This window comes from Mustela nigripes, chromosome 7 (assembly GCF_022355385.1).
Source record: "Mustela nigripes isolate SB6536 chromosome 7, MUSNIG.SB6536, whole genome shotgun sequence".
In the NCBI taxonomy this organism is placed as follows: Eukaryota; Metazoa; Chordata; class Mammalia; order Carnivora; family Mustelidae; genus Mustela; species Mustela nigripes.
Genome location: NC_081563.1, coordinates 42,693,710 through 42,765,798, shown reverse-complemented (window position 1 = coordinate 42,765,798; position 72,089 = coordinate 42,693,710).

Sequence of the window (72,089 nt, the reverse complement as noted above, 5' to 3'; positions counted from 1 at the left end):
GGCTTAAAATCTAATTGATCTGATATAAGGATTGCCACTCCTGCTTTCTTCTGATGTCCATTAGCATGGTAAATTCTTTTCCACCCCCTCACTTTAAATCTGGAGGTGTCTTCGGGCTTAAAATGTGTTTCTTGGAGGCAACATATAGATGGGTTTTGTTTTTTTATCCATTCTGATACCCTGTGTCTTTTGACAGGGGCATTTAGCCCATTCACATTCAGGGTAACTATTGAGAGATATGAATTTAGTGCCATTGTATTGCCTGTAAGGTGACTGTTACTGTATATGGTCTTTGTTCCTTTCTGATCTACCACTTGTAGGCTCTCTCTTTGCTTAGAGGACCCCTTTCAATATTTCCTGTAGAGCTGGTTTGGTATTTGCAAATTCTTTCAGTTGTTGTTTGTCCTGGAAGCTTTTAATCTCTCCTTCTATTTTCAATGATAGCCTAGCTGGATATAGTATTCTTGGCTGCATGTTTTTCTCGTTTAGTGCTCTGAAGATATCATGCCAGCTCTTTCTGGCCTGCCAGGTCTCTGTGGATAAGTCAGCTGCCAATCTAATATTTTTACCATTGTATGTTACAGACTTTTTTTCCCGGGCTGCTTTCAGGATATTCTGTTTGTCACTGAGACTTGTAAATTTTACTATTATGTGACGGGGTGTGGGCCTATTCTTATTGATTTTGAGGGGCATTCTCTGAACCTCCTGAATTTTGATGCTCGTTCCCTTTGCCATATTGGGGAAATTCTCCCCAATAATTCTCTCCAGTATACCTTCTGCTCCCCTCTCTCTTTCTTCTTCTTCTGGAATCCCAATTATTCTAATGTTGTTTCGTCTTATGGTGTCACTTATCTCTCGAATTCTCCCCTCGTGGTCCAGTAGCTGTTTGTCCCTCTTTTGCTCAGCTTCTTTATTCTCTGTCATTTGGTCTTCTATATCACTAATTCTTTCTTCTGCCTCATTTATCCTAGCAGTTAGAGCCTCCATTTTTGATTGCACCTCATTAATAGCTTTTTTGATTTCAACTTGGTTAGATTTTAGTTCTTTTATTTCTCCAGAAAGGGCTTTTATATCTCTCGAGAGGGTTTCTCTAATATCTTCCATGCCTTTTTCGAGCCCGGCTAGAACCTTGAGAATTGTCATTCTGAACTCTGGATCTGACATATTACCGATGTCTGTATTGATTAGGTCCCTAGCTTTCGGTACTGCCTCTTGTTCTTTTTTTTGTGTTGAATTTTTACGTCTTGTCATTTTGTCCAGATAAGAGTAAATGAAGGGGCAAGTAAATACTAAAAGGGTGGCAACAACCCCAGGAAAATATGCTTTAACCAAATTAGAAGAGATCCAAAATCGTGAGTGGGGAGAAAGGGGATAAAAAGAGGTTCTAAAAAGAAGAAAGAAAAAAAAAAAAAACAAAAAGAAAAGAAAAAAAAAGAAAAGAAAAGAAAAGAATTTTTAAAAAAAGAAAACACCTAAGAAAAATGTAAAAAAGAAAAAATATATATATTAGATAAACTAGTAAAAAATCGTTAAAAAAGAAAAAGGTAACAGTTAAAAAAAATTTTACCCGAAGGCGAGAAAAAAAAAAATGAAAAAGAAAAAATTAAATTAACTGCAAGACTAAAAAAAATCACAGGGAAAAAGCCATGAGTTCTGTGCTTGGCTTTTTCCTCCTCTGGAATTCTGCTGCTCTCCTTGGTATTGAAACCGCACTCCTTGGTAGGTGAACTTGGTCTCGCCTGGATTTCTTGTTGATCTTCTGGGGGAGGGGCCTGTTGTAGTGATTCTCAAGTGTCTTTGCCCCAGGCGGAATTAAACCACCCTTACCCGGGGCCGGGGTGAGTAATCCGCTCGGGTTTGCTTTCAGGAGCTTTTGTTCCCTGAGCGCTTTCCGTAGAGTTCCAGAGGACGGGAATACAAATGGCGGCCTCCTGGTCTCCGGCCCGGAGGAGCCGAGAGCCCAGGGCCCCACTCCTCAGTGTGCCCTCAGAGAACAGCGCCCAGTTACTCCCGTCTGCCTGACCTCCGGCCGCGCTCCGAGCTCACCGAGCCTGCGACCGGTTCAAGGTCACCCCGAGCTGCGAGCTTACTGTCGGCTCTGTCTCTGTAGCCGGCTTTCCCGTTCCAATACCCGCAAGCTCTGCGACACTCAGACACCCCCGATCCTTCTGTGACCCTGCGGGACCTGAGGCCACACTGACCCCGCGTGGGCTTTGCCCCGGTTTAGCCTCTGGAGCGATGTCCCTCAGCGGAACAGACTTTTAAAAGTCCTGATTTTGTGCACGGTTGCTCCGCTGCTTGCCGGGAGCCGGTCCCTCCCCCTGGGGTCTATCTTCCCGTCGCTTTGGATTCACTTCTCCGCCGGTCCTACCTTTCAGAAAGTGGTTGTTTTTCTGTTTCCAGAATTGCTGTTCTTCTTCTCTTCGATCTGCCGATGGATTTTCAGGTGTTTGCAATGTTTAGATAAGCTATCTAGCTGATCTCCGGCTAGCTGAAGCAGTCTCAGCTTGCTACTTCTCCGCCATCTTGACTCCTCCCAACTTTGTATTTATTCTTAATCAATCTAAAATATAGCTATGGAAAATAACACTATAATAAGTGATTATAGCATTTGGGTTAAGGAAGTAACCATACTTTCATAGGGACAGAAAGATGGATTTGGGAAATTTTTGTTATAAGGTACCTACACCACACATGAAGCAAAATATTGTTATTTTAAAGTTTAATTAGATTAGTTGAAAATGTGTATTGTAAGCTCTAGAGAAAGTGCTATTTGTTGAAATATTTTAATTGATATATACAAAGTGAATGATGTACAAAAGACAATAGGATTTGAAGCTGGGGGCCAAGAAAAAGTTCTTGAGAAGTCCTTGTTGCCAAAAGGTGGTTTTATGGGGTGCCTGGATGGCTCAGTGGGCTAACGCCTCTGTCTTCAGCTCAGGTCATGATCCCAGGATCCTGGAATCAAGCCCCGCATGGGGCTCTCAGGTCAGCAGAGAGCCTGCTTCCTCCTCTCTCTCTCTCTGCCTGCCTCTCTGCCTACTTGTGATCTCTGTCTGTCAAATAAAGAAAGTCTTTTTTTTAAAAAGGTGTTATATTAAGCATGGGGACAGATCTGCAGGCTGAAAGAGCTGCACTGGGGTCATGAAGAGTGGCCAGTTATATACTTTCAAATCGGGGTAGCATAAGTCTCTAAGGAATTTTGGAAGCAAGGTTTCCAGGACCTTGAGGGGCCTAGATTTTGTTGGGAAAATCATTTATTACTGTCTAATAAAACCTTAGTCCTGAGACCCTTCAGATGTATATTAGCGGGCCATTTGCTTGGGGGATTATTGCCAACATGTGTCTTGGGGGAGAGGTATAGATAAAGGAAGTTTCCAAAGGGACTTTTATATGTTAAAGTAGACTTACTGAGTCCTGGGGGTGGGCTAAAATTGTCTTTTGCTCTTAGCAAAATATCAACATCCAGGCAGTTGAAATTCCTAAAGGAATGCCACTCTGCCTCTTTCAAGGACTTGTCAATGAGCTTTAGGTTGTAAAGAAATTAATAATTTTCCTGCATCAGAGAAGACATAAAATAGAAATATAGTAAATATTTAGTGAAAATCAAAGAAGATATGGGGGGGGGGAAGCCGCCTACAAAGAATAAAAATGTTATAAAAATCTTTGGTAACAATCCAAATATATCAATAATCCAAATATATCAACAATCCAAATATATCAATAATCACTCTAAAGGTGAATGTTCTAAGCATGCCAATTAAAAACAGAGATAGTCAAAGTGGTACACAAAAACACACAAGAATATGTTGCCTACAAAAAACCCACACTAAATATAAAGACAAGATAGGTTAAAAGCAAAGAATGGAGAAAGATATACCATGCTAACATTAATCAAAAGAAAGCTGAAGTAGATATATTAATTTCAGAGAAAGCAGACTTATGAAAAAGGGAAATTGTCAAAAAGAAAGACACTGCATAATCATAAGGTAGTCAATTCCTTAAGAATATATAATAATCTTAAATATGTATGAACTGAACAATAGAGAATCAAAGTATATCAGGCAAAAAAATGATGGAACTGAAAGGAACAATAGAAAAATCCACTGTTATTTTAGTTGGAGACTTCAACATACCTCTGTCATCAATTCATAAGTCAAGTGGGCAGAAAATCAGTATGGATAAAGTTGACCCAAACAACACTATCAACTTCATCTAACTATTTATAGAATAATTCATTCAGCAACAGCAAAACCCACATTCTCACCAAGCTTTGATGCAATAGTCACCAAAATAGATAATATTTTGAGTAATAAAATATACCTCAAAAATTTTGAAAGATTAAAAGTCATACAAAGGACATTCTCAAACCCCAGTGGAATTAAAGTAGAAATAATAACAAAAATGTAGCTGGAAAATCCCCAAATATTTGGAAACTAAGTCCACTACTTCTAAACAGGACATAGATCAAAGCAATTCTATAATATAATATAATATAATATAATATAATATAATATAATACAATTTTCTGCAACATGGCATGAAAGTGTATAAAGAGAATTAGAAGGTATAACAGTTATGTTTAGCTTCTTTACTCAGTTTATTTGATTACTCCTAAGTATGCATAATTAAGTTGCATTTATAACTCACAGGATTTGTATGAAAACTTAAGAAAAGTAATGTAGGTAAAAATACTTGATTAAAAAAATTAATTAATTTTAAAATGCTTGATAAAATTAAAGTTTATATAAATTTCCCATGATTCAATGTAAGATCACATATGAAGTAGGATATTTTTCAAATATTACAGTAATGAGAGCTAACACATATTAAGTACTTGCTAAATGAAGTTCTATATCAGGAGTTTTACAAAAGATTTGCTGAAGAAACCATTTTAATAATTTCTTACTTTGTAAAGTTCATTGGGTATTACATGAAGATAACATTTGAAGATGACTTTCAGTTAAGTAAAGAAACATAATTTCATATTGGCTTCTGATTCTTGTGCTTTGTCCAATGAAAATTTCTTTAGCTTTTTCTACTCTCATAATTTCTGTGCACTGTGGAACACTTGAGTGTTCTAATTTTCTACATGAAAATAATTTGTCTAACCTAGATAGAAGGAGGTTACTAGAAAGATCCATCATCAGATTGTTCAGTGATTTTGGACAGGGTCAGCTATGCCCTGAGCAAGAACCAGAGTTCCCTTTAGAGACTACAAACATTAGTGCATTAGTGTCCTGAGAAAAAGAAAAAAAAAGAATCAGAATAATATTATAAATTTAACTGATGTGGCAGCAAACTAACATCCCATTCATTCAAATATACTCAGTATGTGGACAGGCTAAGGTTTTTACTCTTTATACAAAGAAAAGTATTACCTGCCAAAGGTCATGATTGTAAAATCCTCCATATGAATTAGCTTCCGAAATGAAAAAGGACTTGACCAATTATAACACATGCTTCAAGTCTCAGAGGATATGTCTAGATCCTGATTTTGTAAGGCTCTTCAATTTTCTATGGATTAGTAAATTACCCTTAAATAAACAAATAATCTTCAGAGTTTGGGCAATGAAGCAGGCAGAAAACATGGAGATTAGATAGGAGGAGGGTTTTACCCTGGAGTAAGTGTGTACCCAGTCAATTTGCATAGATGATTATGATAGTAGTTTCTTTATTATTCACTCTTTTTCCCTCTCTCTGTCTCTCTCTCTCTCTCTCTCTCTCACACACACACACACACACACACTTTAACCCATTCTCATAATATGCAGTGAAAATTGAGGAAGGTAAATAGGTTTACTGACTATAATTTTGCCAGCTGATGAGGATTTCAGAGTCATAATGAGAAATGTTTAGAAAACACCATTCTAAATAGAAGATAGACTTACATCAACAATGAAGTGGTTAACAAAGATATAAAATCAAAATTTACAAGTTATATCTAATCAGATACAAAAATTCAAGAAATCACTTGGAAATATGGTAGTGAGTAGATCTGTCATAAAATGTAGAATCAAAATGGGTTTAATGTAACCACTTTTCCCATGTGACTCATGAAATATTTCCAAAAGCCTTGGACAAATATGCTGCCAAATAATTTTTTGAATCCCTTTTATAAAACAAGTTGGGGTAGGTAATAAGACAACTCTGTTGTTGAAAACTAATAAAAATGCTTGGTAAGGGATGCCTGGGTGGCTCAGTTGGTTAAGTGGCTGCCTTCGGCTCAGGTCATGATCCCAGTGCCCTGGGATTGACTCCCGCATAGGGCTCCTTGCTCCGCAGGGAGCCTGCTTCTCCCTCTGCCACTCTGTCTGCCTGTGCGCTCACTCGCTCGCTCTCTCTCTCTCTCTCTCTGACAAATAAATAAATAAAATTTTTAAAAAATTCTTGGTAATTTTTTTTTAAATTTTCAACCATCAAAGAGTGGATAACCTAACAAGGAATTTAGAGGCCACAGTAAAAGGGAAATTGAGAAACAAAAGGTAAGACCTGAAGCAACTTTTGTTCTGAGGGCATTTGTTGATATTGGCGGAAGAACCTAGCTTGTGATTCTTTCCAGGACAGCGTAGAAAAGTCAAATCCTCCAGGCCATAGAAAACGGGAGCTCTATTAGAGGACCTCCGTAGATCAAGCTGAACTCATAAAGAACTGTACCTTTGGGTTAAAGCTGAATACAATATAAGAAATCCATGTTCTTCAAGAAAAGTTACCTTAGCTCTAAGCACGGTATGAAGGAAAACTGAAGAAAAAATAACCACAAGTCAGGCCTCTTAAAGATTTGTCACCCAAATAGGCTTCAGGAGGATAGAATTTTAAAAACTTCAAGCATTAATGTAATATATTCCCTGAAAGTTACTGTCTTGAGATGCATGGCATAAACAAAAGACAATCCATTGAGAAGTTATGCCTCAAAATTATTTGCTTCCCCCAAATTTTGATAGTATAATAAGAAATAACTTACAAAGTTCAGGGTACAAGGCAGTCCAAATGATACCCATCAAAACAACTATTAGGGTGCCTGGGTGGCTCAGTGGATTAAGCCGCTGCCTTCAGCTCAGGTCATTATCTCAGGGTCCTTGGGATCGAGTCCCGCATCAGGCTCTCTGCTCAGCAGGGAGCCTGCTTCCCTCTCTCTCTCTCTCTCTCTCTCTCTGCCTGCCTCTCTGCCTACTTGTGATCTCTCTCTCTGTCAAATAAATAAAATCTTAAAAAAAAAAACTATTAAAAATGCAAGAAAGCAGAAATATACATGGTTTTTAATAGAATTATCAGACATTAATTCTAAAACAACTAGGATTTCTTTGTCTAATTAAATAAATAGGTGAATAGATAAATAATAATTTCAGCAATGAAAAATATAAGAATTGACCTAGCAAAAATGAAGCTTTTAGACAAGTGATATATACATATATATCACTTATACACACACACACACACACACATACTGGGAATGGATTATCAGAAACTAAGTTAATTAATTGGAAAAATGTTCAGAAAATAATCCAGAATGAAGGAAAAATACATAAATAAGAGAGAAAATTTTACAGATATGGAAAAGAGCACACATTTACTTATAATTGCAAGAAGAGTGCAGTGAGAAAAAAAAAGTCAATATTTGAGGGGAAAATGGTTGAGCATTTTTGAGATAAATCTCTAAAACCAAGATTAAAATCTTGGACGTGAAGAAGACCAATCAATCAATCTCAAGATATATGAATAAAACCAAATTCTTATTTCAACATTTCATAGGAACAACACAAAACCAAAACCAAAGAAAGTAGTAAAAAGTAGATTCAGCAGCAATTTAGTTAAAACAGTGTTTTTCAGAAAGTTTGACTCATGTAATAATCATCTGGAGGGCCGGTTGACAGATTACTATGCCCCACCCTCAGATTTTCTGATTCAGTGTCATTTGCATTTCTGAGTTTCTCTCATAATTGTGATATTGTTGGTTCAGGAATCTTATTTCAAGAATCTTAGGTCTACCTTTAGACTTAAGCTGACTTCCCAAGAATGAAATAAAATTTAGAAGGTAATGGAATAATATGATGAGTAGGCTGTGAGAGTTTTAGGTGTAAATATATTTGACATTCAACATAAATAAATTGTTCTCTCTTTCTTTCTTCCTTTATTTTTTTTTATTGCTTCTTATTTAAAAAACATTTTTTGACCCAACATTCTTTTACTAGCCAACCTCACTAATATAAATCCAAAGATGGACTTTAAACAGAAACAACATGACCCTGGGTAAAAAGTCTCAAATGGAAGGAGAAAAAAAAAGAAAGAAAGAAAGAGAGAGAGAGAAAGGGAGGGAGGGAGAGAGAAAGAGGAAGGGAAGAAGGAAGGGAGGGAGAGAGGAAGGAAGGAGAGAGAGAGAAAGAAGAAGGAAGGAAGGAAAGAAGGAAGGAAGGAAGGAAGGAAGGAAGGGAGAAGGGAGGGAGAGAGGAAGGAAGGAAGGTAGAAGGAAACAAAAAGAAAGAATGGAAGGAAAAAATGTTTTGCTAAATCTAAAGTAAAATTATATGTACAAAATAATACTAATAGTGTAGGTTTAAAAAAATATTTGAATCTCATGAAAAATTACTTATAATTAAAATGTAGCATTTTTCCCTCAAAATGTTCTAAAAATCCTTAGAACTTTTCCTCAGGGATACCTCAGTTCTGCTCTTAATTAAGAGCTTCCAACTGATCAACTGATTGGATCTGGCCCATGCAGATTATGAGCATAATCTTTTTTTTTTTTTTCTTAACCTAAGTCAGCTAATTGTAGGTATGAGTCACATCTACAAAATACCCTTACAGAAACCCATTCCTTTTTTTTTTTTTTTAAGACCTTTTGTTAAAAGATTTTGTTTATGTGAGAAAGAGAGACAGAGATAGTGAGAGCATGAGCAGGGTGAGGAGCAGAGAGACAGACTCCCCTCTGAGCAGGGAGCCCAATGGGGGTCTGGGTCCTGGGATTCCAAGATCATGACCTGAGCTAAAAGCAGACTCAGACTTTACTAAAGAAAGTAAAGCACTCTCTTTAGTGTTTGGATAATTATTGCTAGAGTCTAGAGGAGTTGACAGACATTACTGACCATCACAGTCACCCTTTGTCAACTCAGAGCCCATGGTTAGCTCCGTGACTCATAGTTAATCTCCAAATAAATACAAAAGAAAGTCATCATTCTACCTATCATGGTATAACTATCCTGCACACAACTAAAAATGCACTAAACATTTACTAAAAGCAATGCATTGGGCACCTGGGTGGCACAGTCAGTTAAGCATCGACTCATGGTTTAGCTCAGGTTGTGATCTCAGGGTCTTGGGATCAAGGCCTGCTTCAGGTTCTGTACTCAACATGGAATCTACTTGAGATTGTCTCTCCTTCTCTTTCTGCGCCTCCCTCTCTCTCTCTCCTTTCTCTCATTCTAAAATAAACAAATCTTAAAAATAATAAATAAATAAATAATAAATAAATAAAGCAATGCAATTCCTTGGCTGATATTTACTCTTCTCTTTGACATCCTATAAATTAAATATAGTAATATAAATTTAGCTATACTTAATAAATATACTTTATGTTGATAAGGTAAAATGAAAAGTAAGATATATACATAAATATTTAGCTGAAATACATATATTTCTGCAATAGGTCACATGATCATAACTAGTATTTATGACTGTGTTCTTACTTTCCCACTCCATGTCTTCTTTGTCCTCAGCAAGTACTTTAGCTGGTCATGGTTCTATGTCTCATGGGGCAACCTAAACCTTTTCTGACAGTTCTTAGTCATCATCATTCTTGTCTGAATTAGATTGTTGTTGTTTTCCATTGGCTTTAATTACAGGACATGACACCACTAAGAGATAACCTAATGTATCTTCCATATTACAGACATTGTTTCTTATCTCAGCTGCATTGTAATAGCCCAGTTTTCACTTAGTTATGAGGATGAGTTACAACATTCAAAGTAGCAACCTCTTCTTTGATTGTTGATAACAGAGACCTGAGAAGCCAAAGTGGCCAGGTGGAATTATTAACCTCCAGTTTAATGGAATCATTATGATGTTTTCTGGAGGCAGCCTTTCTGCCTTTGGAATTAAAACTAAATCAGCAAATAATAAGGTCATGGGGAAAGGAGGGAAGAATTAGATTGCTGAGGGAAATAGTGTTGTCACTCCCACTTGCACTCCTTATTTACTAAATCCATGAATCCTGACTGTGGAAGAAATAGCACCATATATGGGATGATTATTTAAAGCATCCACAGCTTCCTGGAGAACACTGACCCCAATCTAGAAGATACTGTTCCCTATCTGGCACTATAAACAAGTCTTCAAAAGAGCATTCCACAGTTCTTTCAAGCCAGCTGCTTCAGGATGATGGATAACATGGTGAGACCAGGGAATTCAATGATCATGTGCCCATTGCTGCATTCCATTTGCTGTGGAGATCCTTGATCAGAAACATTGCTGTGTGGGATGTCATAATGATGGATAAAGTGTTCTCTAAGTCTGCAGATAGTAGTATTGACAGAAGCATTCCAAATCCATAATTAGAGATATGTGTCTATTTCAGGAAGAATAAAGTGCATTCCCTTCCATGATATATGTTAGCCAGTGTAATCAACATGCCATCAGGTAGTTATCCTGGGACATGGTGTCATATCAAGGACTCAGCATTAGTTTCTGTTAATGGAAGACTGGGCATTCAGCAGTAACTGTAGCTAGATCAGCTTCAATGAGTGGAAATCCACCTCACTAAGCCCATGCATAATCTCTATCACTGCTACTGTAACCACTTTGTTATGAGCCCACTGGGGGGTAAAAAATGGTAGGAATGATTGAGGAAGAAGGCTGACTGAATTTCAGAGAATAGGTCATCCTATCCACTTGATTGTTAAAATCCTGCTCTATTGAAGTCACTGTGTAAGGTCAATTCACATGGGACATAAATGTCTTTACTTTTTTTTTTTTTACAAATATCTTTATATATTTACCCATTCCAAGATGCCCAGTATACCTCTTTCATGGATATCCCTGTCAGTATTTTACTAATCATATTCTTCCCAAGACCTTGACCTTCTAGCTAAACCTTTGGCAACATCCATGAATTTAGTATAAACTCATATCTTTGGCTATTTCTTCTTCTAGGCAAAACAAACAATTAGTTTTATTGCTTGAAGTCAGCCTAATAGGAGGATTTTGTTTTACCCCCTGTTCTTTAGGGATATCCCAGAGAGAGCCTGCAGTAATGCTACTGGCAGCTTTTGGGTGGAATCTGTGTATTACACAGGGCCATCTGCAAACCAGACCCAAGTTTCTTCTCTTTTATTCAGATGGTCATAGGGAACTCTCCATAAGCTCATAGGTGGGCGGGGGAGTGAGAAAATAACGTAGCAGGGATAGAGACCATAGGCACTTAGGATACTTCCTCATGTATCTTACAATGTCTTCCAGTCCTGGTTAAGTCTGATCTCTTATGTAACACTTCTATTCAAAAATGGAGTGCTGATGTGCAGGCCAAACATTATGGTTTGTGGGGGGTCAGACAACCCAGTTCATAATGGGCGGCTCGGGTTATATGGTAAATGTGGTGACATGTAGCCCAGCTTTCAGTCTCTACAAAGGTTGTGAGCAAGCCAAATGTTATTTCTCAAAGAAGAGAAAGCCAAATGTTATTTTTCAAAGAACATTTGAGAAATGTTATTTCTCAAAGAAGAAGATGGCAACACTTTGCCACAAAATCCTTAGTATCTGTGTTGTGATTCACCCTAGGGGACTCTATTTACACTGCCATTTTAAGTACCATAGAATCTTCTGCATCTATAACCTAACTGACAGAGTAGTTCAAACAGAGGTTTGAATTCTAAGCTCTAAACTAGCAACTTCTTGGATTACTCAGTAAATAGGCAGGAGTAGCACATTTGAATGAGACATGTATTATCTCCAGAATCCAAAGATGTCCACTAGGTACTGGGTCAGGTTTTGATTACAGGAGGGGCCAGTGCAGGATCTTCTCATCTACCTTAGAGGGAGTATCAGAACATACGCAACACCACCAGGTACTTAGAAATTTCACTGGAGTAGCAAGTCTCCAAATTTTTGTGAGTTTATTTCCTATTTTCTGACATGCAGATGCTTTGCCAGTATGTCTAGAATGTTATTACTTCTTGCTAACTAGGTCCAGCCAGCATAATATCATCAATTTAATGGATCAGTGTGATGTCTTTTGGAAGGGATGGGTGATGAAGTTCACTGTAGACTAAATTAGGGTATAGAGCTAAAGAGTGATATACCCCCTGAAGCAGAACACTGAAAGTAAATTCCTAACTTGCCAGCTGAAAGAAACTGCTTCTGGCGATCTTCACTAACAGGTATTAAGAGAAAAAGAAAAAAAAAGTTCAGATCAATAGCTGCAAGCCAGGTACCAGGAGATATGTTAATTTGTTCAAGCAGTGAATCCACATCTGGGAAAGCAGCTGCAATTGCAGTCACTCCTGACTAAGTGTATGATAATCCATTCTGATTCTCCAAGATCCATCTGTTTTCTACACAGGCCAAATAAACAAATCGAATGCAGCAGTTTGGGGGATCACTGCCCCTGCATCTCTCCAGTCCTAAATGCTGGCACTAACCTCTGTAATCCTTCCAGGAATGTGTCATTGCTTCTGGTTTGCTTTTTTTTTTTTTTTTTTTGTCTAGACAGAGGCCATTCTAGTTGCTTCAACTTAGCCCTTTCTAAAATAATAGTGCTTATGCTGTAGGTAAAGCGACCAATTGGGTAATTCTGCTAATTGTTGCATATGTCCATACCATTTGTGTATCCTGGACTGGGGAAATGACCACAGGATACTGGATTCATTAGGACGGGACATGAGCTAAAACCTCATGGAGCATCTGACTTCCATAAGCCCCTTCTCTCACTGTTTGACCACAGTGATGTTTTGGTCTCCTTGAATTTAGTGTCAATTTAAAGTCAGTGTCCAATAACCTTCCCAAAGTCTAAATACTTCCCTTTCCCTAGTGAAAAATCATCCTGATAAATGGTGATAAGTGTCTTTGGGGGAGACTCTGGTAAATTTCAACAATATAAATTAGACAACAGTGCTTCCTGAAGGGGACCCATTCTCCCTGTGATTTCAAGAGGCTTAGGGTCTACAAACTGCTTAAAGTCTGGGAACTAATGAAAGGACTATCTGTTTTGTTGTTTCAAGTTAGACTTCAATACATCCAGCCTATAATTCATACAGCTGCATAGGTCAAATAAGAAATTTTAGACTTATACTGTCCATCTATTTCTCTTATAGAGACATGATAACACTAGCCAATATCATAAGTCTCTGTGAATTAGGCTATTCTGACAACTACTCTGGCTCTGTTATCCATTACCTAGTGCTAGCCATGGTCACCTTGGCTTTGATGATTAAATGCCTCCAATTGGGCCTTGACATTTTGCTATCCATAGTCTTCTCCACTGCATTTGGGGATGCCAGTTTGGTGGCAAAGTTTCCACTATAGCTTCCAACCTACATAGAAGAGTGGCAACAGAACTTTTCAAGGATATGGGACTCCTTTCACAAATTTCTTTCTGACAGCCATGTTGGGAGGTTTGTCCTCTGGAAATTTCAGAAGTGAATGAGCAGGTCTTAGTCTTATATGATAAATCTCCTCTTTTATTCTAATTTCCCTAAAACTTTAATAGCCTTCATCTATAGTATACCAAGATCGTTCTGGCATTCCATCTTTATTTAGTGTAGGCCAATTTTATCCATTTTTCAGCCACTCAATCGAACAGTTAATTCCTCAATCTAAAATTTTGAATCTAGAATTCCTTAATCTAATACTCTGCACACAGAATTTCTGCCTAGTAGGCCCATGTCAATATTTTGGCCTGAATTAACTTTCTTTTCCTTTCAACATTATCCCACATTCTTAATATCTATTCCCCCACATATTACCGAGATTTATTTCTATATAAATTAGAAACAGCACATAGTTATTTTGATGTGTAAGTACCCTTTCTCATAGATGATACTTCCTACTTCACCTTTGGGGTCTCCTCGTACCTGAGTTTAAATAGAGATCTAGAAACAATATAAGGTAGTGGGAGTGAGTCCTAAAGAGAACCAACAATGTCTGGCAAGGCCAGAGGAGGCCGTTACATAACTTCAAACAAAATAGTTAACCTCCTCAGACAGAGTTGCTAAGTCTTCTTCCATAGACAAAGAAGACTCAGCAAAATTTAGGGGTTCTATATCCCCAGCTCCCTTGGGATTTTCACATCTGTCCTCATTCCACTTTCCAGGATGTCCTTCCTTCTCAATCAATACCTTCACTTTAATAGTACATACACTGCAAGATTGAGGATTCTATTTGTATTATAATTCAACCATATGCAGGATGAGAATCTGGGTTTGTCCTTCAGAAATCTCCACCTTGCACCTACAAGAGATAAAGGTTTCTTCAGGGCAATTTTTCAGGTAATTTACACCTTCTGTTAGAAACGAGAAGTCCTGAGCTCATTCTTTTTTATTTCCTAGTTTCTCACACATATAGGAGTAACCAGCCAATCTCATTATACTCCTCAGTGTACTAAAATGTTCTAGGCTATCAAATGCTTGAGCACCCAGAACCTTATCTCATACAAATATTTGATTTGGAGTATCTACGGGTGGTATTTGTATATTTCTATTACCACATACTGACATTGATAACCAGTGCCCTCTCTACCAGTGAAAATAAAATCATTAATCAAGATAATTAACCTAATTGTATTGGGAACAATGTCAAAAACCCAGAACCGAATCAAAAAATTTTTCCTTTAAGTTGTGTTCCTCTAGAACCACTCTTGGTACCAAAATCTGCATCAGTAAGGGTTTCACTGGAGAAATAATCAGCAGAATTGCATGGACCACAATACACACATGCACACCACAGAGCAAGGGATCAGCTTACTCAGCTGGTGGTAGATTGATGAGAGAGCATCAACCAATCTCCAGTGATAATGTAGGTACCATCCAAATGGAAAAAGGCTCTCTGGGAATAAACAGAGAAAACCAAAACAGAACAAAATGAATATGAAGGCAGACTTTTGGTTAAAAAAAAGAGAAACAGAAAAAATAATATAGATGGTGATGGTGTTTGTGATAATCATAATGAGAAAAAGAAAATTTTATAGGGTAATTTACTCTGGTCAGTGGTCTTTCTGGTAACAGGTAAGATAGCTACTCCTCAGTTATCAGTGAGAATGAAAAAGAAGGAGATCTCAGTGCAAACCAAATGAAAATACATGTATCTGGAAAGAAGGCACTTAGAAACACTACCTTTACCAATAGCGATGACATTTAGTGTGAAATCACTTGCAAAAGCAGCAATATTTTTGAATACAAGAGAGCAAAAAGGAATGTTTGTAATAAATATTTGTGTAGTGCCTGATTTTCTTGAAGCACATTAGGCAAAACAAGATAGTAACAATCTTTTCATTCTTGCCCATATTACCTTGACAGCAATCTCCAAGTTGCATGTGTAAAGCAACATACCTAACAATGACACATAACCTGCAGGTTTAAAACAACATACATAAATATACAGCATATAGGAGTTCCTCTGCTTTCCTTTGACACTACATCCTTCAATAAACTTTGTTCATTACACTATGTTGTTTTAAGGAAATTATTTTATTTCTCATGGCTTGCCCCTTATCAGTGACTGGACATATAATTGCGTATTGTGAGTGTCTATGCCCTAATTGTTAGTACTTTAAAGGTAGAAAAGCTGTGCTTTATCTTCTTGCTCACCTTTTACATTCTAATCTAGTATAGTTTGGGTATGTAATAGACATCCAAATAATATAATATAATCTTTTATCCAAGTCACAAGTCTTACATCTTAGAGGATTTCATGTGTTGCCAGTATCTTCTTTGAATTGATAGCTTACGTTGTTGAAGGTATTTGAATTTTATGTTGATTCAAAAGATACCTGGAATTCACAATTTGAAATGTTTCTTTTTTGTGGGTGCCATATAAGGTTTCTACTTAACCAAGCACAATGCCACCCTGAAAGCATTCCTAAATTGGTGGTGCAAATTAAGAGTAAAATAAACACATGTCCTCATTCCCAGCATTAAAACAAATCAGACTGCATAATGTAATTAGGCAGCAACATGACAAGGAATTTATTCTATTCTACATCCCTCTCCTGTTTCCTTTGTTTCAGCTTCAGTACTGGAGAATGAAATTCTGCTTGAGTTCATGGTAGAAAATACACATGTGGGACATGATAGAGATTGATCTTTTACTGTACATTGTGTAGGTTGACTCAAATAGTTGGCATGCTCAAGAATCATGCTCTGAAATTCAAAGCTCTGATTTTAATCAGTTTGTTTGAAATGAATTTTTCTTTGGGAAGTATCTATGTCCCTCTGAGGAAAATTTAACAAAATAAGACTCAAACAAAACAGAACAAAGCAAACAGCAATTAGAAAACAAACAAACAAACAAACAAAAACAGAAAAAGCAAAAACCTGCGAAGTGGAATGATTTGCTTCATCTCCACCAAACTGACATGATTATATTTAGTAAACACCTTAGGAAAAGAACTTGGCAAGCCCATCTGAATTAGAAATAAACTACATGGTGCCTCACTTGGCTTGGTTAGTATCCAGGTTCCCATGGAAACTGAATTATGTCACGGTTTAAATAAAATTAATCTAATGCTTCCAACATAAACAGGTCTTTGTACTAAATTAGGCATCAATGTGTTGTTATATGTCTTTCGTTTTAAAAGATAGCCTTATGTTGGTTTGCAAAAAAGGTATTAGCACATAGGCACTTCAAAAGAAAAAAAAAAGTGATAAACAAAGGGGATAAAAAATAAAGGTGGTTGTTGAAAGGATTTTACTTAATCACTTTAAGGTAAAATTGGGTAGTAGAGGTGCAGGACAATTTTAGTTTGTTGCTTAGCTACAAATGTGTGCATACCATGATGATTTCCAATTATTCTTTTGCACAAAATTTCTCATCAGACTCATGGAGTATGTGGCTGGAGTACATTTCATACTCAATTTCTCACAACATTTATTTGTTTTTGTGATTGGGAATGTACAAATAACAGAAAACTTGGGGCTTGGACAAACACCACAAATTTGTCATCATTATCATATTTTGTCCATTTTTTGTAATGTCTAAAATGTTTTTTGAATATACCATCTCGTAGAGTTTACCTAACAACCCAGTGAGAAACATGCAACTATATTTTCTCACATTTTATGGGAAATGGAACTGAAACTGAAATAAATTAGTTGCCTACCTCAAGTTCAAAAAATTAAAAAACGAGTTTTACATAAAATAGAAGAAAGTTATTCTGATTTCAGATCAGTGGTGATTTCAAAGTCCTAGCTGTGGGAACTTAGATCAGTCACCTGCAAACAAAGTTTAGAGGCACCATGGAGGTGAGATATAAAGCATTATATATATACATATATAAAATATATATATAATATTATTATTAAAGCATTATAATATAGCATATAGCATTACATAATGCTATAATAATGAAAGGGCACAAAGAATAAAAAGCCAATAGAATAAAAGGTGAGGAATTTTTTAAAAAGCCAAATTACTATCATCTAAATCTCTAAGAAATTTCTTAGGTCTATAAATGGTGTAGATAATTGAGATAGTTGTTGACTTAACATTACTGAAATGATTAACTAATGCAAATTAAATAGCTTAAGTTTGCCTGATATTCTGTTTCTTATTTATTGAATTTAATCTATTTAAGCTTGGTTCTCTTTGATTTTGTTTAAGATTTTATTTATTTATTTGAGAGAGAGTGCGCCAGAGCGAGAACAAGCAGGGGGAACAGCAGAGGGGGAGGGGGAAACTGAGGAGGGAGCCTTAAGTGGGGCTCCATCCTAGGATCCTGGGATCATGGCTGGAGCCAAAGGCAGAGGCTTAACCAACTGAGGCTCCTAGGTGCTCCGGGTCTCTTTGATTTCTAATTGTTTTTGAATATAAGCTTCTTTCTACATAGTGTTTGTGGTTTTATGACAACTACTTGGTAACTCACAGTACACATACTTTTTATTGCTCTTATTAATGAAGTTGCACATAATTTCATATATTTATTGGCCATTTGATGCCTTCTTTTGTACAGTGGCATTTCATATCTTTTATCCAAGTCACAAGTCTTACATCTTAGAGGATTTCATGTGTTGCCAGTATCTTCTTTGAATTGATAGCTTACTTTGCTTCATCCAGTTGGATCATTTTTTTGACAGAGGGAAGGGGAGGAGTAGAGGGAGAAAGAGAATCTTAAGCAGGTTCCATGCATAGCACTGAGCCCCACGTGGGCTTCATCTCACAACCCCAAGATCATCACCTGAGCCAAAATCAATGGTCTGATGCTTAACTGACTGAGTCAGCCAGGCACCCTTGATCTGTGATAAACAGAAGCTCTTACTTTCAACGTAGAACAATTTGTTCTTTATAGTTAGACCTTTTGTTTTGTTAGTTAATTAATTCACACTTTGTCATGAGTCCACTGACTGGGTATGAAGGGTCTTTTTTTAAAGTGTCTGTTTTGTAACACTGGTCTTCTTGTCTATTCTGCACAAATACCCAACACCATACTGTGTTCCCTAGTGAAGCTAAAAAATATGACTCATAAACTAATAGAATCAGTTGTAACATGCAGCATCCTGTTTTATGTGTGTGTGTATGTGCATTTATGTGTTGTTTCTCTAGGCTTTTTTTTTTTCATTAAAATGATCAGATTTTTTTGTCCCATATAATAGTAACAACCAAAAATTTTTATTAGAATCCCATGGAAGAGGTGGAAGATTGATATTTTTACAATACTTAGATTTTTTTAAGATTTTATTTATTTATTTGAGAGAGAGAGAGATTACACACACACACAAGCTGGGGTGGGGGGAGCGAAGAGGGACAAAGGGAGAGGGAAAAGCAGACTCCCTGTTGAACAGGGAGTCGGAGGAGGGGCTCAATCCCAGAATCCTGAGATCATGACTTGAGCTGAAGGCAGACTCTTAATTGACTGAGCCACCCAGGCACCTGTATAATACTTAGGTTTTCAATTCATGAACGTGGAGTGTTCTTTCTTTTTTCTTTTTTCACATCTTCCTCAATTTCTTTTAATAGTGGTTTAGTTTTCAGTATAGAAGCTTCCACTATGTTTATTATATTTTTTGATATTTTTTTAAGATTTGTTGCTATTTGAAATGATCTCTTGACATAACCACTTTTTTTTTTTTTTTTTTTTTTTTTTTTTTTGAGGGAGAGAGAGAGAAAGCACAAGCAGACAGAGTGGCTGGCAGAGGCAGAGAGAGAAGCAGGCTCTCCACTGAGCAAGGAGCCTGACATGGAACTTGATCCCAGGAGCCTGGGATCATGACCCAAGCAGAAGGCTTAACAGATGGAGCCACCCAGGCATCCCAATATAATCACTTCTTTAAAGCTATGCTCTATTGAAAATAATATGCATGAGCAAGACTTTTGCAAATAATGATTTTGTATTTTTTTTCCTTTGAATTTTGGGGGTTTTTTTGGTGAGCAGCAAAGTTTATTAAGAGTACAGTAAAGTTTATTGAGTGATATCACAAAGCTCACAAAGAGGAAGGGGACCTGAGGCTTTTGCCTCTTTGAAATTTCTTAATGCTATTGAATTAAGATGCTTTAGTGCTATAGTGCTTTATCACTGAGTAGGACCTCCAGTAAAATTTTTAATAAGTGAGAGACATCATGTTTTATCCTCAACCTCAGAGGAAATACCTTTAGCATCTTATCACTAAGTATGAGGATTGGTGAAGTTCTTTTTTGTTTTGTTGTTGATGTTGATATCTTGTGGAACATGTTCCCGTTCTTGCTCTCTGGTATCCAGCCCCATGTGTAATCTGAAGCCCTTGTGTGTCACTCATTTCTAAGGAATAGAATATACCAGGGTGATATGTGGGATGTCACTTCCGACAGGTCTTCTGCTCTTAAAGCCTTTGCTCAGCAGGAAACAAGCTGCTATGTTTTGAGTAGTCCTATGGGAAGGGTCATGTTGAGAAACTGATGTCTCTGGTCAATAGCCCATAAGGGCCTAGGGCTTTCCAACAGTGATGTTAGTGAACATGGAAGTGGACTGTCCCCAGTCAAACCTGGAGTTGACTGAGATACAGTGGCTACCTTGACTGCAGCTTGTCCGGGCCACTGAGTCAGAGGCCTTCAGCTAAGCTGTACTAAGAGTCATGGGCCACAGAATCTGTGGGATAATGTGTTTTTGTTTCAAAGTCACCAGGTTTTAGGGTAATTTGCCAAGCAGTAAAAGATAATCTAATACACATACTCTATCAAATTAATGAAGCCCCTTTCTTTCCTAATTTACTGAATGCTTGGAAAGTGAAAATTGATCTTGAAATTTATTGATGCATATTTTTCCTGAATCATTTAAGAAGTTAATATGTTTTTCTGTTTTATCCCATTAATATAATGTGTTAAAATGCTTAATTTTCAGTGTTCAACTACATTTGGTCCCTTACAATAAACTTGCATTAGTTAAAATATATTGCTCTAGTATAATAATATGTATTTATAGAAGCTGTTTATTAATATTTTGTTTAGGGATTTGCAGCTGTGTTTACATGAGATTGGACTAATATTTTCTTTTTGAGTACAATGATATGCTGGTGTCATAAAATTAATTAGTATTTTTATTTTTACATTTTCTTAGGAAAAATTCAGTTTATATTTGGTATTATTTCTTCTTCAAATATTTGGCTTCAGCAATGAAGCCATTAGAGCCTAAATATTCCTTTGTAGTTATGTTTTTAACTATGGAATCAATTTAGTTATCTACCTCTTTTTTTTCTTTTTAAAAGTGTTTTAATAAGTTACATTTTTCTGTGAATTTGTATGCTTCCTCTAAATGTTTATATATTTTGGCATAGATGTGGTCTATGTTTTCTTTTCTTTTCTTTTTTTTTTTTTTTGGTCTCTGATCTATGTGATAATGAATCCTTTTCGTTACTAATGTTTGAGACTTTTTTCCTTCTTCATTTCTAACAGTCTTTTATCAGCTACATTAGTATTTTTTGACATATGTTGACTCTATTTTATGTTTTTATTCTGTTTTGTTGTTGTTATTGTTATTATTACACTTCATTCACTTCTACTTTGTGTTATTCCTCTTGCTACCAGACTCCCCCTCCAAAAAATGTGCTTAGTTTATTGATTTTCCCACCCTTATTTTCTTATAATGAATCCATTCATATCTATTTCCCTACAAGCATAAATTTAGTATGTAGATATTTTTTTCAATTTACTATTTCTTCTGATTGGCTTAACAAGTTAATATTTTACCCATGGGCTCTTTAGAAATGCATTTTCTAAATTTCCAAGAATGTTGGTTGTGTGCACTTTTGTTACTGTTTTGATTTCTGTTTCAACTGTGTTTGTATTATCTCAGTGCTTCAAAATTTCTGAGTCTTACTATGTGGAAATGACTTTTAAATATTTGATGTGGAAATGAAAGAAATATAGTTGTTAGTTTGTAGTTTAGTGCAAGAGTGCTTGGGATAGGTAAGTCAAGATTGTTAATCGCTTTGTTTTAATTTTTCATAGTCTTGTGAAATTGGTCTTTTTCTTTTTTTTATTGGTTACAAAGACAGCTATAAATCTACCACTGTGATTAGTCATTCGTTCTTTAAATTTTATTAATTACACATCTTGCCTCAATATGTATTGAGGGTTTTTTTAATTTAACTTTTCATTTTTTAAGTTTTTATTTAAATTTCAGTTAACACACAATGTAATATTAGTTTCAGCAGTACAATATATAGTGATTTGCCACTTCATACAACACTTGTGCGTATCACAAGTGCCTTCCTTAATCTCCTTCGGCTACTTCACCCATCCCCCCCACTTACCTCCCCTCTTGTAACCATCAGTTTATTCTCTACAGAGGTTTTATTATCAAGTACAATCTTTTTTGCAATTATATCTTAGTTATAAATTAAAATCTTTATCACCATGAAATGACCTTCCTCACCTCCAGTATTACTTGTTAGTCTTAGAGACTACTCTGTGTTATAGTAATGTGGATATATCATTTTGATTTTTATTAGTATTTGAATAGAATAACTGTCCATTCCTTCATATTCAATATTGCCATTTCCTGATAATATATGTACAGCATATACAGAGCATAGGAGAGCATATGTTAGCATAGTATATGCAATTTGCTATTTGTTTTTCTTTTTCATTGAAACTCTTATCCCATTTACATTTAAAAAATTGATTAGACACACTGCAAGTAGTGAGATCATTCAAAACTAAGTAGCAGTGCATGTGAGCTTCTCACCAGAGGTTCTGTGTGTTTCTCTAATGGTTGCTCTTCATTCTACCCACCTAATCAGGTAAACTTTGCTTCAACTCCTCTAAACATTCTTTCACACTGAAAATTTTTGCCTGCCAGGAAGCTGATTGTCTCCCGTTGTTTATTTTAGTGACAATATTCAGGTAAATAAGAAATATGTTTGCAAATGACTACTTTTTAAACTAAACAGACAAAAGCTAATGCTATGATTGACTGTTTAAGTCCTCATGAATGGATTAATGCTTTCATAAGGGGCATCAGAGAGCTCCCCAGCCCTTTCCACCAAATAAGGACACAAAAACCTGAAATCTGCAACCCAGAAGAGAGCTTTCACCAGACGCCAAACGTGCTGGCACCCTAATCTTATACTTCCAGCCTCCACAACTGTGAGAAATAACTTTCTGTTATAGACTACCTCATTTATGGTATTTTGTTATAGCAGCCTGAACGGATTAGGACAAGTAGCTTCATAGCAAAGTACTGTGATTGTTTGGAGGCTGTAACTTTAATCTTGGTCGAAGCACAGATTTGACTGCTGTGTGCGTTTTGTATACTGTCTCTAATTGTCATTCACTTTCAGCATATCTTTTCAAATAGCTGCAGAACCTGGTATGGGTGGTCTGACCATCCAGACAGGCAGTGATACTTTTGCATCTACTGGAACACTGAGGCATTTAACAGTGGGTAGTAGAAATCACCTTTATACAGTATTCCTGTGCTTATCTCTCCTTTAGAATACAAAGCATAATACATTAATATTATATGAATGATAAAGCCATACACAACATCAAACATTAACGATGTACTGTATGGTGACTAACATAACATAATAAAATGAAAAAAGAAAGAAGAGTAGTAAAAGGGGTTGCTTGTTTTTTTAAGTACTTCTTCATTACATACTTTTAAAACTCAAGATGGTAGAGAAATGAGAAAGGAAAATGAGCAAGAATGTACTTCAGGAAAAGATCTAACTTTTTTTTAAGTTTGTGAATCTAATCAGCTATCTAGTGTGATATGGGGACTCTTATCAGGAGGAAAAAAAGTAAATGGTTATTCTCAGAATTAGGTAGGGCCTCTGTTGGTCACCAAGAGAAAATTTCCCCTAAGGAATGCATTCTGCCTTGCTTTCACTTGATTTGTCTGAATATTAGACACTCCTTATTCAGATTGAATGTAGCATTAATACATATTCTCCTCCCTGGTTATGGCAGAGATAGAAGACTGGTTTATTAATTGCCTGCTAACTGCTCTTTCACATTTCTTAGAACATGACAGAGGCTAGAAAGTTAAAGGTTACTTTCTCAAACAATCTCACAGTTCAGGTCCTGCACACACCTCTGTTATGCCAAGTAGATGTACTCAAGATATACTAAAAAGATAGAAATGAAGGGGCGCCTGTGTGGCTCAGTTGGTTAAGCTACTGCCTTCAGCTCTGGTCCTAATCCTGGAGTGCCAGGAACGACTTCCGCTTTGGGATCCCTGCTCAGCAAGAAGGCAGCTTCTCCCTCTGCCCCTCCTCCCACTCTTTCTTTCTCTCTCTAGTTCTCTCTTTCTCAAATAAAAAAAAAAAATCTTTTAAAAAAAGATAGAAATGACAAATGGTTGATGCTTCTGCTATTTCTGTTCTGTTGATTCTGGTGTAAGAGTGTGAGTGGGGGGGTAGGGGGCGGTTAGCAAGTATTCCAGACCTTGTAAATGTCAGGAATCAAGGCACAAAGCATGTGTTTTTGTCATCATGGCATCACAACTGAGATGTAGTTTTGGAGCAAGTAGCTTCCATATGACCCAACTCTGGCCAGCGTTCCTTCTTCCTAACTCAGGCAAACACTGCTATATCCTTACAGAGAGAATTTTAAGCACCACAAAAGTATTTCTGGAAGGCTGGCCTGTAATACTCCTCCAGAACTTCCAGTATTCTAAATCTTTTCTTGTATGAACCACATATTTTTCTACATAAGCTAGCTAGAGTTGTTTTGGTTATCTGCAGCCTAACTGGAACTCCTTTTTACCCTTCTTTCAAAAGTTTTATTCCAAAAACTGGCTACATTCTTTTTTCTTTTTTTTTTCAGTGTAACAGTATTCATTGTTTTTTGACCACACCCAGTGCTCTATGCAATCTGTGCCTTCTCCAATACCCGCCACCTGGTTCCCCCAACTTCCCACCCCCCACCCCTTCAAAACCCGCAGATTGTTTTTGAGAGTCCATAGTCTCTCATGGTTCACCTCCCCTTCCAATTTCCCTCAACTCCCTTCTCCTCTCCATCTCCCCTTGTCCTCCATGCTATTTGTTATGCTCCACAAATAAGTGAAACCATATGATAATTGACTCTCTCTGCTTGACTTATTTCACTCAGCTAAATCTCTTCCAGTCCCGTCCATGTTGCTACAAAAGTTGGATATTCATCCTTTCTGATGGAGGCATAATACCCCATAGTGTATATGGACCACATCTTCCTTATCCATTCGTCTGTTGAAGGGCATCTTGGTTCTTTCCACAGTTTGACGACCGTGGCCATTGCTGCTATAAACATTGGGGTAGAGATGGCCCTTCTTTTCACTACATCTGTATCTTTGGGGTAAATACCCAGGAGTGCAATGGCAGGGTCATAGGGAAGCTCTATTTTTAATTTCCTGAGGAATCTCCACACTGTTCTCCAAAGTGGCTGCTCCAACTTGCATTCCCACCAACAGTGGAAGAGGGTTCCCCTTTCTTCACATCCCCTCCAACAAATGTTGTTTCCTGTTTTGTTAATTTTGGCCATTCTAAGTGGTGTAAGGTGGTATCTCAATGTGGTTTTAATTTGAATCTCCCTGATGGCTAGTGATGATGAACATTTTTTCATGTGCCTGACAGCCGTTTGTATGTCTTGATTGGAGAAGTGTCTGTTCATATCTTCTGCCCATTTTTTGATATGATTGCCTGTTTTGTGTGTGTTGAGTTTGAGGAGTTCATTATAGATCCTGGATATCAACCTTTTGTCTGTACTGTCATTTGCAAATATCTTCTCCCATTCCGTGGGTTGCCTCTTTGTTTTGTTGACTGTTTCCTTTGCTGTGCAGAAGCTTTTGATTTTGATGAAGTCCCAAAAGTTCATTTTCGCTTTTTTTTCCTTTGCCTTTGGAAACATATCTTGAAAGAAGTTGCTGTGGCTGATATCGAAGAGGTTACTGCCTATATTCCCTTCTAGAATTCTGATGGATTTCTGTCTCACATTGAGGTCTTTTATCCATTTTGAGTTTATCTTTGTGTACGGTGTAAGAGAATGGTCAAGTTTCATTCTTCTACATATAGCTGTCCAGCAAAAACTGGCTACATTCTTTTTTACAAAAAGATTTTCTTTGTTTATTTGATAGAGAAAGAGTGAACGAGAGAGAGAGACAAGCACAAGTCAGGGAGGGGTGAGGGAAAGTGATAAGCAGACTTCCTGCTCAGTAGGAAACCCCACCTCCCCAGAACCCTCCGATTATGACCTGAGCTAAGGGCAGACACTTAATCGATGGAGCCACCCAGGTGCCCCACAAAATTGGCTACATTCTTAAAAATTGCTTTAATATTTTTTTTAATGGACAAATTTATCAAGTTGAAAGTCTGTTTTCTAACTACTTTGAAAACTCTCAACTCCTTCCAAAAGCTATCAAAGACTTTCATGATCTGGTTCATCATGTTTCCTCACATTTTCTTTCATATCACTGAAAATGAATGTTGTCAATCATCAGGGAGAAATGTTTAAAGATAAGTTATATATGAGCAAAACAAGTATGTTTGGACACTATGGTTTTGTGGAACAATCAGAGATTTAACTATAAGAAAGACAGCTGGTTTCCATATGCAAGAAACCTTTTTATTAGAAGAAGCAAGGAAATGGGAAGATTTTAAAACAATTGGGCCTGGAGTATGAAGACTCAGGGAATGAGTTAGATTGTAAATCCGAATATTTTACATCATGTTTTCACAATGTTTCATCATCCTTATTTCCAGCAATAGAATTACTTAAGTTTAGTTTTATAAAAATGGTATTTATGACAAATATATTAGAAATATTTTATTGAGTGTTCCATATTACTGAATAAAAATTCAAAATGTTATGTACATTCTTAACACACTATGCCTTTTTTTATTAACATATAATGTATTATTTGTTGCAGGAGTATAGGTCTTTGGATCATCAGTCTAACACAATTCACAGCACTCACCTTAGCACATACCCTCACAAGGGAGCAGGGAGGAACCCAGCCACCTCATTCCTCCCTGCTCCCTGCTCCCAGCAACCCTCAGTTCATTTCCTGAGATTAAGAGTCTCTTATGGTTTGTATCCCTCCTCAGTCCCATATTGTTTCATTTTTCCCTCCCTTCTCCCCATGACCTGCCTCTCTGCCTATCAAATTCCTCATATCAGAGAGATCATATGATAATTGTCTTTTTCTGATTGACTTATTTCGCTTAGCATAATACCCTCTAGGTCCATCCATGCCATTGCAAATAGCAAGATTTCAGGGGGTTTTTGATGGCTGCATAGTATTTATGTGTATATATATACATAAATATATATAGATATATATAATATGTGTATTTTATATAGATTATATTATATATATGATATGATATATATCACTCGTTCTTTATATATTCATCTGCTGATGGATATCTAGACTCTTTCCATAGTTTGACTATTTTAGACATTGCTGCTATAAACATTAGGGTGCACGTGCCCCTTCAGATCACTGCATTTGTATCTTTAGGGTAAATACCCAGTAGTGCGATTGCTTGGGTCGTAGGGTAGCTCTATTTTCAACTTTTTGAGGAACCTCCATGCTGTTTTCCAAAGTGCCTGCACCAGCTTGCACTCCTACCAACCATGTAGGAGGGTTCCCCTTTCTCTGCATCCTCGCCAATGCCCGTCTTTTCCTGACTGGTTAATTTAGCCATTCTCACTGGTGTGAGGGGATATCTCACTGTGGCTTTGATTTGTATTTCCCTGATACTGAGTGATGTTGAGCACTTTTTCATGTGTCTGTTGGCCATTTGGGTGTCTTTTTGGAGAAGTCTCTGTTCATGTCTTCTGCCCATTTCTTAATTGGATTATTTGTTCTTTGGGTGTTGAGCCTGGTAAATTCTTTATAAATTTTGTATACTAGCCCTTTATCTCATATGTCATTTGCAAATATCCTCTCCCATTCTGTCAGTTGTCTTTTGGTTTCTTTGACTGTTTCCTTTGCTTTGCAAAAGCTTTTGATCTTAATGAAGTCCCAATAGTTAATTGTTGCCCTTGCTTCCCTTGTCTTTGGCAATGTTTCTAGGAAGAAGTTGCTGCCGCTAAGGTCTAAGAGGTGGCAGCCTGTGTTCCCCCCAGTATTTTGATGGATTCCTGTCTCACATTGAGATCTTTCATCCATTTGGAGTCTATTTTTGTGTGTTGTGCAAGGAAAAGTTCCAGTTTCATTCTTTTACATGTGGCTGTCCAGTTTTCCTAGCACCGTTTTATGAAAAGACTGTCTTTTTTCCATTGGACATTCTTTCTTGTTTTGTCGAAGGTGAGTTGACCATAGAGTTGAGGGTCCATTTCTGGGCTCTCTATTCTGTTCCATTGATCTATGTGTCTGGTTTTTTTGTTGTTGTTGTTTTGAGGTTTTTTTGTTTTGTTTTGTGCCAGTACCATACTGACTTGATGATTACAGCTTTGTAATAGAGCTTGAAGTCTGGAATTGGGATGCTGCCAACTTTGGCTTTCTTTTTCAACATCCCTCTGGCTATTTGGGGTCTTTTCTGGTTCCATATAAGTTTGGGATTATTTGTTCCATTTCTTTGAAAAACATTGATGGTATTTTGATAGGGACTACATTAAATGTGTAGATATCTCTAGGTAGCATAGACACTTTCACAATATTTGTTCTTCCAATTCATGAGCATGGAACATTTTTCCATTTCTTTGTGTCTTCCTCAATTTCTTTCATGACTACTTTGTAGTTTTCTGAGTACAGTGCCTCTTTGGTTAGATTTACTCCTAGCTATTTTATGGGTTTGGGTGCAATTGTGAATGGGATTGACTCCTTAATTTCTTTTTTTTTTTTTCTGTCTTATTGTTAGCATATAGAAATGCAGCTGATTCCTGTGCATTGATTTTATATCCCGACACTTAACTGAATTCCTGTATGAATTCTGGCAGTTGTGGAGTGGAGTCTTTTGGGTTTTCCACATAAAGTATCACAGCATCTTCAACGAGTGAGAGTTTGACTTCTTTGCCAATTCGGATGCCTTTTATTTCTTTTTGTTGTCTGATTGTCTGGTTTTAGGATTGAGGTAATGCTGGCCTCATAAAATGAGTTTGGAAGTTTTCCTTCCATTTCTATTTTTTTGGAACAGTTTCAGGAGAATAGGTATTAATTCTTCTTTAAGTGTTTGGTAGAATTCCCCTGGGAAGCCATCTGGCCCTGGACTCTTGTTTGTTGGGAGATTTTTGATATCTGCTATAATCTCCTTACTGGTTATGGATCTGTGGAGGTTATCTGTGTCTTCCTGGTTCAGTTTTGTTAGTCTGTACATCTCTAGGAATGCATCCATTTCTTCCAGATTGTCAAATTTGCTGGCATATAGTTGCTCATAATACATTCTTCTAATTGTTCATGTTTCTTTGGTGTTGGTTGTGATCTTTCCTCTTTCATTCATGATGTTATTAATTTGGGTCCTTTCTCTTTTCTTTTGGATAAGTCTGGCCTGAGGTTTATCAATCGTATTAATTCTTTCTTTCTCCTAATTTCGTTGATCTGTTCTACTGTTCTTTTGGTTTCTATTTCCTTGATTTCTGCTCTGATCTTTATGATTTCTCTTCTCCTGTTGGGTTTAGGCTTTCTTTGCTATTTTTTCTCCAGCTCCTTTAGGTGTAGGGTTAGGTTGTATACTTGAGACCTTTCTTGTTTTGAGAAAGGCTTGTATTGCTATATACTTTCCTCTCAGGACCGCCTTTGCTGTGTCCCACAGATTTTGAACAGTTGTGTTTTCATTTTCATGTTTCCACGAAGTTTTTTAATTCTTCTTTAATTTCTTGGTTGACCCATTTATTCTTTTGTAGGGTGCTCTTTAGCTTCCATGTATTTGAGTCCCTTCCAAATTTCCTCTTGTGGTTGAGTTCTAGTTTCAAAGCATTGTGTTGTGAAAATATGCAGGGAATGATCCCAGTCTTTTGGTACCAGTTGAGACCCAATTGTGACCCAGGATGTGATCTATTTTGGAGACTGGTCCATGTGCACTAGAGAAGAATGTGTATTCTGTTGCTCTGGGAGAATGCTTTGAATATATTTATGAGGTCCAATGGGTCCAATGGGTCATTTAAAGCCTTTATTTCCTTGTTGATCTTATTTATATTCCTAATGTTATTTGTTTTCTTACTAAATAAACAATGATAGTAAAATCTACAATTTGATAATGTTTTCATTGCAGCAATATATGTAATTTTTTCTTCTCTCTTAAGTAGTATTTTTTTTTTATGTTTGCACATAAAATACACAGAGAAAAATTTGGCAGTAATGTCAAAAGTCTATTTTATTTTCTTCTCTTGCTTCTTCTCCTCTTACATGTTTAACAACCCAAGATGAGTTTAAGGTGAAAGTACTTTTGAGTTGCATTTAGGTAATTTAGTTACATAATATCATTCCATTTTTACTGTCCCTCCCTCTGACTTTTCTCCATTGATAGAACCTATAAAAAATAATGTCATCTCATCTAGATAACAAGAAATGTCAGAGAGGTGGGCAAGAACCAAAAAGAGTATGTATGTTAGTTAGCTAACACAAGTGCTGCAAGTGAATACAATGTTCTGTTAACAGATTTTCTTGGTATATCTAGGAAATATAGCCATTCTTTAGAATACAACTGTTAATGAATGAACATTCTAGACATTAAGGCATTTTCCTTCAATAATAGATATATCATCTCTTTCTCTCTTTTTTAAAATTCTTTTTGAGAGAGAAAGAGAGAGAAATGTGCTGATGTGGAGTGGGGCTCTGGAGACAGTGGGAGGAGCAGTGGGAGGAGAAAGGGAGAGAATTCCAAGCAGACTCCATGCTGAGTCTGGACCCCTTCAGGAGGCTTAATCTCATGACACTGAGATTATGACCTGGGCTGAAACCAAGACTTAGACACTGAACTGACTGAGCCACTGAGGCACCCCAATATTATCTTTCTTTTCTGCATCCATTGATATTGTTGAAAAGTATTATATTAATTGACACCTATCCTTTAATTGTTTTCTGATTATCCCTTAGATAAGCTTTTAGAATTTTCTCTTGGTCTTTCATGTTCTTAAATGTCAATATAATACGCATTTACTTTTTTCCTTATTTATATTATTTGAAACTTTATGAGCCCTTTTAATTTGTCTATTTCTTTAACTTTGCTCTATTTTTAAGTTATTTTTTAATGCAAATTCTACCATGTCTATGTGGATCCATTTATTACCCCTATCTCTCACCTTTCCAATTTTCCCTTCATTTCTTTATAATTTTCTTTTTATTATTTTACTTCTATTGCTTCATATTTTATTTCAGATATCTCCAGTTGTTTCTTCTTTAAATTTTTGTTACTGCTTCATGTCACAAGTTTTCCTTTTTTTTTTGAAGATTGATTGGGTCCACATGCATGCAGGTTTTGTTTTGTTTTTTATAAACACAGTGCAGCTTCTTTAAGCCCCACAATCTTCAGTGCTCAAATGTGTGTTTGTATATTTCACTTTGTTTATTAAAAGCCATATATATCATTATGAATTTCTGAATACCTACTTTATAATATCTAACTGCTAATTATATTATATAATTGAACCCTTGAATCCTGAAAGGAACATGTTTCAATTTCATAATTAAAACAAAGAAACTAAAGTTCATTTAATTTGAGTAACTCTCCCAAGGTCTCAGTAATCAGTGGAGAGTTTTTAAACCAATCGGCCTGACTCTAAAGCTTATGTTCCTTACCACTCTATTATCCTGTATCACTTTGCTTCTTGGAACTCTCACAATTACCTTGTGGAATGAATATCACCATTTCCTCTTAACAGATGAAATAACTGAGACTTAGGAATTAAAATTAACTTGCCCAGATTAATGTGGATAATTATTATCAGCCAAACTGGAATTCAAATTTTGGATGTCAAACCTAGTAAACACGAACTTCCTCTTTATCCACATAAGACCTGTCCATTGACATGGTTGGTTGGGTGTAAGGGGGTCCCCAAGGTGATTTAACACTGTTTAAGAATGCATTCCATATCTGAGAGATATATGAGAGCATGCCAACATCATTTATGCCTTTGAATTGCTATCCTGTGCCAGGAACTTTTTGTTGGCAGCAAAAGAAAAAAAAAAAAAAAACGTAGAAAAGAAATAATTCTTTTTGCCATGCAGATTTGCTGGATTTTTTGACTCTAAAAGATAGCTATTTAGAATTTGAGATACTGACCCACAAGGTATAAAACACAATGCCTAATCTAAAAATCAAGGCCAAGGAGACCACCTGAATCAGATGCTTGATTTTAGTGACATTGGTGGCTCACATGACCCAAGTCATATCTACTAGTGTGGGAAGATTAAATATGCCTTACCTAATACACCCAGCACTATGGACAGAGGGAAATGTGAGGACTTGAAAGAATTTGGCTACATCATTGAATACCTCATGCCAGAGGTAATAGTCAATTCCATATGAAGGTTAAATAATAAGGGAAAAGACTTTGAATCTGAGTTCTTTATTTGTCAGGAATAGCAAGGACATTTGAAGGATAATAGGCTCTACTGCAGGTATCAAAATCTACATGTCTAAGGAAGCCTGTGCAGAAAAGTAAACACATGAACAATTTATTCTTTAGAAACAAACACGATTTGCTCATTACATGTGTAAGAATATTTCATTTTAACCACTTTCTTTCATCATCCAAAAAAAATAAATTCCAAGTGGATTAAAGACCCAAATGTAAGACCTAAAGCCATAAAAACCCTTGAAAAGAGCATAGGCACTAATTTCTCTGACATTGGTCAGAGAAACATTTTTCTAGGTATGTCTCCTGAAGCAAGGGAAATAAAAGCAAAAATAAATTATTGAAACTATATTAAAATAAAATGTTTCAAAACAGTGCAGGAAATAATCAACAAAACTAAAAGGCCACCTGCTGAAAGGGAGAAGCTATTTGCAAATGATGTATTTGATAAAGGGTTAGTATCCAAAATGTAGAAATAACTGATAGAGCTCAACATCCCAAAACAAATAATCCAATTTAAAAAGGAGCTGAAGGGGCGCCTGGGTGGCCCAATGGGTTAAAGCCTCTGCCTTTGGCTCAGGTCATGATCCCAGGGTCCTGGGATCAAGCCCCACATCAGGCTATCTGCTCAGCAGGGAGCCTGCTTCCCTTCCTCTCTCTCTGCCTGCCTCTCTGCCTACTTGTGAGCTCTCTCTCTCTGTCAAATAAATAAATAAAATCTTTTAAAAAATAAAAAATAAAAAGGAGTTGAAGACATGAACAGAAATTTTTCCATGGAAGACATGCAGATCGCCAACAGACATTTGAAAAGATGCTCAACATCACTCATCATCAGGGAAATGCAAATCAAAACTATAATGAGATATATTGCCTTGCCCCTTTCAGAATGGATAACAACAACACAAGAAGCAACTGTTGGTAAGGATGTAGAGAAAAAGGAACCGACTTATATTGTTGGTGGGAATGAACTGGTAGAGTCACTCTGGAAAACAGTAAGGAGGTTTCTCAAAAAATAAAAAATAGAACTACCTTATGATATAGTAGTGGCCCTACTCAGTATTTACGCCCCCCTCGAACCAAAACCACTAATGTGAAAGGATATATGCATCTCTGTGTGTGCTATAGCATTATTTACAAAAGCCAAACTACAGAAGCTGCCGAAGTGTCCGTTGATAGATGAATAGGTAAGGAAGAGATGATGAATATATACATTGGAATATTATTCAGCCATAAAAGACAAATGAAATCTTGCCATTGCAACAACATGGATAGAGCTGGAGAGTGTAATGCTGAGTGAAATAAGCCAGTCAGAAGAAGACAAGTGCCATATGATCTCATATGCAGAATTCAAGAGATTAAACAAATGAGCAAAGGAATAAAAAAAGAAATCAAGAAACAGAGTCTTAACTATAGAGAAGGAACTGATGCTTACCAGAGGGGAGACGGGTGGAGGATGGGGGAGATAGGGAAGGGATGGGGATTGAGAATACACTTATCATGATGAAATTTAGTAAAATAACTTTTTTTTAAAACACACACACAAGAATACCCAAACAACAACAACAACAACAACATTTTTTAAGCATTCTCTTACCGATAATTATACTATACCTGGTTTCCTGAGAAATGCATCCCTCTTTGGGATGCCTAGCACTCATTTTTTGGAGTTTATGGAGTAATATTTCACATCTCTTAATTTGACAAGATGGAAATACAAGGATAAATGCTGAGATAAATATGCAAGGATAAATTTCTGCAATAGGAAAAAGAGAGAGATGAGGACTATGGTAAGGTGGACTGCGCATGCTTCTTCAAAACACCAATTCTGAGATATAACCCAGTTTTGTCATACAGGAATGTATACCATGGTAACTAGATATGATTCTTCAAAAGGAACAGATGATCTTGGTTTTTTTTTTAATTGATTCATTTTTATTAGACTACAAAATGATATTAAACAAATTTAGTGTGAATGAATGTTATGTAGACCATCACAAATGTTTTCATCTGAATCTTGTTCAGAGATCATGATGATCTGATCATCATGATCTGATGGAATGTACAAGATCTTGGAGTTCTTAGGGTATTTCAGAATGAATTCTGGAAGAAATGAAGCCAAGGTTAGCATCAATATCCGAGGCATATATAACTGCCTATTCAAAACTCCTACTATTATTTGTACTTCTTTTTATTGGCTGCCATACTCAGGCAAGTTTGCCACTCCTCTAGATATGTACAATCCCTATGCCAAATGGGCTCTAATCCAAACACTAACTTGAACAATGTTTGTTTTAAAGGTCAGGCGTTAATGAGGGTATATTAAATCATCATTGACCCAATAAGATATCCAGTCTGTTAAATAACCAGTGAACCACAACCTCCAACCATCTAAGTATACTCTCATCCTCCATTTATCATTTTCACCTCTTTGGACCTGCATAAATTTCTAGGAGAGAGAAGTGAAGAAGCCTAAACAGTATTACAGAGAGCAGACATTCCCAGAATTACTCCTATGGCAATAATTAAGATTCCTATAAATCTGCATTTCCTGTCCTGCTTCCCTATCTGAGACTATTCTCAGTAGGAAAGTTGCCCCAAACATTCACCAGATTACTCCAAAAGCTGTACCAAATTTTTAACCATGAAAATGCTTTTAGCTACTTCTTATTAAAAATTAAAGGAGGGACCCCTAAGTGGCTCAGTTGGTTAAGTGTCTGCCTTCAGTTCAGGTCATGATCTCAGGGTCCTAGAATCAAGTCCTACATTGGGTATCTGCTTCTCACTCTACCTGCTGCTCTCCTGCTTGTTCTCTCTCTCTCTCTAACAAATAAATAAATAAAATCTATAAATAAAGAAATATTAAAAAAAAAACTAGGAGGAAAATTTCTCTTTTCAGATTATAAAAGAATTTTCATACAAAAAGGAAAAAACATAAAAGAGCGAGATGTCAGTTTTCTTTTTCCAAATCAGGAAAGCAGAGCAAAGAGAAAATTTATCACAAGTTTAATAAGATTAAGATTGTAGGCAGCAAGATGATTTGAAATTATTTATTTACATTGTGTGATGAATTTTGCTATGAGGGCTACATGCATCCCTCTCATTTCTACAATCTTTTATATGTCTGCTGTGTACATTTATATCATAAACAGTATTAGTTACATATAGCCGAGAATGCCTTCCAACCAATTATATGACTCAGATTAAGAAAACAATAGTTCCTAGAAATTCTGTCCTATTCCACTGAAAGTACACCGTCAGTGTGAGTCAGTTGAAAAAAGGGGTGCTAAGCTCTAAACTGCTCCCATTAGCTGTGTATCAAACACGTTCTATGTTTCTCCAGTTTACCTATCCATACTTATTAAGGGCAAAGCACAAAATTCCTTTCCAAGGGAAGTTTTCTAGATGAATCCTACTTCATTCCAATCATTTGCCTTAATTGGTACGGCTACAAAACTTATGTATTAACTTACAACCTGCATAGTTACTACTAAAATATCAACATACATTCCCTAAAAAAATGGAAATTTTTAAATGCATAAAACTACAAAATTTAATATAAGATACAATAAAGATCATCGTATAATCTGCATAAGAATATATAAAGATATGTCACACCAGGGTTTTTTTTGGCCCCAGTACAGATTCTTGGCTTAGAGTGGCACTGTACCAAAGTATCTTTTGTAATAGAGAAGTTTTTTGTAAGGTTTAGAAAATCAAAGAATAATTAAACAATGGTATGGATTGTCAAAAGAAAATATTGGAATGATTTCTTGAGATGTGTTTCTCAGAAAATCTTTCTCCCTTCCCAAGTGAGGACCTTCACCCATGTGTCTGGACCACAAACTGGCCTGATCCCTGTCTCCTCTCTACTGTATCTTCTGATCTTACACCTACGCATTTCTTTATCTCAAACGAAAACTATTTTATTTAGTTATATGCCTGTATATTTCTACCTCTTCTATTAAAATGTCATCACCAGACATGCAGAGACTAGATCTCTTATCCCCATTGCCAATCCATTGCTTGACACATTAGGCACTAAATTCATCTGGTTATCCCTTCTGCGTTTCTTCCTTATACACAGAGAAGAGAAAAAAAAATACACACACATACATACATATGTGCTTATTTGTTTTTTGTGTTGGAAGTTTCAAACATTCAGTTCAATGCTTGTTATGCATTTCCTCACAGTGAAACCTTATTATCTCTCTGGTTGGAGTTGGGCTCACACTATAGAAGCTTGCCAATGGATGTTCTTCCTTTGTGTTACTGTATTAAAAGGATGTGCATTTCCACTTTGCCAAGCTCAAAGTCCTGTAAAAGCCTTGGGAAGCACTTCTTTTAAAACCAAAAATATCCCTTAACATTTCAAGGACATGTTTTAAGTTAGTGGGAGCCTGACAAGCTACAGTCTGGAGGGTTTTCTCATCCCTGAATTTTTAGCAAAGAATGGTTGCTAATCTTCCAGGCACTCAAAATTTGTTACAGGGCCCCTCTTTGCCAGAGGAAGAGAAATAGCCACACCTATGTGTCCTGGGTTGAAAAGAGTTCACTTAGGATAGAGGATTCCCAATCTGGGGGGAAATGAGGGAAGGAGGGCTTTCCCTTATCTAGCAACTCTTTTACCCTTCCTGTACTAAAATAAGAAACTTCATTTGTGCATGCCAGCTATATCCAAATACTTAATCTGAATATTACATTTTGTCTCTTCTTGTTCATTTCATGTCTCAGGGAAAAAATGCATGAGAGAGATAGCAAAAAGAGAGCATTCAAAATATTACAAATAGAGTTTACTATTATAGGGGCTTAAAAGACATTGGTTTTGAGGTTTGGAGGTTTGGGTCACCTTCCAGCACAAACAAATTTGCATCACCTTGGCAACTCATTCCATTCACTGGAGCCTTATTCTTCCATCTGTAAAATAAAAAGTTTTCTTTAGAAATACATGGCATACAGGTGCCTGGGTGGCTCAGGTGGTTGAGATCTGTCTTCAGCTCAGTTCATGATCCCAGGGTCCTGGAACTGAGTCCTGCACTGGGGTCTTGCTCAGTGAGGATTCTTCTCCCTCTCCCTCTGCCTTTCCCCCCTGCTTATATGGTCTCTCTCTTTCTGTCAAATAAATGAATAAAATCTTTAAAAAAAAAAAAAAAAACATGGCATGCTATAGTTATAACCGTTGCAATCATGTGAATAGTTCATTGATAAATGTAACTTAACTGAATTAATGTCCATTTACCTAATGTCCTGTGAACAATAATGCTTTCCAAAAATTCTCGTATTCCTTAAGAAATATTGTCAGGAAATGATATTTTGAGATGTTATGGTTAAAGGGTTGCTGGTTAAGTTATATTTTGGCTACCCTCGTTGCAAGGTATCAAGTAAGCTAATTAAATGCCACAAAGAAATGACTATGCCGGAATGGTTTTGGTGGCATTGTCTTGTGCCAAAAAAGGTCTTCAAGAGCTGGCTGAACTGGGCACAAGAGTGATTGGCCAGAAAAAGTACGTAAGCTAGGTAGTCAATATACTGAAAATGTGAATATTGGTCTCTTGGAAGAAGGACCGTGGGGAAGGGAGATCTGTTTAAAAAATAGGCACATTAGGAAAATCTTGAAGTGTTGACAGTGGAATATGCACGTCTTCCATTCGAGAGAAGATTGAGACTTAGGTGGATACAGTAAGCTAGACACATAAGCTTGAACAAGACCTTATTCAGGGAGGAAACAAAAATTGTCATAGGTCACAACATCCAATATCAGATTACATTTTATCAACAGAGCAGGAAGATACCTTATCTATTTTCGAAATGGTAGTTCTGCATCACAAATTATGTCAACTAAGAGGTAAAAATCTTCTTGCCTCATGGAGCAATGCGAGGTCTAACAACTCTATCATTATTCAGACTAAATTCCTCTTCCCAACAGTTAGGAAGTTATCCCATCTCATCCCATGTTTAGAAAATCCCTTATAATATACAGATGGCCCCCAATTTGTGATGGTTCAGACTTAAATGATTTTTTTGACTTTACAGTGGTGTGAAAGCAATACTTCAAATTTTAAATTCTGATCTTTTCGCAGGCTAAATGATATGCAGTATGATTCTCTCTCATGGTGCTGAGCAGTAGTAGCAGGGAGCCCCAGCTCCCAGTCAGCCATATGATCACAAAAGTCAACAACTGATGTACTTCCATACTTTCTGTACGCATAAAAAAAAATCGTGTTTTTCCCTTTCAGTACAGTATTCAGTAAATTACATGAATATTCAACAGTTTATTTTAGGTAAGCTCTGTGTCCAAGGCGGGGTTTGAACTCACAACCCCGAGAACAGGGGTCACATGTTCTGCTGAAGGAGTCAGCCAGGTGCCCCTCAACACTTTATTTTAAAATGGGCTTTGTGTTAGATGATTTTTCCTGGCTATAAGCTAGTGCAGGCACTCTGAACACATGTAGGGGAGGATAGGTGAAGGTATGATGCTCAACACGTTAGATGTATTAATCATATTTTTGACTTTTGACATTTTCAACTTACAGGGGGTACAGTGGAACATAATCCCACATAAGTTGAGGAAGCTCTGTTGTTTCATACACAGATTTGTGAGCACACAACTTTTTGTTTAAAATCTTAAGCCCAAACCACTATATCACAGTTTTAAATCTCTTCCCTCTATTCCATCCATAATGCAAACGCAAAGGAACTTGGCACAGTCTGCCTGTCAACTCTCCTCTTATAGCCCAGATTTCTTCCCCAGATTAAATAATGCTAGTTCATTTCACTTTAATTGAATGAATTTACTCTACCACTTTAACAAATATTATAACCCCCTTAAGATTTCCCCCCATCTGTTTTAATTACAGGAAACTTACAGTAACACCAAAGCAAAGAACCCACCATTGTTAAGTCTTTCTATCAGAAAAACCCTTCAAATCATCTTACTGGGTGATTTTTTAAAAATTCTTTTGGAAACAATCCTTTAATAGAAATCAAACACTCTAAGATGTGATGTATAAATTAAATGCAGCATCAAATTTCCCAAATCTTGAAGAAAACCTATTATCAAAGAAAATTGTTTTTTTTTAAAGATTTTATTTATTTATTTGACAGAGAGAGAGATCATAAGTAGGCAGAGAGGCAGGCAGTGGGAGAGGGGGAAGCAGGCTCCCCGCTAAGCAGAGAGCCTGATGTGGGGCTCGATCCCAGGACCCTGAGACCATGACCCGAGCCAAAGGCAAAGGCCCAATCCACTGAGCCACCCAGGCACCCCGTTTGAATATGCCAGCAAACCAAAGTCTTTTTTGTATTTCAGTTATGACAGTTTTTCAAAAATAGTGCTAGTTAACGAATTGTCAGAGTGTTGTTAATGAAATACCTAAGCAACTTCTATGTTGTGGTTGCATACTTTGAGAGAGAATACATAGTATTTACTGGAAACTCTCTGAAGATAAAATCAATAAATCAACACAAACATTAATTCCAAGTTTTGAATTTGAACATGATAATTAGCTTAAATTACTTTAAGGGCTAGTCAAGTAATCAGAAGACATTCTGAAGGGTTCAAATTTAAAGAGGCTTAGAGGACTGTTGGGAGAACAGGGAACAGGGAGAGTGATGGCGGGAGGAGGTGCCCCTAAGGACCTCAGCCTGCAGAACAGGGAGGGGTGAATTTTAAGAGCTCGCCTGGAACCTGCTGAGATTCTCAGGAGCTTCTGAAAATACACAAACATCTATCTTTTCATGTGGTAGCTTCTCTGTAGCTTGCCCCTGAAGCGACTCTGAACCCTGAGAAACCAAGAAATTTTCACCAAGTTTCTCAGGCTGCAGCAACTCTAAACCCTGAAGCTATTTTGAGCCTCGTATCTCCCCCTCAGTCTTTTGTAGCTATCTCTGAAGAGCTGTACCTCTCTTCCTTTTCTGCCCTCAAATCTCACTGAGCTCAACTTTTCACTGACAGATCCTAATCTGGAACCACATGGGGGTAGGAAATCAGAACTTACATTTCTGGAACTCCTCTTCTTCCCGCCTCTTCCTACCTTTCCAATATGAAGAGATTTCCAGGGAACTCCTACAGAAAAATTTGAAAGGAATTGCCAATCCTGTTCCTATTTTTTCATACTCACCACCATAACAGCCTTAGGATTCTGAATTTATGCAAATACATCTTAGGTAAAATTTCACTACTTAATGTTTTGCCATGATTCATTTTTGAACTTTTGAAAAGCAAAATTGCTTTTTTTAATGTTATAAAATTTTTGTTTGGTGGTGCTATTTCTGTTTCCCCTAGCCTCTCAATTTGGAGTATGTTAGGCTTAAATGTGCTTTGATGGAATTCCAAGAGACCACTGAGCAAGGTGATATGCCTCTTCCATAGGAAGTTTTAATGCTCAGCAAATGAGCAGACTTGACTAGTTCCAATATAATAACCCCTTTTTATTTTATGTAGTAACTGGTGGAGAAAACAAGAAAAATGGGCCAGAGACCATGAGTATTATTCACCTATGTTTCCATAGACCATCTGAAACTACTTCAAAAGCTATGAAAAAGTTAGTTGAAATAGAAATACAAGCAACCCAAGTGAGAAATTGTCTAGCTCTTAAATCTTTTAGAGATGTTCTCTCAAATAAAAGTCACATAAAGTGTTCACAGTCAGATATTACTTCAGGTTTGAATTCTTTTGAGACTGATAAAAAAAAAAATGCCCACCTCGTCACAAAATTATAACTGCCAAGTCAGTGTATCACTTAACTGGCAGGGAATGCAATAAATGGGGGACATATTCACACAGGGGGGTTGCTAATGGCTAGGATGCTGAGCCTCTTAGCTGAATTCAGTCCAGGTTTGTAGTGGCTAAACACTATTAACATCAAAATTCCTGCATGAGGGTTCTGTGCTTCGTGAGTTATTGGTTTCAACTCTTCCCTGAGGGAGGCATGATAAAGGCAATACAGCAATGATGAGCTCTGTGGTCTTCCTAAAGCAAGCTCAAACATCCAGAGATAATATCCTTTCCTCTAGGGTTGACTCACGTGGTCCAGTGTCCAACAATTGCTATTTGTCCAAAATAAGTAGCTCGTGCACATAAAGGACTACTGTTAAAATAGCACTACCAACAGAAGAGCTTAGGTGTGTAAGGGGTCTCCACTATGGATGGGTAAAGCAAAGCTCCCTCATATAAGCTATGTTAAAAAAATTGAGTCTTGAAATTTTTCCATGGAAGGATGTTACACAGCTTTGATTGTTTTGATTACACATCTTTGATTCTGTTGCCTTTTGGAAACTTCCAACTCAAGCAAAAGAAAGAAACAGGAGGGGGGAAGAAAAAAGAAAGAGACAGAGAAACATAATGCCCTTTTTTAGACAGAACATTTTCCCTAAATATTGGACTAATGGAGTGGTGACAAGAAGCTTTTTTTACTATTAGTAGGTTGTAACTTAAACAGATTTTTTTAACTTTCTATAAGACCAAAACTCATCTCAATAATATCTAAATGGAGGAAATATAGAAGAAAATGAGATTATTTTGTGAAATTTGAGGTCATTAAACAGGACTCATATATGCTGATAAATTTTGGGATGGTGCCATTTTCTATGTTCTGATACTAATGTTTCTTTTTTCTTAACATTTCATCTTCAAAATTAAATGAAAGGTCAATTAAGAATTTACCTATCTACATGCCAACATGATCTAGAGAGAAAAAAATAGTCCATTCTTATTTTGGACCCTACCTACGCAATACCGTTAGATCAGAGAAAACAATATGATCAACTGCCTGAAAGTTATCAATGCATAAGTAAACTCTGTACCTCTTGTCTGAGAGAGGGTGACACTAGTCTTTGAGACAGACTCTATAGAGAGATGTTTCAGAATGTGGGGAAATGCAGATAAATTAATTCTAAGGCATCTAAATATCTTAATGTTTTTGATCTATGTATAGAAAGTTTTTGGAGCAATTCTGATAAAAGAATATTCTGTCCTATTAAGTTAGGACACTAACCTTTGTAAGTTTTGAAATCAAAGGTAAGAATCTGACTCCATTTTTTGGTGTTTGACTGCTGACAGTTTTTAAAATTCTCCCTTTCTCTTCTGTGTGCCCCACATCTGGGCAAGCTGACAAGAAGACCCTCTATTCCCTCCTCTGACACCAAGAAAGATTCAAACCACTCTACCTTATAATCACAATTAAAAAACAGGTTTCTCTCCTTTTCTCTGTGAAGCCATTTTGAACTTGCTTGAGAAAAATACCCTGTTCTCCCCAGAGACCTCAATAATACCAGTAATAAACCTTTTCATTCCCTCTTAGTATGTTTGGTATCAGCAATACCAACACCCAAACCAAAATTTGGGTAAGGATTTCATCTGCCTCTACAGGTGACAATAATAAAATTTTCTGCTATAACTTATCCTTGGGTGATAGTTCTTCACACAAAATTTCAGGGTTTTAAGAAAGAGGAGCAATGACTTAAGGTGTAGTAGTGGTGAAAAAAATCTAAAAAGGGGTAAAAATTCAAGGAACTTCTGATATTTAATTGATTCCAAGATGCAACAGATTTCAAACTTAGCAACTGAAATCTGAGTCTTATACTCAAAATATTAAACAATTACGACATTTGAAATTTGTTTCTCCTAGTGATTTATGAATGAATCGTGCATTTAAAAAATGACAGTTTTGATAAAATGAAGTACTAATATGCCATTTTAGGATCTACAATTTTAGCAAAGAGGATCTATGTTTGAGTAGAGTCTATGTCTAAATCAGGAAAGGATATCTTTAAGGCTGTTTCTTGTCTAGACTCAGATGACTACAAAGCATGAATGTGGTAAATTTGCCTTGCCTGGGTGGCTCAGTGGGTTAAGCTGCTGCCTTTGGATCAGGTCATGATCTCAGGGTCCTGGGATCGAATCCCGCATCGGGCTCTCTGCTCAGCAGGGAAACTGCTTTCTCCCCTCTCTCTGCCTGCCTCTCTGCCTACTTGTGATCTCTCTCTGTCAAATAAATAAATAAAATCTTAAAAAAAAAAAAAAAAAGAAAAGAAAGGTTGAAATTCTGTTATTAGCCATTAGGGTAGCAATATAGAAAAAGATCAAAGGAATAAAGATGAAACCTCTGCCAGATACTTTTACTCCAACACTGGGGTAAGGAACCTAAACTGGTTATAGAGGAAACTTCAAAATGTGTAGTTAAGCGGTCAAGGTAGAGCACTTAGGTAGCTCAGTCTATTGAGTGTCCCACTCTTGATTTAAATTCAAGTCATGATCTCAGGGTCCTGGGATCAAGCCCTGCACTAGACTGTACTCAGCAGGGCATCGTCTTAACAATTCTCTTTCTCCCTCTCCCACTACCCCCCCCCCCCGCAACTTGTGCACAAGCTCCCTCCCTCTGTTAAATAAATAAATAAATAAGGTCAAGGTAGAGCTTCCAAAGGGCAAAAAAAGGTTGAGATAATGAATCTGTCCATCCAATTTCATGTAATCAGGTAGAGTTCAGGAGGACTTCTGGACCTCTGTTTTTTTGTTTTTTTCACTTACGCAATCTGAAATGTCAAGACTCCTAATAAAATAGTATAGGATAAGCATAGGAATAACTAACATATAATGTTTTTGTGAGGATTAGTATTTTGAATGAAAAATATTGACCAAAGGATGGTCCATGCTAAGGATTAAATAACAGTAGTAGCAGTAGCAATAATCTGAAAGTAACAATCTTCAATAATCTGAAGGTAATAATCTTCAATAATCTCAAGGTAACATAAGTATTATGCCATTTTTTTTTTTTTTTTGCTAGCAGTGAATTCTGGATCTATTTGAAATCAAATTACTTGAGAAAGTGTGGTGAGAAATGATGGAACCCAGCAATTGTTACTCAGACTTTCTATTTTTTTTTTAAAGATTTTATTTATTTATGTGACAGACAGAGATCACAATAGGCAGAGAGGCAGGCGGAGAGAGAGGGGGAAGCAGGCTCTCCGCTGAGCTGAGAGCCCAACATGGGGCTCGATCCCCGGACCCTGAGATCATGACCTGAGCCGAAGGCAGAGGCTTAACCCACTGAGTCACCCAGGCACCCCATTACTCAGACTTTTAATTCAGGTTCAAGTAACTGCCTCAATATTAAGACCCATTATGTGGCAGGTGCAACTCAGTTGATATGCTTTTTTTTTTTTTTTTAAAGATTTTATTTATTTATTTGACAGGCAGAGATCACAAGTAGGCAGAGAGGCAGGCAGAGAGAGAGGAGGAAGCAGGCTCTCCGCTGAGTAGAGAGCCCGATGCAGGGCTTGATCCCAGGACCCTGGGATCATGACCTGAGCCAAAAGCAGAGGCTTTAACCCACTGAGCCACCCAGGTTTCCCTATGCTTATTTAGATCAAAATTGTTTCACAACTTGAAATAGAATGAAATATATAGCAGTAAAGGGTGAATTCCATGTTTTATACTCACTGGATAGGACGTCTCTTGCTGTTTGGGAGAATGAGCCAATCAAGTTGAAACTTAAAGATTTTAGAAACCAAAGTTATATTATCTAATTCAGCTTAAGTAGCAATAAAGCTGATAGTTTGGAACTATATAAATTCTCGAATGATTTCTAAATGAGCTCAGAACTCAGAGAGAAAAGGGATAAATTTCACCCATTGATACCCCAAGGCATTGATTTCCTACTGTGGCTAAATAGTTCCACAGCCATACCTTTCTAGCCCCTCAAATTCAACATGTGTAAACCAGATTCCTCTCTTCCCCTGAAATTGCTTCTCCTTCCTGGGTGCCTGTCACCATCTATTGCAGTGATATTTTTTTAACTCAATATCTCTCTCTGTTAACATCATTCAGAACAAAACAAGAATTAGGTATATAGTTTTAACTGCAATTTCTAAAATGTATCACTTCCTTTCTTTCCCATTAATACCTAATCCAAGTCCTAATTATCCAACACTTAAGATTTTGCATTTTCATTCTAGCTGGTCTATGTGCTCCTAGATTTCTACTCTTCTATTCAATTCTACTCTTCACCATCATTTATCTTTCTCAAAATTCTGGTAGTCCCCTTTCCTCTCCAGTGAGAGCACATTAAGATCCAAGCTCTGTATCACAGTCTTAAAAATTTTTCACAATCTGACCCTGACTGTTCACAGCCTTATCTCCACCAATACTCTTTTATGAGCTTCTTTCCAACCATTAAGATCAAATTTAAATGCCCTTTTATTCAACTTTCCACATCTTGGTTGTGCTATTCCCTCTTCCTTAAATTCTTTCTTTGATTTTGATTCTCTGTACACTTTTTTTTTCCTGTTACACTGTGAGCCCTCAAAAACAAGGACCAAGATTCCAGCAAAGAAGCTGCTCGATAAATGTCTATTGAATTGAACCAAGTATCAGGCACGTATATAATGAAGTTGACAGGTTTGTCTGAAACTATACACAAACTAGACAATGTTATTTCATTTCAGGGTTGGGAAACAGGTTCCAGCTCATGGCTGATGCTGTTTGAATACTAGCCAACTCGAGTATTGCAATGAGAAGGATTCCAGGCCATACCAAGATTCAGTTGGAAATGTGCCATGCTCAGTTACTTATATCAGCTATATGTGTGCAGTTGCGGGGTGGAGGCAGTGTTCTATATATTTTCCGCTCTTGCTGAAAAAAAATCTTCTATAATTTATTGGTAGGATAATTTTCCTGTTTATTATGTCATTTTTCTTCCTCCATTTCAACATATGTATATTGAATGTTCATACTTCACACGTCCAGTTGTGGGGGATAAAGCAGTTGATGAAATAACAAGGTCTAAGCTCTGGTTCTAAGCCCTGGATGAACTTTTAATCAAATGGTAGCAGAGACAAATAACATAAAACAAGCAAATATATGAGAAAAATAATGTCAGATAGTGATAAGTATTATGATACTATGAAGAATTCAAAACAAAGTAATATAGTACAATGATAGTAGAGTTACAGACTGAGGAAATGCATTTAAGCTGAGGCTTGGAAGCTAGAAGATCTGAGGTGAGTAGCTTTTATGGAGAAAGAATAGCAGATGGAAAAACCTTAAGGCCAGAACAAAATTAATTTCTGAAAATTAATAAGGAGTCTGCCCATCTATTGTAGATTAAGTTTATAGAATATGAGGGATCATGGTAAAAGCTAATAATGGAGAAATAGTTAGGTTTCAGTTTAGGCAAGGTCTTGAAAGTCAGGATAATAATTTGGATTTTAAGGGCCCCTGGGTGGCTCAATGGGTTAAAGCCTCTGCCTTTGGCTTGGGTCATGACCTGAGTCCTGGGATGGAGCCCTGCATCAGGCTCTCTGTTCAGAAGGGAGCCTGCTTCCTCCTCTCTCTCTGCCTGCCTCTCTGCCTACTTGTGATATCTGTCTGTCAAATAAATAAATAAAATCTTTTAAAAAAATAAAATTAAAATAATTTGAATTTTATACTAAGTGTGATAAGAGGCATGGCTAAAAACTATATCATTGGTAAGAAATAAAGTGTTTTGGATTTGAGTACTAAAAGCTTAACTTAAAAACTGGATCCATACAAAGACATTAACTTGTTAATGAATTGCCTGTGTTTGTACAGTATATGATGTGTGGGTGGGGCGGGGTGGGGTTATCGAATCTAGGTAAAAGACACAGGAATATTAAAGATAGTTCTAGATTTTTACCTTAATGGATAGATCATGAGAGGAATCATTTTGAAAAGGAAAACCAAGAATTTTGGTAGGACTATTCAAAACAATGAAATTTAACAAATACACCTAAAGGGTGTGTATACATGGAGAAGAGGACCTAAAATTAAGCCTAATGATACTTAAATACTTAGATGTCAACTCGAAAAATCAGATTAGTGAAAAAGGACAGCCCCCCAGGAAGGAGGAAAACCATGACTATGTGGTATCATGGCATCCAATAGAAAATATTATTTCTAGAAGAGTGCATGATTATCGATATCAGATAGAATGAGGAGAAGAAAATGGTAATTGGAATAAAAAATAATAGATCACTGATAAAATTTATAATTACTATTTTGTAAAATTGAAGAGATAGAAACCAATTGGACTTTTTCAGGGAAATTATAGAAGGCAGAGGAGTAGAGGAAATAATCATTATCAACTTAACATATTTTCATGTGGAGAAGAGCAGAGAATTATAGTAGTAGCTGAAGGTGGATATGAGATGAAAGGAAGGGAGTTTTGTTTATTTTTTATTTATTATTATTATTTTTAAATGAGATATACTTGAGCATATCTGTTGATGGAACGATTCAGGAGAGAGGGGGAGGTTTTTAGAGGTGAAGGGATGTGTTTGCTGTAATAAATCTTTTAGAAGGAGAAGAGGAGAAAGTGGCCTTTATGTAAGCATAGAAACTTACCTTATTAGAATATTTTTTAAAAAAATGATGATTACAAATGAAACTTAGTTGGAGATCTCATTTTAGGATGATGAGTTAGAATACATTTTTAAAAGCTTTTATTTTTTCAATAATGCTATTTTTTTGCATGTAACACCAGAAGTGTGAATCATCCCAAGTAACAATTCTAGTACTTCATTTTTAAATTTGTTCACAAGCTGCAAAATATTAATAAGTAGTATTTCCTTTTTGTTACAGCAAACTACATTCCAATAATAACCCTGGCACTAATTTGTCATATGATTCCTATCTGTGAAATGAGGAGATTAACAGAGAAGACCAAAACGTTCCCTTGGTCTCCCCAATGCGCTCTTTGTAGAAAATAGTTAAAGCCACACACATTTCCTGAGACTGCCTATAACCTTTATCCTTTTCACTGTGAAGTTTTGATTTCACAGTTCTCATATAATTCCTTTTTTTCCTAAAATCAAGATTAGGAAGCTTAAAAGCCATTATCCCACAAGCATATCCAGGTTAAAATATTTAAAAATAATTCATGGCATTGGTTAAATACAAACAGCATCTATACTATTTGCATATGTTAATAAAAAAAAAAAAAAAAGCTTTGAGGGCTTCAGGTATAATTCCAGAGGAATCCAATTTCTTTTTATATACTTTTGTAGGTAACAAGTATTGTTAAGCTGAAACAATTCCGGCTTAGATGCACTGAACAATTAAAACTGGCTTGCAGTTGTTCTATTATCGTATCCTGAACCAAAGGTTAGATAAAAGTTTGGTAGATGACTGCCCTGAAACCAAATCCAGTGAGTTGCCTGTTTAATAAGAAGTTGTGTTATAATAAGTCAAGTCCATTCTGTTTACATACTAAAACAAAAAACAACAACAACAAAAACAAACACAAAAGCTAAGCTAGTGTCTTATACAGAAAAACTTGCTGACCCCTTGTTTAGATTATTCTTCCTTGTCTCCTTGTTCCTCCTTCTCCTAATGCAAAGCAATGAGGAGATTTTGCTAAAGCTGTCAGTCAAAAGATGCCTACCTTGAATTGGAAGGAGATTGTGTGCATTGTTTATTGGGAACAGTGTTTGAAAATTGTATAGTAGAGCATATGGAAGCTTTAAAAACCCTGTGCAACTCTGCAGTTCAGCTCATCTGTTATTGTTATCTAATTTCTGATTTAAAATGGTTTCATCTTTCCAGTCCAACAAGCATATATTTGTTAAAATTGGATCCGAATGGCTAATGAAATATTCAAAAGAGACTATCTCCATCTGTGCCAAATAAGCTTGTTTCTGGAATATCTCAGATTGGTTAGGAATCTTTTGAATGTATCAATCACCTAAATACCTACATAACATCAATGCCATCATCATCTGTTAAGTCTGACTACACTGATTTCCTGCAACAGTATATTGACTTCCTGAACTGAGTACTATTTTACATTCTAATCACTGTAGAACATAAGTAGACTCATATCTGCAAACATTTATTGTTCTGTGTTGCAGGCAGAGTTGAGTGAATTTGAAGGTTGTTTCCATGACAAATTATCAATATTAGGAAGAATTTGTTGCTCTGAAGATAGACATTAATCTAAAAATATGCCTTAGCAAAATCATTAAAAGACACTAGTTAATTAAAAAGAAAGCCAAGGATTTCTGATGGAAAATACTTAATATTTTTACCTTTTCCATTAAAAACCCATTATGTGAAGCTGAATAAGTTATGACTATGTGGGGCATAAGCAGGACAAAAGAAACTAGAGATTGCAAGTGGAAACATCTCAGTAATAATACTAGCAGTAAGAGAGAGAAAATCAATGTATGTGATATTTGTAATTACATGTGTCAGGAAAGAAGGTCACCGGTTTGTAAATTTATTGTGTTGACACCCTTCTAAGTAAATTGTTTTTATTACTCTGATACAAACACAATTACCTTTTGTAACTATGAACCCAACCTATTTTTAACTTCATGTTATATACACATACACATAGGTGTTCTGTTTGTGTGTTAAGTGTATGTGTGTATATACTTAACAGTTCTTTCTAATAGGCTCAACTATCTTTGTTACATTCTCCTCTAGGCTAGTTTATTTTCTATCTTTCCCACCTGGGGGTAGAAATAATTTACATAACAAACAGTTTATTTAAGGCAGAAACATATTCTAAGATCTTCTCAGACAAGAGTCTTCATCTAGAAATCAGAACATCAGCCAAGAGCAGTGTCTGGGTGGCTCTGTCCCTTGAGCAACCAACTCTTTGTTTCAGATCAGGCCACGATCTCAGTGTCATGAGATCCAGCCCCGGGTCGAGCACTGTGCTCAGTGCTCAGTGTAGTCCGCTTGAGATTCTCTCTCTCTCCCTGTCCCTCTGCCCCTCCCCCTACTCATCTACTATAAATGAATGAATGAATGAATGAATGAATGAATCTTTTTTTAAAAAAGAACATAAGCCAAAATATTTGACAGAAACATCTTTGCCCATCTTCATTAGTTAATCTTTTCCTCTGGAGATGACAGCAGGGGTTAGAAGTCCAGAACATTAGATTTCCTAGATAACTGTGCGTGTCTGTCTCTCTTTGATCTCCTCTGCACCTTTCCCTTCCCACCCCTTCTTTTCTCTCCCTCTTCTTTTCCTTCTTTCTCTGTCTCCTCTCCTATCATTGAAAAAACAAGACAGAGCACACTGACTGTGCCCCTAAATTAATGGTCACTTTGTGAATTGCTCATGCTAACTAACCTGTTCCTTTTTTGCCACCGTAAAAACTGTTCCCATCCTTCTGAATCTCTTTCCCTGGTGAATGTTCCCCACTTCAAATCCTACTCTCAAATCCATCTACGCCCGAATTCTGAGCCTGTATTCCTAACTTCTATAGTTCAAATTCCTGAATTCTGGTACAGTTTGCACATTAGGATCTCCACTTCCTTTTAGAAGTTTTCTTCCTTCCAAGATGTATAGACCCTTCTAAGATGTATCTTTGTATATTATCAGACATTGGTAGGATTCACACTGAAGCTACCTACAAGTTAATTAGATTCTTGTAGCCAGACCTATGTTGAGTCCCTGATCTTGCCTGTGTAAATTCAGATATCTTTACAGCCAACCCAGCCCTCTACTTTTGGAGAGCTTCATTTAGTTCACCTATTTCATTCTATTTCCTCCAAAGATTTAACTCTACTAACTAAGGATAGGAATTGGGGATAAAGCATCAAGAATAGAGTAAAGGAGGAAAAAGAACATATGTATATATCTATATATGTGTGTATATCTATTTATAAATAATATATATATGTATATATGTGTGTATCTATAATTTTTATATGAATTATATATTTATTATTTATATATTTATTTATTATATTATCATATATTTATTGTATATTATATATGTATTCTATATATTTCTGTATTATATAAATATACATACCTATATATACATACATACATATATATATTTATAGACATGTCAGGAAAATTTTTGTCTAACAAATATGAAATGATATTAGAAACAATGTTATAACTCACACATTTCTGATACTAAAATATTCCCTTAAACCACAACTCTAAACAGAGAGGTGCTACCTCCAAACAGACACAATAGTGTCTTTAAAACAAGATACATTTGGGGAGAAAAATCTTATATACATATAAATTTAATAAATACATTATTAATATTTAATTAGTAGGAGGAGTTGATCTCAGGGTTCCTCTTCTATTATGCTAAAATGCCTAGATCCCAATTCCAATTTGTGAAGGAGAGGTTTCCTCGCCAACCCCAAGTAATTCTCAGGACACCATCTGGGTATAATACAATTCAACTCAATTCAGTCACTATCCACCCAGAGATAGCAGCAGATTCCACAGGTAAAGATTCAGCCCTTCACAGGACTACCCTCCTCCCTCATCAGAAGATGCCAGTTGCAGGCCCATTGTTACTGTACTTCTGACAGGGTTTCCCAAGACCACTTCCCTGGGTTCAGTTAATTTGCTAGAGTAAATCACAGAACTCAGGAAATTTGTTTACTTACTAGATTTCCAGTTTATGATAAAAAGATATAACTCAGGAACAGCCAGATGGAAGAGATCATAGGGCAGAGTATGGAAAAAGGGTTGGAGATTCCATGCTCTCTGGGAGCTCACCACTCTCTCCAAATTGCCACATATTCACCACCCAGAAGCTCTCTGAACCCTATCCTTTTGGGTTTTTATGGAGAGTTCATTTCATAAACATGATTAATTAAATTACTGGTTTTGACTACTAAACTCAATCTTCAGCCCCTCTCCCCTCTCAAACTGGGATAGGGAGAGGAACTAAGAGTTCCAACTTTTAAGCCCATGCTTGGTTCTCCTGGTAGCCAGCCCCCCATCTTCCTTTACTCTCAGAAAGTCATTTCATTAACATAACAAAATCCACTTTTATAGCTCTTATTACAGGAAATTTTAAAGAATTTAGGAGCTCTGATCCTAGAACCATGGAAAGACCAAATATATATTTCTTATAAATCATAATACCATAGTGCCATCAATAATTATACTGATTCTGCACCTTCCCCCTCCCCCACATTAATTTAAACTATGGTGGGTTTTGACAATTCTGGAATAGTAGTACAGAGATTGATATCTGAATTTATGGGCCTGAACCCAGAGAAAACATTCTTAAGGCAAAATCAAAATCCTTAGTTGGGTACCTAGAGGAAATTTTTATGATAATTACAAAGGTTTCTAGAAAATTATTCCACAAAATCAAATTCCTCTGCAAATAAATCTCTATCACATTATTTCTACCATCAAAAATGACAAAAATGTTATAATTCTTATAATTTGAAGAAAATAATTAAAGTTTGAAAGTATATTTTCTCTTAGAACATATGGGAATTTTTTTTAATCTGAAATAAATATGGAAGAGAATAAAATAACCAATCATGTCACATGTGTAGAAACATTTTAAAAATTAAAAATCAGCCAAAACCTTAGAAAATCAGGATTCTCTAATCTAGTATAAAATATAGTAAGTTTATTTCACCTATGATTATCTTGCAACATTGTACTGAGGAACAGGATTTCAGTCATTTTATAAACTGAGAAGAAATTCTGTTTTAAGACTGGCATGGGAGTTTCTGACCAGATATCTGGAGCCAGGTCTGATCTGATGGAATAAAATCACACTGAAGAGATCAGCAGAAGTGTGGGACATCTTAGAACATAAAAACATATAAGTACCTGGAATGGTAGGACGCTAATAAAGAGCTTACAGATTTCATATTTGATCTCTGTCCATTATTATTAATTTCACATTTTCAATGTTTATAATACATAAATTATATTTTAAGATTTTTATTTATTTATTTGACTGATAGATCACAAGTAGGCAGAGAGGCAGGCAGAGAGAGAGAGGAAGAAGCAGGCTTCCCAATGAGCAGAGAGCCCGATGTGGGGCTCGATCCCAGAACCCTGGGATTATGACCTGAGCCTAAGGCAAAGGCTTTAACCCACTGAGCCACCCAGGTGCCCCACATAAATTATGTATTATAACTATAAATCAATGAGCCAGGCCTTTTCTACAGGTTGGTTCTGAACAACCTAAAACTGCTGAATGTTAGAATATTATTTTTAAATAATCACATATTTGCTGAACCAGATACTGAGATTGCATCCGAAGAGAAGGAACTATAACCATATGCCATTCAATATTTACTACTATAAGGAAAAAAATGTGAACAAGATTAGTAGGATTATTGTATGTTATGTCATTATACTTTAGTTGGTCTAAAATTAGGACCACAATTTCAAGAAGGTTTTCTTTTTCTTATATTTCATATGGATTGTTACAAAAATAATGTTTTATCTTACTTATAATTAATATGTTTCAAATTTTTAATTTAACATCTTATTAAAGTACAACACATATCACCAAAATACATAAACACTATGTGCAACAGTTGTGAATTTTAACCACCTCTCAGATCAAGCTATTTATATTTTTATTGTATCCTGGTTAATCTTCATTTTTCTAGGTCCATTCTTCTTGAAATTCCTTTAGATGTCCTATCTTTCCTCTCACATTTTCTATGACTATGATCTTTTATATTTTAAGAGTCCCCTAGCTTTCGTAGCTTTGGTTGTTTTTGTTATTCTTTTTTTAATGAGAAATTGTTATCATTTTATAATTTTTTTAATTTCCAAAAACGCTTTTTTTTTTTTTTTTTTTGACAGAGATCAAAAGTAGGCAGAGTGGCAGGCAGAGAGAGAGGAGGAAGCAGGCTCCTCGCTGAGCAGAGAGCCTGATGCGGGGCTCGATCCCAGGACTCTGAGATCATGACCTGAGCCGAAGGCAGAGGCTTTAACCCACTGAGCCACCCAGGCGTCCCCCCAAAAATGCTTTATGATCTCCAGTGATTCCTTAGGATGGCATGTTTTATGGAGGCAATTATTATTATATCTTAACATACTAATATGATATTTAATCCTTTCTTTTGTTTATTATTTCTGCTTCCTCTGGAATTAGTTTTCTATGTTAGCCATTATTTTGTTGTGATAGATGGCAGAACTGGAAGAATTTAGAATCATATGCCCAAGTCCAGGAGCTGATCATTTTCAGCTCATTTAATTTTATAGATTCAGTGTTTGCATTCATTGAATGCCTTGCATAACAGATAAACTACATACTAAACAAATTAGAATAGTGACATAGGATATTTAAATCAGATTCTAAGGAAGTAGAGCTTTATTAGATAAGAACATAAAATAATGTTATAGTATGTATTGCTTTGGCAATTATAAATAACATGAATTTGAAATTTACACTGTTACTTATTTTCACTGAATTTTTAGTGTTCCTTACTTTCATTTACATTTCTAAATTTTACCTTCTTACTGCTTGCACAACCTGAGATTTCAGGCTCTTCCTATACTTTACTTGTTCCAGCTCCGAAATCAGCTCCAGTTGCTTTTATCGGATAATAGTATTTAGGAACCAAAATTTGGGTGTTAGGTGTGCTAATTGCTACCAGAATGAGGTAATCTGGGCCAGAATATATATTTATATTTTTTATATATATTTTCTCATGTGTGTATCTATATTGATTTTTAGATTGAGATACAGATATAAAAATCTGGGCCCCTGGGTAGCTCAATCGTTAAGCATCTGCCTTTGGCTCAGGTTATGATCCCAGGGTCCTAGGACTGAGCCCCACACTGGGCTCCCTGCTCAATGGGAAGCCTCCTTCTCCTTCTCCCACTCCCCCTGCTTGTGTTCCCTCTCTTGCTGTGTCTCTGTCTCTGTCAAATAATAAAAAAATCTTTTTTTAAAAAAAGATACAAAAGTTTGTCTACCTGACTTTATTTATATAGTTCTCTTACATAACTATTCATATATTAAAAACTGAGTTCACACTGATAACTCTAATGTCCAAGCCAGCAATTCAGGGGTTATTTCAGTTTTTTTTTTTCTTTCCATATTTTTTATCATCTCTTTGACAATGAGAAATTTAACTCACATTATCTCATCCCTTTGTATTTTCTAATTTGTTGAATCTCTCGATTGCTCAAACTCACAGCCTGCTTCTTTAGAAGGCCTCACCTCTGCCAAACATGCTGACCAAGTAGGTACCTCATGAGGCTTAGCCTTGTTACACACAGTGGTGTGCCAGGAAAATCCTGTATTATGGACTTAGAGAACATTCCACTCACACCAGACCATTTGTCAGGCCAAGTATTCTGACAATGCCTATCACCTGGGCCAGATCTTCAGTGCAGCCCCACAATGGACAAATCCTCAACCTTGGCCCCGCCATAGCCAAATCCTTGCCAGCCAGAGGCTTGGCTCAGGCAAAGGGAAAACAATCAAGAAGGGAAAAGGCTTGCCTTGTATATATTTTTTATTGTCCTCTTTCTTAAAGAATATTTTCTCCATAAGACGAGGATATATGACGTTTTTTACCACTGTAACTTGTTTATGTCTGACACATATATACAAAAAATATAATCACAGTTTCATTGTTGAGTAGATGGGTGGATGGATGGATGGATGGATGGATGAATGGATGGATGAATGGATGAGTGAATGAATGAATGAACTTGATAATTACAAGTGGAATAAGACATTGATTTCCTAATTCCTGACATTATATTTTAAAAGATTTATTTATTTGAGAGAGGGAGAGAGAGAATGAGAGAGTGTACACATGAGCAGGGGGAAGGGGAGAGCAAAGGGAAAGAAAATCCCAAGCTGATTCCCTACTGACCATGGACCCAACCCAGGGCTCAATCCCATGACCCCAAGACCATGACCCAAGTGGAAAACAAGAATTGGACACTTAAGCACTTAAGTGACTGAGGCACCCTAGTACCCTTGATACTATTATATATATATATATATATATATATATATATATATATAAAATAGTGTGTGTGTATATATATATATATAATAGTATATATAGAATCTATAATATATATATATAATAGCGTCTCTTCTTTTTCTTTTTTTAATGTACACATGCATGGATGTATGCATTCAAGAGTATATGTAGAAGGGGCAACTGGGTGGCTCAGTGGGTTAAGCCTCTGCCTTCAGCTCAGGTCATGATCCTCAGGGTCCTGGGATTGAACCCTGCATTGGACTTTCTGCTCAGCAGGGAGCCTGCTTTCCCCTCTCTCTCTGCCTGCCTCTCTGCCTGCTTGTAATTTCTCTCCATCAAATAAATAAATAAAATCTTAAAAAAAAAAGAAAGATAGATTAATTTTGCAATTAGTCTTTGTTCACAAATAACTATTGCAAAATTCTCTGAGGTAAGTGAAATAAGTGGATGGATTTGTTTATGGTTTAGGTTTGCATTTTGAGATAATTCCCCAGGCAGGAGAATCCACTGTGTTTGGCATAATTTGTCTCAGACCCGACTAATATTCAATGAAAATCAGAGTACAAAGGCTGTACTGAGAAAAGAGATCCATTAAAACATTATCATCCATGAAAAGTTTATTATTGTGTTCATATCATAAAAATTAAAATGGTGATTCCACTTAATACACAACCATCAAGGATTTCATTTTTAGGATTCTGAAATAGCATGAAGAACCATCTCTAAATCCAGGGGCAATATCCCTTAAAATAACAGTAGAATTATGGAAATTATAATATATCCTACTTATAGAGCACTTTATATGAATTATGATTATTTCAACTAAGTTCCATTATATTTTTATCTCAAAAAACACCAACAGGTTTGCAATTACAGCCCTCTAAAGACCAAGAAATTGAGGATGAGAAAGACAAAGCTATTAGCCTAAATCCAAAATGATGGTAAAAATTGCACCCAAGATTAAGATTTTTTAAGATAAATTTAAATTTCCACTTCTTTCCTATTGAGAATTGGACTGTGTTGATCTGTTTGACACTATTATTTGCTCTTTATATCTGACTAATGTTATTAAGACACTTGTCATCAGTTAGGCTAGTTTGTGCTTCCCAGAGTGGCCTAATTGGAAACTCTCTTGCGGCATATTTCAAAGGAGAAAAGTCTGTTGATGATTGACTAACATCCCAATAGGCAAGATAGACAAAAGGTATCAATTTATTCCAACGTTGTGGTTCACTGATGATGAATTTTCTTAGCATCTGTTTGGGTATTTGATTAAAATATCCTCCAGCCCATCTGTTTCTAGCAGATAGAGTTTTCTGCAAAGGAGGAATTTTGAAAAACTTGCACACCTCATTTAACAGTGTAGATATAGAATTAGAGCCCCGAGTTGTTGAATTTTCCGAGAGAAAGCACTTCCTTTTGTCAGTCTAAATGCTTACACAATTACCACAGACTAAGGCCGAAGTTATATAAATTATGTGAAAGAATACAATTAATGGGCCACCATACCTTCTTAGTCAGGACATCTTGAATTTAAATGGTATTGTGGGAAGTGTGCTTTCTTAGAATAGGCTATTACAGTGCATTGTCTAGGAGATTCCTAATAGATTTGTTTTCCTTCTCACATTTCAGTCTTCTTAGCCTACCAGTAGCTTCTCTTTAATACAAATAGTGTATACTTTTATCAGATAATTTAAATGACCGATTCTAAATCTATAGCTTCTCTTAATTTCTCCCTTAATTTAAAAACTAAGTATTTGATATTGGGCAAGTCAGTTAATATGTTGGTATTTTAATTCATTCACACATAAAATGAGGATAATTATAATTACATCATAGTAACTACAGGGATTACATGAAATAGGATGAATTTATGTCAGGAATGAAAGTTTGGTTTAACATGGAAATATCAATGTGCTTCAACGCAATGATGAAATAAAGAGAAAAACATGAGCCTCTCCAAAGTTGATGAAAAAAAATTTTTGATAAACTTTAACAACTACTCATGAAGAAAGAAAGGAAAGAAAGAAGTAAATCGACCTTTATTTAAATGACCCAGTTAAGTATATGTAGAAATCCTAAGGATCCTGTTAAAGTATGTTAGATGTCATAGGCAAATTAATAGTTCTTCATGATAAACAGAAAAAGCAATTTTATTTCTATCTACTATTAACATCAAATGAATGGAAAATAAAATATTGAAAAACTATAACAACAAAACTAAAAAAAAGAATAAATTCATGAAATGCTTGTGATACACCTACACTGAAAATTATAGAACACTGGTGAAAAATTATAGAAGGCATAAAAAATAGATAGACTACATTAAATAGAGGGAAAACAACACGTATATTATATCTAACTTACTATCTGTTCTTTCCAATTTGGTATAAAATTCCAGCTAAAAATTTCTGCTATAAAATTCCAGCAGTTTCGGAGAAATTGATAAGAGAAATGTAAATGACCTAGAATAGCCAACATAATCTTGATTTTAAAAAGACACACTATTTGATTTAAAAGATTTCCTAGGGGCGCCTGGGTGGCTCAGTGGGTTGAGCCGCTGCCTTCGGCTTGGGTCATGATCTCGGGGTCCTGGGTTCGAGTCCCGCATCGGGCTCTCTGCTCGGCAGGGAGCCTGCTTCTCTCTCTCTCTCCCTGCCTGCCTCTCCATCTACTTGTGGTCTCTCTCTGTTGAATAAGTAAAATCTTTAAAAAAAAAAATAAATAAATAAATAAAAGATTTCCTATAAGTTTGTAGTGTTTAAAACAATGTAATACTGTCATACTAATCCACAACCAATGCTTGGAACAGATTAGAAAGTTTAAGAATTGATACATATTTATGTAATCACCTTATTTTTGACAAAACTGCCAGGAAATTTTAATGGGGGGGGAAAGCCTCTCTAAATTGTGCTAGAAGAACTGAATGTCCATTTGGTAAAGGAGTAAAAAGCCCTCCATCATACTTCATGCCATGCCTAAAATTAATTTGAAATGAATTATAAAATCTTTTAGCATAAGCTTCTAGAGAGAAGCAGAAGGAAACCTTTATGACTTTGAGGTAAAAAAAATTTTTCTAAAGTCAAAGAAAACCCAAAAACTAACTCTCAAAAGAAAATAGACAAATTATGTTTCACCAAACCTCAAAACTTTTGCTTACAAAATAAATGATTCAGAAAGTAATAAAGGAAGCCACAGACTAGAAGAATACATTATATGTGTTTTATCTTTATATGTTATATAAATGTTACATTATTATAATATACACTGTATACAGAAATTATTATGTTATGTATTATATACGTGTGTTATATATAAGAAATATATAGAAATTATTGTTATCTATCATGTATATCTTCTAGTTTGTCTGGCTAGTTTGCTTATTTATTTTCTTGTATACATATGTACATATAAAATTATTCTCAAAATTTATAAAGAATTCACACAAATCAATATTATGATACAAATGTAATAAACAAGGAATAGTACAGACAATTCACAAAATATCTACAAATAGTCAATAAGCACAGGTAAATTTTCTCCACATGTTAATCTCCAAGGAAATGCAAATTAAACTGAGAGACACCACTTCATACTCACAACAATAGACAATTTTTAAAATACAGATAAATTTAGGAGTATGAAGCAACTAGAGTTCTTATGTATTGTTGGTGGGATATATAAAATTCTATTAATGTCTTGGAAGTTGTTTTAATAGTTCCTTTAAAGTTAGGCAGAAACTTTACTTATGTCCCAGAAATTCCTATCTAAGATATTCACCCAAGTAAAATATAAATACATGCCTATAAAATTTGACTTACAGGAGAATGTTTATGTCAACTTTATTTATAATAGTGTAGTAGCTATATATAGATTGAATGCCTATCAGTATGAGAAAAGTGTAGTAGAATCATGTAATAAATACAAATGTACTACTACTGATGCATGTAAGCCATAGGTACTTTAAAAGAGCATATAATTGATTCAATTTTAGATTATACTTAAATATTTATTACATAACTCTATTTTCAAGGAAAAATATATCTGGACTTTGATTGTTCAGGGGTTATCATTTCCAGAACCTTTATCATTCAAGTCAGTATCCCATGGATTATCAGTGCTTTAACAATCTTCTGTAAGTGTCATTCCCATTGAGGGGTTACCCCAGGCACAGTTTGACTCAGACAGAAAGAGGAATCCATCACTTTCCTCTGTCTGGATATTATGTTTCTAAGAATGAAATCTTATATTCCATTATCTTTTGTTTGATAACCTTCTCAAACTGTACCCTCTAGTTGGTTCTTAGCCTTTTTCTTTAATCAACTTCATGAATCTCTGAGGAGGAAAGCTTTTGGTTTCCTCTACAAAGTCTTATATTTGAAAATAAAAGCCCAAATTATCCCATAAACTATGAGTTGGAAAATAATGTTTAAGTATGCACAGGCCAGCTCTCCTGCTCTAGACTTCTACAAAGATTATAGATACTGCCATACAAAAGAGGGTTGGGGAATGAAGCAAGAAATTTAGAGCCTGAAAGTGGTCTGGGAAGTGGCCCTGAGCTCAAGTCAGTCAGCGGACCCTTCAATTAATGAACTCAAAAAAAAAAAAAAAAAAATGGTGCATAGCTAAGCTTTATATCTTACTTTTCATCTTGAAATTTTAGGACCTTCAGCCTCTCAGGTAATCTTGACATTATGGAAACAATGTTATTAGTAGAATAATGATTTTCCATGTGAGCTTCCACTTAAGGAGGAGGTAGAAAGCAGCTTCAGGGAGTCCGCAAGGACAATGAAAAATACAGGAACATGGTATTACCATTTCTTTAGAAGAGTTAGAAAAAGTAGCAAAACTGTATAACTTCTTAGATCCTTAAATGGTCTCATGATCCTGGTGAAAGGACATGAGAGAAAAACACAGCTCGAACACTATGAGAAAGACGAGAACAGACAATGGTGATGATGCCCCAGAATCTGAGGAGATAGTATTTCTTGGTAGATGTCACACCAGGACTTGGTAGATGCTACACTACAGAATGACTGTAAGCACTTAATCTTCCCCATGTTATTATAATGCTGTGAAACCTCCTCAGAGCTTAGGTATATGCTAGAGAGGAGAGGAGAGAGGGACTGGTAGAAATTCTCAGTTGAATAAATTTAAGTAAAAACACCAAAGTAACAAATTTTATTTGGATTTAGCCACATTAAGCTTTCTTCGGCAATTAAGAGATACAAGATACAATTAAAGTGTAGTTGTCAAATAATAGGTTGGGTTTTTGCACATCTGCAGGTTTTGGCACTGTATTTCCTGCTGGTTTTCCCTTTGAGGATTTGGAACTCTAATGAACTCTTTGAGCTTCAGTTTCCTTTCCTATAAAATGGGAATAACAAAACCTAACTCAAATTGGGCAAAATAATGTATTAGATTAGGCAAGATTTCAATTTGGTGAAAAATAACATCTATCTCTCAGTGACCTGATATAATACAATTGTATTCTATTTTTCACATTGTTTGGCAGGCAGTGGCGGGGAGTGGTGAATGAGGGTTCTGCCATATTTAAGCTAACCATATGAAATACATGCACTGAGATTTCTCTCTCTCTCTCTCTCTCTCTCTTTTTTTTTTTCTGTGCACCAAACTGACATGGCATTTGTTATTTCTATTTACAGCCGGTTGACCAGAATTGGTCATATGGCTCTGACTACGGCAAGGAGATTGGGACGTGTAAGCTCTATGTTTCTGGAAGAAGAATGAATCAAATATAAGGAGCACAAAAAAATTTCTACCAAAAGGGTTATGGGAAATAGTGTACAGTCAAAGGTATGGTACTATTATTGCAACAAATAGCCTCAAAAAAGTATAGCAACATATTTATTTTTAAATAAAGGATTTCGTTAATTGTATTAGTATTCTTCATTCCTTTTATGGCACGTTAGGCTTTGAAAGGTAGCTTGGTGTTGACAAAAACTCTGGATTCAGTGGTAGGTCCTAGTTCTAGTCATGGGTTTGCAAATAATTTTTTAACTATAAAAAAATTCTTCAGTGTCCCTATGTCATATTTTTCAATGAATTAAATTTTATTAAACATTCTCTTACAAAGTTCTTTCCAGTTTAAGATTATCTTTGACTATGTATCCATACAGACTGATTAGACCTAACCATCCAGTAGCCAAAGTTTAGAAAGTGATTTTTTTTTTTTTTTTAATTTGTCCTCTGTAGACAGCATCACACTTACCATTCAAATCTCGGCCAAAAAAAAATGTATGAAGAAAATATTAAAATGTTATTCAGTTAATTATGAACACTTAAATCTACAAGAGAAAAACATTCCTTAAAGTGGTTGTTGTTAGCTGGATTGGTGTACAATGGACATTTATAATTAAAAATCCAGGAAGATTTAAGATATTCTTTTAAAGAGTTTTTTTGCGTGTTTTTTTTTTTTTCTTTGACAGAAAGAGAAATTACAAGTAGGCAGAGAGGCAGGCAGAGAGAGAGGGGGAAGCAGGCTCTCCACCGAGCAGAGAGCCTGGTGCAGGGCTCCATCCCAGGACCCTGAGATCATGACCGGAGCCCAAGGCAGAGGCTCAACCCACTGAGCCACCAGACAATAAGAAAATCTTGCTTCACACCATTTTCCACTCTAACTAAAACTCAGATTCAGTGCATTGTCCATTTTAGCCTTTAGGTGAGGAATGATTTTCAGAACACAACCCAGATTAAAGATTTCTTTCTGAAGAACTTATGGTGCTGACCTTAAACTCAGGAATCTCTTTAAGGAAGAGCCTTATGGGAGAAACCATTGTCCAGTGGAAGGCAAGATAAAGTCTAGATCTCTCTTCATTTGATTAGATTTGGCTCCTACTTACAGGTTTGGAGAAATTATTTAATGTTTCAAGTTTTCATGGCAGACAAAATTGGATGGATCCCCAAATCATAGTTAAGAAATGAGAAGTGATATTGGAATAAGAAAATTCATATTCAGCATTAAGTATGGCATTTTTTTATGTTTGATATCCAGCAGGTATTCAAAGGGTCTTGGTCTCAGTTTCTATATAGCAAGTAAAATGGCTTAATAAAGTTTCAATATCTTTGAAGGTATTAGAATGCAAGCACATTATATAAACCAGAAGCCACTGGACAATTTAGGGTTTTATTTTTTCACTTCACATTCAGTTTAGGATTTGGTATAAAATATTAATCAATACATGGTGTCTGAATGTATGGACATGTCAGAGAATGTTTAATGCTTTGGGAAGCAAATTATGAATTTGAGGGTAACTGGAGAGCCAGAGCTCACTCTAACTTCATGTTCTCTACATTGCAAAACTGGGCCTTATTCCTATTAAAATTTACCAGAGATGATTTTGTTTGGACTCAATGATGTTTGCACTAAAGTTACTAAATATGTTTAAAGTGATTAATTATATTTTTAGATGTGCAAGTTTAGCCCAAATCCAGGTACATTTACCCTTCTACAAAGTGGTACTTTGTAGCTACAAACTGAAACTTACACTAAATTTCCATGATGTCCCTTAAGTGATATGTAAATGTAGGCTATATTCCTAATGAGGGGAAATTCGGTTGTTCTCTGTGCAGCCCAGAAGGGAAGAAAAAAAAAAAAGAATAAATAGAACCGAAGCAGGACCCATTTTTTACATTACAATCACAACATCTAAAGCCTTCCAGTAAGAATGGGCTACCTCAGAAGTGGTGAGACTGTAGGAAACAAAGGCAAAAGAATTTCCTTGCTATTTGTAGCCCATTGGAAGTCCTTGAAACGGGCAGAGTGACCTTCCTTTGGGAGTTCAGCTGCCTGGATGTTGACTCTTTGCTAAAGGCAAAAGGCAAGATTAGCCAACACCCCAGGATCCTGTAAGTCTACTTTAAACAATATAGAAATTTCCTTTATCTCTACCCGCTATTGGCATTTCTCCTCCAAGCATCTGATCCACTGGTACACATCTGAGGGGGTCTCAGGACTGAGTTTTTACTAACATTTCCCAACAATAGCTAGCCCCCTCAGGGTCCTGGAAATCTTGTTTCCAAAATACCTTGGAGGCTTGTGCTGTCCCTAACCACCCCAACTAGAAAGTATATAATCAATTACTCCTCAAGAATCCTCTTTAGTTCTTTCTGCCCATGGGTTCTGTCCCCCATGCTTTAATAAAACCACCTTTTTGCACTGAAGACACCTCAAGAATTCGTTCTTGACCATTTGCTCTAAGCCCCAACACTTCTGCCTCACTTAGTTCTCAGTCCCCAGAGTTGTATCATAGTACAGGAGTGTGTTCTAAAAAGAAATGCAAGGGTTAAATCAGTGTCCTTGAATTTAAAGTTAACTGGAGACCTAGAGCCTACTCTGAATGCAGGTTCCCTACATAGAAAATGAATAAAATGATATTAACATTTTTATATATTTTTAAACTCACTTAATTCTATGAGCATGGAAGATGGAAGGTTTAAAGTGTACTGTAAGAGAGTCAGAGAAAGATAAAAGGTAGACTCAGTTATAATTTCCTTTTTCAAGGAAGATGAAGGAGATTAGAGAAAGCAAGTTAGGACAGGTGTCCTCTAGCTTTTCCACAAAGGAGTGCATCTTCCTCTGGCTTACTTAAACTAAACTGTGGCATTTGAAATAAAACGTTAGGCAGATCTTTGTCACAAATAATATTTTTATTACATTTAATTCCTCAAATATTATTTCTCCCTATTATTTTGTAAACTACATGAGTTATGTGAAAATCAGATATTTTATATTATAGAATAACATTGAATTGTAAGAATATTCATTTTGTGATAAAGGGATAAATATGTTGGTTATCTAATTCAAGAATCTAAATATTCTGCCTAAAGGCATTCTTGTGTAGTTTTATCATTTTCAAAGATGAAAAAAATGAAATATTAATCAAACTTTCACTACCTTCTTTTATTACAGTTTAAAAAATATAGCCACACTTCTTCTGCCCTTGCCTAGAGGAAGTATGTTAATAAGAGCAATCTACTTCGATTATAAATCAAGAGACAAATACCATACTGCACTGCAATGTTCAATGTAATTTTAGATTTAAGAAAGAAGCATAGATTAAAATTTACATAATAATTAGCATACAAAGCATAGATGACAACAGGATGGTGCTTTTTGCTAGAAAGTGATTTTGAACATCAATAAAAGGTAAATAATATACTTGGATAAAATGGCCAGCTTCAAAATAAAATACTTATGAAGATATATGAAGAGACTATAGCGCAAAATATTACAAATTAAGATTGTCTGAAATTAGAATTTTTTTATACCAAGATATAAGTTTAATGGAGCAAAATCTATAAAATGAAAATGACAAATTCAAAGAAATATCCGGGCACAATGTATTTCATTATAAAGTTGGGGTTTTTTGTTTGTTTGTTTGTTTGTTTTCTCTTTATGTATTGTCCATACTCTGATTTCTGAAGTCTAATATCTCTATTAGGAAGAAAAAAATGGTAAATTTTCAGAGACATAGTATATATTTAGGTAACTTCACCTTCAGTTTTTTTAAAAGATGTATTTACCTATTATTTTGAGAGAGAGCATATGTAGGTGTATAAGAACAAGTGGGGGGAGGGGCAGAGGGAAAGGGAGAGGAGAGACTCCCCACAACCACCGAGCCTGACTTGGGCTTGATTCCAGGGCCCCGAGATCATGACCTGAGCTGAAGTCAGGAGTTGGATGCTTAACCAACAGAGCCATCCAGGTGACCCACTTCACCTCAATTTGGTGCCTCATCTGTGTTCCAGCATGATTTCAGTCACCATATCTTCCCTATAATACAGTTGTAAAAGTTACCTATTTCTTACTTCTTTATCATGTCTGCCTTTGAGGCTATGTGTTTTAGCCTGCACCATGCAAAAGCGTGAAACACACAAACTTGAGTGGGTAATTCTAGAAACCTGAGGATATGCACTGTACTTCTTTTATATCCTATCTGACCATTTCTCCTCATTCAAAGACCAGAAAGGCTAAAGGCTGCAGTCAGGAAACAGAGACATGCAGAATTTGTACACTCCATCTGTGTTAGAGGTCTTGAAATGGGAGCAGAGTCCGCAAGAATCCGGATTGAAGTGGATTCTGAAAATGGAAGATTTTTATGTGATCTGTCCAATATACATATCTATAGATATAGATATAGATGTAGATGTAGATAATATAGAATAAGGAAATTGAGTAGGAGAAGATCTGGAAGTCCAGTGGATCAGACTATAGTTTGACAAATGCCTGAAAACGAAAGAAAACAGATAAGATTCCCTGAAGAGTATTTTCCGTTAGGTTTCCAAGAGATTTCATTCAATCCCAAATAAAAAGATAATAGAACCACAACCAATCCACATGCTCTTTGTTTTCATTTTAGGATTAGTACAAAGAGAGATGGGAAAAAAAAAAGTCAGTTTTGAACCCAAGGGATAAACGTTTCAGCAGAAGAGAAAAAGACTATAGCTCATATAACCCTAAAGAAGAACACAATTTTCAATAGTCTGAAATGATTAACTCTAAGAAACAGAAGATATGTTGACACATGATTTGACATCCTTAATTGGATACAACAAATATATAGCCTCTGGGCGGTGGAGGGGGCGGGACAGAAAGGCATAAGGTCAAAACAGGAAGAGATAAAAGGAAAATAGCATAAAATGTCAGGAATAGTTGAGGTAAAATGGAACCAGGTGAGATTAAAATATTTTAAAAGAAAGTAAAATTGCAAAATAAAAATTCATTGCTGAATTATTTCAAGAGAGACAAAGATCAAATATTATATGCAAGTTAATTTGTTACTTTCTCCCTACTATAGTTGAAAAAAAGATGACTGCAGTGATGCTAAAATATGTGAAAGGCAGAGATGGAGATCCTGTCCAGATTATTTCTGGTGCTATGCTGTAGCCTGGAGATACAAAAGTGAACAAGAGAGAAATGGTCCCCTCATATTATAAGGTAATATTGCTTTATTTATGATTATGGGACAAATAATGTTTACTATAAAAGATTCAATAATGTGGGGTGCCTGGATGGCTCACTTGGTTAAGTGTCTGTCTCTTGGTTTCTGCTCAAGTTCCGCTCAGGGTTGTCAGATCAAGCCCCATGTTGGGCTTGATGCTCAGCTCAGAATCTGGTGAAGATTCTCTCCCTCTCCTTCTGCCCCTCTTCCTCTGCTCTTTTCCCTGCTCAGACTCATTCTCTCTCCCTTTCTCTCTCTCAAACAAATAGGTACATCTTTAGAAGTTTCAATAATGTATAAAAATGTACATTTTATCTATGATATTTTCACCTTAAGAATATGTGTTTTTACCTTTTGTTCTATAAAGATGAATAGGTGATGATATACAATAGATACATTACCAGAGCAATATAAATTTGGGGTGAATGTGAATATCTGTCATATTTTGACGCATCCACCTCCTTTCCTATATTTAGGAAATTTTGAATCATATACACCCAAGATAAAAACCTTCACTTAACTTTACCTTCTCAAAATATCTAAGACACAGAATTATGACTGAGAATTCTATAAAATCCTCATAGAAGTGATTTCAAAAGTGAATAATGGAGACTCTGGGTTTTTACTTAAAGCAATAGGAGATTAGGTAATCAAGGCCAACTCTTCCGATAAAGATAACTTGGAAAGCTAAACTACGTATGTGATTGAGGGAATCATAGAAATAAGGGTATAATAAAAATTATGACAAGAGAAGACATGTTAGAGTGGTAATACTTGGAATTAAGGACAATATTTTTGCTGATTTCTAACAAGTATATTGAAAAACAGATTTTTAGAACTACAGAAGAACGGAAGTAAAAATCGTGTGGATATGGGCATGTGGTATGTGTATGTGTTTACAGTCCCCTAAAGATTCGTACTTTAATCCATGAAACCTGTTAATGTTATTTCATATGACAAAATATAGGCTTTGCAAATATTAAGATTAATAGGGAGCTTATCCTGGATTAGGTAGGTAGGATCAATCTACAGTGGATATTATCATTACACATTGATAATTTCCCTTATAAAAATAAATATTTTAACATGTACATTTATACATTAATATTTGATATTCACTAATAACTTTCCTCCTTTTTTGTGTGTTGTTAGCTTTCTCACATATATTAATACCTAATGTGTTCTTCTCGCTGTCTCTGTCTCTTTGTCTCTTCTCCTATATAATATATTGAATGGTCTTCACAAAAGTTTGATTATTTTAATAATCATTTTTTCTCTATTTAAATTCATTAATCTATTTTTTTCTTTATCATTTGTTTCTGAACATCTTAGGCTATTTTATTGTTCATTCTCAAGTATCCAGAATTAAGTTAAATGTCTGATTATTTCTTCTTCTTTGATATTAAAAGTATTTAGAGCATTAACTTCTCCAAATACAATAGGTTTACATGCTGTGTTTTGATAACCAATAACCATGTGGTCATTAGTATAATGTAAAGTGTATTCTCTTGGACCCTAAAGTTGTTTAGGATGTTGTTGTTATTTCTTATTTTTTTTAATGACTTAATGTCCTTTAATGCATTTCCTTTTATTATTATTAGTTTAAAAACACTGATCTTTTTCAATGCTTGCTACATTTTGTAAACATTTTACAATATAAAAAATCTGCTTACAGGGTGTCATGAATTCAAAAATTCAGTTTTCATAGTTGAAATTAAATATACTATTATAAGGCTTAAAGAATTATAGCCATACCACCTATTGTTCACAGAATATTAGGCATACATAGTAGTATGGGATACAATTTATGATAGTTCTTATTAATGAAGATTAATAGATTAGTAAGCTTTTCATATGAAAATGGTAATGAATGGAACAAGATTTATAAATAAATTTGAATACCTGGCACATTATCTGTACCTGAGATTTCCTATCCTAAGTCTTCCCCTCATAGTACTAAATAATTGAACACATTTTCTAAACTTATTTTTTAAATGCATCATTTTGAAGTTAAAATTAATTTCTTGACAAGACACATTATTTGCAAAGCTCTTGATTAAGTGGTTAATCAATGACCTTCACTTAGCCATGAGCCCTAATCATTTTAACTCACTCATAAAAAATCCTTACCTAACATAATACCCCCAGAGACTTTGGTGTTAAGAGTCTCAGACAATGGTACTCCATCACAGATGCCTTCTGGAAGTCTTCTAGAAAGCCTTTCATGAACAGGTGCTTTCTTCTGATCCATTGCTCAATAATGATAAAAATTGTTTTACCTCTTCTATAAAAATTTGGGTGGTTCTTCCATGGCACATCCTTGGCTAAGCACTGAGGATATAAATGTAAGTAACAAAACTGGCTCTTGCCATCATATCACTAATAATTTAGTGGAGTATACAAAAAAAAAAAATCACAGAAATGCAAAACTAGGCCCATCAAGATTGACTAAATGAAAGATATACATTGGTCTGGGAGTCCAGAGAAAAGGATTCAACCTAGTCAGGGAAGACTTACATTGCATTACAAGAGAAAGAAATTTGTTTAGTTCAGTTCTAAAGAATGAGGAGGACTTACCCTTACAAATGAGGGGAGACTTCATTCTAGGTAGATAAGATTTTACTTGCAAAACACTGTAGCATGATTGAGCCAATGAAATTAGGAATATAACCTTGGAGGTTAACATCAAAAAAATGAGGGGTAACACATTAGGAAACAACATTGGAAAACTAGACAATAGCTATACCATAAATAAACAAGTTAAATATTCCTTCCTAAGATTTTTATAGTTATAAGTGTTAAAACCATCACACTCATATTAAGTAGAAAAAAATGAAACATCAGGACAATCACACTGAAATAAGAGTGTTTAAAATTTTTCCCAGATGACTTCTGCTTATGACTGTGATGGAATAGCTTCTAGCAGATCAACAGTCATTCCAAGAGTAATGAGATAAGGAAAGAAGGAAGGAAAGAAGGAAAGAAGGAAGGAAGGAAGGAGAAAGAGAGAGAGAGAAGGTAAGAAAGAAATAAAGAGAGAGAGAGAGAAAGAAAGAACAAAAGGGAGGGAGGGAGGGAAGAGAAGGAGGGAGGAACGAAGGAATAAAGGGGGAAAGGGAGAGAGAGGATGGGAGGAAGGAAATGAAGAAGGAAAAAAATTCACATGTTTGAAGGTATCTTAAATCTCTCCCTAAGGCTGGATTGAAATGAAATAAAACTCCTGGGGTGAGCACAATTTTGAACATCCTAGTTTTCACAAGGCATTTGCTTATACTTGGTTTGGCATAAGAGGCAGAGAAGAGGAAAAATGGTCAATGGGAAAAAAAAGAAAAGCAAGAAGAAGAAACTTCCAATACTTGAGAGATTCTCTCCCCACACCCCCCAAAAAGGGTCTTGTGAACTGCCAAAATAACCAACATTTGAAGTGTAAGAAGTGACTTAACATCTGGCAGTGATTTTCCCATTAGGTATTTATTAACTTGCACAGCACAAGAGGATAAGAAACCATGGCAAATAGACATAAAATGAAAATCAGGTTACTACATTAAAATTAATCTTACAATACTGGGAAGTTAAAAAAAAAAAAAAAAAAAAGTGGATTTCAAGGACCACCACAGTGGAAGAGCTTCTAGGAGGATACTGGACTTTGAGGTAGAATCACTGGCATCCTCTATCCTACAGATATTCATGAATCAGAAATGGAACAACCATTACAAAGGCAGAGCAGCCTGGAGTCAGCCTAGACTCTCGTGAGTCTTTGAGGCAATAAGACATTCTCTCTTTTACCTGCAAAGGGTAGATAAAAACTGTATTTTCATACAAATTATCTGCATACAAAAATAAATTAATAAAACATACAAAAAAACATGACCCAGAAGAAAAACTTACAGCTGACACAGGCAGTAGAAGAAAAACCATATAGAATCCAGATTTTGGAGTTATCATATTAGTCTTTTAAATAATACTTTACTTTATACTCTGCTTTTAATTATTTAGTACTAAAATTTTAATTTAGTTTAATTTAATTTAATTAATATGAACAAAAAAAAGACAAACAAGATAGGAAATTTAGCCAGAGGCTTGAGTCAATAAATAAAAAGTCAAATAAAAATTCTGGAACTGGAAATTGTAATAACCAAAATTATGCATAAAATAGTTAGGTTTAGTAGCAGATTGAACAAAGCTAGTGAGGTTATTAAGAGATCATTCAGTTTAAAATAACCAAACTGAAGTAAGGAAAAACAAAAACAGGTAAAATTAAGAAAATAAGAATAAAGTAGAATACGGTGAAAAAGTCTAACATAAGTATAATGGATTCACTGCAGAAGAAATGTATCACTGACAAGAAGCAGTAGTTGATATAACAGTTGACAGACACATTTGCAAAGATGAAAGATATGAACCTACAAATGAAAGACATCAAGCTACAAATGAATATGAAACAAATTTGGATAAATATAAAAAGCTACACCAGGGCACATAATAGATAAGCTACTGAAAATGAAATATAGATAAAAGCCAGAGGAAAAAAGTACACATCATTCTTAAAAAAATCAATCAGATAGAAAGCTGACCTCACCAGGGAAATAATAAAGTCAAGGGAAAAAAAAAATGACATTCCTTAAGTTCTGACATAAGTGCCAAGTAGACACAACATAGAGCAAAAATATCTATCAAAACTTAAAGTAGGATATAGACATTCCCAGATCATTCTCTTCTCCTCCCAAAATTAAAAAAAAAAGTCTTTTAGTGTACAATACCAGCATATCTGCACTAAAAAGAAATTTTATAAGTCAGTTCTTCAGAAATAAGAAAGTTTTTCCAAACTGAGGTACTGAAAAGCAGGCAGGAATAAAAAGAAATGAATAAGAACATAAGAGGATAAATCAAAATCAATAATAATGGCATAAAATAATAAGAATAACAGTCTTAATATGTCATGAACTATATATAAAATTAAAATGCATAACAGCAATAGTATCAAAGAAAGTGATAGAGTTAAAATATTCTAAGATCTTGGCATAGTCTTATAAAAGATACAATACTAATTTATGTTAGCCTCTAATGACTCAGCAATCATTGTTCTAAAGTAGAAAATGAATAAAAATCTATAAATATGAAGCTAACATAAGAAAAATTAAACAATAAAAACACATTAAAAAGATAAGTAAATTCTAAAAAGTTCAATAAAAGAAGTGGTAAGACTAGAAATAAATGGTATGATGATATGTGAAAATAAACCATATCTCTATTTATTAAAAACTAAATACTAGAATTTGAAACATGTAAAAATAAAATTT